The sequence below is a fragment of the Oncorhynchus clarkii genome, chromosome 16, assembly GCF_045791955.1.
Source record: "Oncorhynchus clarkii lewisi isolate Uvic-CL-2024 chromosome 16, UVic_Ocla_1.0, whole genome shotgun sequence".
Taxonomy (NCBI): Eukaryota; Metazoa; Chordata; class Actinopteri; order Salmoniformes; family Salmonidae; genus Oncorhynchus; species Oncorhynchus clarkii.
The window spans coordinates 30963599-31035156 of record NC_092162.1 but is presented as its reverse complement, the minus strand read 5'-3'; the positions used below and the strand labels follow the sequence as shown (position 1 = coordinate 31035156).

Genomic DNA, 71558 nt, shown 5'->3' with positions numbered 1-71558 from the left:
ACAATATTCTCAGTTCCATCTCAAATAAACATCTAGCCTTAGCACCTTGTCCTAAGTAACCTGAAGAATACAGGCTACTAGTACCATCCAGAGCAACCAGAAGGTAAAATTACAGTAAAAATACAACAATACTGTGTGCATACCATGATGAAAGAAACACTTGCAGTAACACTACCATCATATGAAGTTATATGGTTTGAACAAACTCATACTGACTGCACGTTAAAATGTAAACCTGTTGAGAATTAGTTTCACAAATCAAGATAAAACAATCCTGAATGTAGTGGGATTAGGGTTAATATTGGCTAACTATTTGGTCCAACCATGTACTTTCAAATATCATTGTCATGTTTATGTAATTTACTTTTTTTTCAAAAAAGCAGCACAGGCCTCTGTAACCAGGCTGGGAAATAGCTTTAACTTGACTTGGTGATATGATTGTGAAGTGTAATGTGACACCAGTGAGAGTATAACAAAGTAGAAGTCAATAAAAATACAAAATATTTCACCTCCAATAAATGTATGTTTGCTATATATTTCTCTAAATATATTCAGAATAGAAATGTAGTTACTCTAGTAACATAGACCTAACCACATTACCAACTTGTCAACATAAGCGGTTGTGACTTAGAACTATCATGACAGAAAGCATTTACTCTCCTTTTCTATCACCTTTGCTAACAATAGCTTGTGTTATGTTATGATGACCATCAGAAGTTACTTGACAAAAGCTGACATGACTGTTCATAACATTTGTAATGCTCATCTTGATAGCTTTGTGTAGGCCTATTGAGGGCAGTGCCAAGTAAAGCCATAAAGCTGACGCACTAGCTAATGTTAGCTTGTTTTCCCAATGAATCTTGACTAGCCTCACGTAGGTGCAAAGCCACCAACTCACATATGTAATACCTGGCCACAAGGAAAACGGCTGAAAAGTTCTGTTGATTTGAACAGTTCAGTTGATTTAATTAGTGTCTGATCATATAACCCATATGATCTTGATTATATTAACCATAACAATTTAACTGATCTTGACAAAACAGTAAACATTCATTATTTTGTTTTTACATTTTGGTGCACTGTTTCACCAGTCCGCCACGAGAAACAACCTGACAATCGAATTGTCTACATAGTTCCAATTGCTTTTCTCTAAAATGCTGCTTTTGAAGTCTGACCCTGTAAACTTTGCTTGAACAAAAAAATTCACCAAAAAACATCAGACTTTTGATTAGACACAGTCAATACTCTTAGCTGCCTCAAGTAATCTTTTTGCATTTCCATCGGAAAAGATAGAAAAACATTTGGATCCAAAACCACAAGGCCTGAGAGCGCTTTAAAATGATCTTTGGATGTCGCCAGAACACACCCAGAAAATATGAATCCATTTAGTTTAGGTATAAGGGAAAATATTGAAAAAATATATAATAAATGTAATGGAATAATTTTTTTTGTAACATTAAAATGTTAAGGGCCAATGCATAAGACCGTTTGCATAAAGCCTTTGTAAGTGCTCAGTTGTATCCAACACGAGACATTATCCGACATTTGTTCCCATTGACATAAACCTTTGCAAAGAAGGTGCTATGCTCGTTTTTATTTTAACCAACCCAATCTGTGTAAAAATGGAACAAGGGTTTGTAAATTAATGTCAGGTGTCATGTGATGCATATGTAGGCCTTGGGTCGATGGACTTATGTGCAGGGCCCCTAAACGTCAGCCTTCCATAGAAAAAGAATACAACAACATACAGTAATGCTGAATTCAGATGAGAGAGATGCGTATTGGGATACTGGGGGATTCAGTCCTCTGGGGGGACTGGTGGCTCACTAGGTGCTCCACTACCGTGTGTTTGGACATGTGCTTCATAAGGTAGGTCTCCTGCAAAGACACAAAATGGACGACTCAAAACCAGTTTGTATCCCCGACACAAAAGCATGTTGGCAACCCTGGTTCCAAAATGCAGTTATGACTCGTGCATGCACATTTTGTAAAAGTCAGGAAGCAATTAATATTCACAATATTATTTTACCACTGTAGATTATTTCTACATGTGGTGAGCTTAAATCGTGCTTAGTTATCATAATGTCCGGGCAAATGTTTACCGACACTATAATTGACCAGGACCATAGCAATGCCTTGTATTTGCTGACACTACTACAAACACCTAATACTGAACAGTGGGTTAGAATACTCACTGAGGTGTATGCCCGGCCACACATGTTGCAGCAGTACGCCTTAGCATTTTTGATGGCGTGCGCTGACAGGTGGATCTGTAACGATGCTGAATCTGAGTAGGCACGGTAGCAGTTGGGACATTTGTACGGCTTGTCTTTGTTGTGCTGCCTCTGGTGGGACTACATAGCGAGAGAGAGTGGGGCAGGGAGAGAGAGAGAGAGAAGAGGTAAGAGCAACCTAGTCACTCATTGCAGGATAACTATCATTCAGAGCATTCCAGTAAAGTTGTTATGGTATGGTTGAGTAGACTGTTGCTTGACATTTTCAGCAATGATATCCAATTTAGGTCTATTGTTATACATTTTTCCTTGTCATTTTTGAATAATACGGCTTAAAAATGCCTATATTCATATTCATCTCTCATGGAATCTTATTATTTTAATTTGGCAGTATACCATTGCTATTTAGGACTACTTTCAGGTTGAATTGTTACATGTACCACCTTTAACATTACGAAGTGGTTGTGGATCCCAACTTTTCTGGACCCCTCTTCCCGACAGCTAAAGGTCCCGGAGATTATGCACACATGTGCGGGATTCTCTGCTCTACTCGATGAGAACAAGCTACTCTGACGAATGGTGCTTGTTTAATAAAGTTAGATCAAAGCTGAATCAATCATTATAAACTGGTTGGATCCTGGATGCTGATTGCACGAGCAGCGTTTCCTTGCAGTGCTGTATTGGCCGTCACAGACACAGCTATGCCTGCTAAAAGTCCCATCTGAAAAGTATGACTATGCCTCCATAAGAATATAATGTGAATGCTGCTGTCCGAATCATCTCAACTCAAACATTATTTCCCCTTGCTTCCAGCCTAGCATTTAGTTTGGTACAGTTAATATAACCCTCGCTGTCTGCCTGTCCGACCTCTGAGTGAACGGTGCCCATGCGACAAGAGACAACTTTTTCTGAGCCAGTCAAATTCACTCATCAACGTCATTATCATGGACATCCAAGTAAATGCCAATAGGAAAAAAAGCTATAACAAGGACAAATGCAGCTAGTGTACTGTCATTTCAGGTTCACTGAGTTAGCTAAAATTGGCTAGCTAGCAAGTGACAAGAACGTTATGTATCCTGCCTGCATGGCAACCATTTTGTTTAGAACGGATGACCAGTTCTTCTGCATAGGCATAGCAAATATGAAAAAAAATAACGAATGTAGCAACATGCCCAAAATATCCAAACTTTTGTCCGGACTATATCTTCCGGTGAAAGAATGAAATTGTATGAATTAATTCAAAATATGTAATACATTGCTATTTAATATGTTGGTAACAGTTTTATAAAAGCAAATAAGGTACTTGAGGCAGTGCTGTATCGCGTCGGGCTAACCAAATGATACAGCACTGCCTCTTGTGCCTTATTGCTTAATAACATAACCAAATATAATAGCATAGTATAATGTTACTGTAAGCCAAGAAACACCACCTAATTTCTATTTTTAAGGATGATTGTGCCAATGGTCGCATTTTTTTCATGTGGCCCAAACTCAACAGTGTGCGCCACTATGCAAAATATGTGCTTTGATTGAAACTAAACACAGCTAGGCTATGCTACAGTTTGTTAACACACTCTGTTCTAAAATTCCCTCACTGTACATTATTCAAAACAGCCTTGTAGGCTACTTCGCAAACAACACTATATAACTCAAGAAGATCTAAATGCATATCCCCATGAGATCAAATGGTTGGTATGCAGATGCTGCATGGACATTTCAGTGGTAAAACAGGATTTATCATTCACGATTGACAATGAGAAATTGAAGGGAGGGTAACCACAAAAATGTGTGCATCAAGTAGAGGTATAGAAACACGTGCAGAAAGTGATTTGGATCTTCAAGCTCTGGGCGAAAGGGATCCAGGGGGGCAGGACGGAGTGGTTACCAACGGATCCGCAGCCTCGGCTGGGTCGGGACATTCAAGACTGGGAGAAGGACTGTAAAAGATTAGTAAATAATCCTGTTATGATGTAGCTACTACTGACCTGGAGGTTAGAGAGCTGGGTAAAGGCCTTTTCACATCCAGGGGCCGCGCATTTATAGGGTCTGTCACCAGTATGGATTCTAAGACACATGCGGATGATGATAGATGCATGTTAGAGAGAGAATGAACTGAAATATTGTGGTTTATTGAGCAAGTACAGCAGAAAATATAATGTAATTACAAAATAACATGTAAAAGAATATGGTGTAAACATACTATATATTATGACAGTTGTAAAATAATGGATACATACACTGAATCATACATTCCACAGTACTACCCAATGTCAGTGTTACTGATGGAAAGCTACTGTACATTCCAGCAATACATCAATGGAATGCTCCGGTTTAAAATATATTTTTAATGTTGTCAATGTCATTGTGAAGAGACAGACATTTTCATATGGTGTGGATTGTGGTGGACAACTTTTTTCTCTCCATCGCTTTCTATTCCATGAAGGTGAACTCAACTGACCTGGTGTGCTGCTGCAGGTGCGAGAGTTGGCGGAAGGAGTTCTCGCAGTAGGAGCAGTGGTAGGGCTTGATTCCCAGGTGGATGCGGAGGTGCTGGGCCAGGTAGGATGCGTTGGCAAAGGACTTGGAGCAGTGGGGACACTTGTGGGGCTTGGCCTCCGTGTGGGACTTGGAGTGGATCTGCATCTCTGACTTTGACATGAAGGTGAGCGGACACACTTTGCATCTGGATACAAGAAAATGGGACTGAGTCAAATCTTATGTTACGGATGAAGGTTCTGTTACGAATGATACTGCAACACCCAATAAGGTGTCATGACTGAATGCCTTACTGTACTGTATGTAACCCCTTAAAGTAAAGTGTTACTGATATGTGCATATAACTTAACTACATATCTCAAGTAGGTCAAAAAACATTGAAAATGGGTGATTTATTTAAGAGATAAGACTAAACTAAGCGAAACTAAAACTTTTTGTTGTTAAAGTAACCATACCTGTAGGTTTTGCCCTCTTTGGCAGGGAAGGTGATACAGCCCTGGTCGGCGCCAGAGGCCATGATGGGGTAGGGCACGACCAGCAGAGGCCCTCCACTCTCCGCTTTGATCTTCTTCCGCCCACGGGGAGTCTTGGGTGGTGGGCCGAGGAGTCCAGCCAGGCCCCCGCTCTTCATCTGTTCCATGCCAGGGCCGCTGGCCAGCCCAGAGATGATGTTGACCGATGGGGTCCCTCCCAGTCGGTTCTGGCTGCTGGAGGTGGGGGTGAGGGCTTCTGAAGTGCTGTGGCTGTCCGGCCGGGACATAGGGGCCAAACCTGTGTATGGGCACATGAAGACTTACAAATGATAAGCCATGCAAAAAGTTAGCGATTTAGCTTGCTGAGAGACTGAGCTTTTATGCAAACTAATAAGGGACCGTGTTACACTGAAATGTATTTGGCTCTTGTCTGGTCCCTTGGCGTGTAGTACATGGCTGTTGAATGTTTTCATTGATGGTTGTACATATATGTTTCCCATGAGAAAGGGGGTGTGGTTATTACCTGACCGATGGTTGACTCTAGAGGGCTGCTCAACGATCTGTCGCATGTGCCACTCATCCCACAGTCCTTTAACCTTCACTGCTGACTTGTCATCCATATTCACTTCTGCATCAGAGATTGAAGGCAATACAATTAACTGATCTAACTGAGGGACAAATGAGAAAATCACTTTATAAATAGCACCAATTTCTACTCAGCATCCATCCTGAAATCTTACAATGCTCAATAATAAAATGGGAATTATTTAAAACTGGACTGGTAGGCATCCACCATATGACTTTCATCTATGCGTTCTCAAATTAAGGCAGAGGAGTTGCGGAGGCAAAACCCCTTAGGACTATTGAGATGCACCATTGAACAGGTCTCAAGCATCACCAGAGCCAAGTGGTGTCTCCAGTGTGCACCTATGTTGTGAGCAGACAGCAGACTGCAAACACTGTTACAGTACCGACCTGGTACAGAGCTGGAGGCTGTGCGGGCGTGCAGGGCGATGTCGGGCTGCTGGACCGAGCCCTGGGGGTGATGCTGGCCCTGCTGGGACTTGGGCATGAGCATGCTGTGCTGCCCCCCATCCAAGGGGGAGGAGGCCACCAGCAGGGTTTGCTGGGAGGGGGCTGAATTGGTCGGCAGGTGCAGGGGTCGGATCTTCTCAGCCATCAGCTGCTCCTTGATCTTGTTGATGAGCACCAGGTTATCCAGCTGAAAGGGTTAAACGGTCATGCTCAACCGAAAACAGCTCCAGTTTATCAACCATCAAGCTAAAGATGATCCCATTATAGTCCTACTTTTGTTGCTGGGTTAATACCTATATGGACATTCTTAGATTAAAAATAATGAGATGCATAATATCAGCCTAGATGGAAGAACAGAAAAAAAGGAAGATGTCCTTACCTGGCTAGGCATGGAAGGAGGCGGAGGCCAGAAGTAGGGGTTGTTGAATCGAGGCTCAGCCATCCTGAGACAGAAACACACATTTTACTGCAGTATTCTATACATTTCAAATACAAATATACAAAGCATTTTTGACAGATGTTATTAAAACTACTTAGATTAAAACAGTGTCAGTTTATATGTCCATATACTTTTTAATTCCGGTGACTCTTTGTTTTTGAGAATACCTCATATTTTCTGAAGTATGGATACCTACCTGAACATTAAGATACATTGTTTCTTAAAATCAGAGTAAAGTTACAGTAGTAGAATGAAAAAAGTACAATAACGTTAATAGGACGCATACTCAGGTCCACCTCCCAAGACCAACATAGCAGTATTTTACTATATGGCTTATGAAATTGTATTTTTGTGACTGTGTGAATTTGGTTATTGTGTGTATTTTATAACTAAAGTTGTTACATTATTTCTGTTACATAAAAGTAATACTTCTACAAAATATGACATGCCAATAATAAAGTATTAATATAATGCTTTTATTGTGGTATTTAGATAATAAACAAAACAATTCACACACAGTCCCAATAATACGTTTTCATAATTATGGGTAGCATTTTTGTATAAAAACCTATTATGTTCAGTTCAAACTACACAGTGAAATAAAGGCCTACCATTCAAGACATGATAAGAATGCAGTCAAAAATGAAAACTTTCACTGTTCACACCTGTCAGTCATTTTCGATTTGCCTACTCTCAATATTCTTTATCCCAGTCCTAAATGTTTATTTAACTCTGCCTAAAGATGGCTGAGCACACATTTTTGGGCAGAAATCTTACCAAAATTAATTTCCAGTCAAATATGAGTTACGTAGGGTAATTTTGGCAACTTTTCCCTCATAACATGTTTGCTTTGGTAGTCTAGACTTTTGTTAGGCTAACACGTGTGCCCTTCGACCTTTCTGGAATTCAGTGACATAATTTGGCGATGCGACCATCCGATACAATACCACTCAGACAGTTTTATTTAAAGAAAATTCCAGACAAAAGAGAAACAAAAATGGCAGCCTGACTCATTTTTATAAGGCGAGACGCCATATTTTGCAGATCCCAATATTAGGAGCATCTTCTTTTGCTCCTAAAAGGAGACCGCCTGACACAAAGGTGTGTTTATGTCAAAAACATGAATGTTTGTTTACGACAAATTGCAGGTTAGAATAGCCCGGCCTCTCCACCTCTTAAAAACGGACACTTCCTACAACAACCATGCCCTGCAAAATAACACGGAAATAGGTTAAATGCCCGAGCATTGCCCTAAACATTTTAATAAATCAACATCATCTATGCGTAAAGGTCACAACCGCACGCTGACAGATATTTTAAAATACATTATCCCAATCTTAACAAAAATGCGTTTTTGACGAACTTTTTGACGAACCGAGGGGCAATGCATACATATCTGCACAATGCATACATTTGCAGGTTATCGACTTTCAGAAATACATTTACAAATAACATCAAATAATTGCAGACAGACCTGATGTCCCGATTGCAGATTTTGTCTTGCTTTATAAAATGTTGATGTTCTTTCTGCCTGCCTCCAATTGGTTCAGCGCTTCCGGGTCGCTTTGTTCACTTCTGGGTGCCGCTACACCGTAGCTGCTGCAAACTGACTGAAGGCTGGTTATTTTTAATCTGAATCCATCAAAAACAATAGTTTTTAGCGTGGCTATAATGCTAAACAACAACTCACACACATTGATCATGTCCAGGAGTCCAAACGCGCCTGTGTCAATTGCGACATTACTAAAAGAGACAGTGCCGTGTACCTTTTATGTATATTAAAGATTCGTAATTTGATCATTAATACCTCTTAAAATTTATATAAATGACATTCCGATTCAACTGACGATAGTGAACAAGTTTACACCCCTTGTTCTTGCAATTCGGTATGGTGTAACTTGTTTTTGGAGTTCAAATGTAGCTGAAACATTGCTCTACGGCAATTACTGTAGTATTTTATGACTTTTCAATTAATTTAATTTAATTATATGTAAAAAAATAAAATATTTGCTTTAAACTTCAGTAGCTTCTACCCCTAAGCATTTTCATGTATAAAAACAACTGTTATTAGATCAGGGACCTTTCTACGGCAATTACCTTGACTTTGGCTATTTTAAATGAAATATTTATCATTATATGTAAAAAGAAAACACTTGCATAAAACTTCAATAGGTTCCACCCCATATGACTTACATGAATACAACCAACTATTATTGGTTCAGGGACTGTCTGTACACTCTACGGCAATTACTTTTGTATTTTTTTACTTTGGCAATTGAAATGAAATTTGTCTCATTATATGCCAAATAATACTTAACTTTAATAGCTTCTACCCCATATCACTTAAATTAAAAACACTTCCTTCAAACATCAATAGCTTTCACCCCATATGACTATCTGTTATTGGTTCCTCGTCTGTCCAATCCACAGCAATTACTTTTGTACTTTTTGACTTTGCTATTTTTTTATGAATTTACATGAAAAATACTTCCATACAACTTAGCTTCAACCCAATATGACTTGCAAATGAATACAACTGTTATTGGTTGAGGGACCTCTTCCCTCCAATCCACTGCAATTACTTTTGGGGCTTTTTGACCATGTCAATTTTTTATTAGTGTTAATTTTATGTACATGACAAGTACTTCCTTAACTTCAATTATTTTCCCCCTATATGACTTGTATGAATGAGTCCAGCTTTCGCTCCACTGGCCGTTTCAGAGCAGCGTGTCACCATTTGGCTATCTAAAGAGGGTCATAGTTACTTCTGGCCATTAGCCGCAGTTTATTGAAAAATGTCAATATAGCTTCTCAAACACATTACATATTGCTCTCAAATCAATTTGACATTGTTCAGCGACCCTGAACCAATAACAGTTGTTAGTATTCATGAAAGTCATGTGGGGTGAAAGCTATTGACACTTTAAGGAAGTGTTTTTAATTTAAAGTCCGTCCAATATCATAGAAAATATCAAAATAGAAAAAATACAAAAGTATTTGCCGTAGATTGTACAAACAAAGTACCTGAACTAGTAACAGTTGGTTTTATTCATAAAAGTCCTTAGGGGTGGAAGCTGTTGAAGTTTTAAATAAGTATTTTTTTACATATAATTCAATTATATCCATAGGATATAGCCAAAGTCCAAAAATATAAAAGTAATTTTCTTTCATTGTATTGATGAGGTCCCTGAACCAATAACAGTTCGTTGAATTCATGCAAGTAACATGCGGTGGAAGCTATTGAAGTTTTAAACAAGTATTATTTTTTACATAATGATATGACATTTATTTTAAACAGCCAATGTCTAAGAATAAACAAGTTGTTGCCAGAGATTGTACAGACGAGGTCCCTGAGGCAATAACAGTTGGTTGTATTCATTCAAGTGAAATGGGATTGAAGCTATTGAGGTTTTTAGAAAGTTTTTTTTTTTTATTACAAAATTGAATTAATTGAAAACAGCCAAAGTTAAAAAAAAATATATATATATATATAAAATAAAATAAAATATTAATTGCCATGGATTGGAGAGGTCCCTGGACGTATTACAGTTGGTTTGAGATTTCAATGTCATGTGGTTACAATTTAAGTTTTTCCATTAACAATACGTTTCAATTTCCCTTTTAAGATGGTCCCTTAGCTTAGACTACAGGGAGAATCAGCCATAGAAATGAACATAAAATACTTTTTTGAAAACGGAACGGAACAGCAAAAACAGTGGGTGTAACTTGTTCTACATTGTCAGCTGGTTTAATATATGACATTTATATCCCCTTGACATGTTCCGTTGAAGAGGTATTGACTAGCAAAGTCCAAATCTTTAATATAAAGCCAACTACACCGCACTAAAAAAGTGAGCATCATTTTGAGAATGTGTCAAGCTTTTTTTTTGATACATACATTAATGACTTCTTGAGCTTATCAAAACTGTTTACACTGCCACTTGACTTTTTCCATATTATCTGTTCCACTAGTAACTATAGCCTAGTGACTATTGTCTATTGTTTATTATAGAATTGTTTGATCATTAAAATGTTGGATAGCATACAGTCCAAGGACAGTGAAGATGGCCTTCCTGGGGATACTAGAGTAATGAAATTATTTAGCCTAGTATTGCACACAGTATCCCTGTAATATGCAAGTTTATCAGTGGAGAATTGACTCCTGAATCGTGACTGGCTTGACACACAGGCTGGGACACCAAGCAATGGGAGTTGCACTATCACTGTTTTCTACGCTGGTGTCAGAAGTGAGTGAACTAGGAAACGGTGACAGGGCAACTCCACTTGCAGGTCTTGCACCTGGGTCTCCTAACCTGTAGGCACACTCACTAACCATTGCTCAAATAGGGTTATCCCAGTTGGGAGAGATTGTATGCTTCACTATCAAATCAAATTGTATTTGTCACATGTGCCAAATACAACAGACCTTACTGTGAAATGCTTACTTACAGGTGCTTAACCAACAATGCAGTTCAATAAATTAAAGTATATATATATTTTTTTAAAGGCCGTAATGTGTACAAGCTTTGGGGCGGCAGTGTAGCGTATAATAGCGTTGGGCCAGTAACCAAAAGGTTGCTGGATTGAATCACTGAGCTGACAAGGTAAACATCTGTCACTCTGGCCCTGAGCAAGGCAGTTTTAAAAAAAAGTATATATTTTTTAATTTCACCTTTATTTAACCAGGTAGGCTAGTTGAGAACAAGTTCTCATTTACAACTGCGACCTGGCCAAGATAAAGCATAGCAGTGTGAACAGACAACAACACAGAGTTACACATGGAGTAAACAATAAACAAGTCAATAACACAGTAGAAAAAAAAGAGTCTATATACATTGTGTGCAAAAGGCATGAGGAGGTAGGCGGATAATTACAATTTAGCTGATTAACACTGGAGTGATAAATGATCAGATGGTCATGTGCAGGTAGAGATACTGGTGTGCAAAAGAGCAGAAAAGTAAATAAATAAAAACAGTATGGGGATGAGGTAGGTAAATTGGGTGGGCTATTTACCGATGGACTATGTACAGCTGCAGCGATCGGTTAGCTACTCAGATAGCAGATGTTTAAAGTTGGTGAGGGAGATAAAAGTTAACCCACTGTTCCCCGGGTGCCGAAGACGTGGATATCTATTAAGGCAGCCCTCCACACATCTCTGATTCAGCGGAAGACACATTTCAGTTGAATGCATTCAGTTGTACAACTGACTAGTATCCCCCTTCATCTTTCTCCGATGGCGTCATGTGCACCGTCCCGCTCTGACACCAGTGTAGCAAATCATGACAGTGCAACTCCCTCTTTCAGGTCTTGGACCTGGGTTTCCCACTTGGCCTAACTTGGCAACAAGTCTACCTAGGCAAGGGTCATTCCATTCATACAAATTAAGTTACAGTGTGTCATCACACAGCAGATTATTGTGGATAACTATCTTTTTTTTGTATTTTTCGAATGTACAGTAAATGGCAGCTTTACAAAATTAAGTAGAACTGCTTGCTTACGTATTGTGCTGCCATCCTGTTAGAAGGTAACAGATAATTTTATTACAATGGTTCAATTGGATTTTCATTGTGTCCAATGGTGTTATTTGCCCCCTAGTGGATGTTTCTGGTACTTAGAAAGACTACGCAAACAGGAAGTAGAGGATTTGTTCTGCACGCATAGAAGCAGCTACAAACAACGCTACGGTGCAGGTCTTTCAATGTAGTTATTTCTTGTCACGCTTCAGACTTGGAAAATATTTGTTTGTAAGTTCAATTCAAGCATTTAGCTAATGATTATAATCTTGTTATTGATAGAGTTGCTTACGTATCAATGTTGGTTGCATTTACTCACAAATTGCAATGCCTTTCATGTATGTCGTTAGCTGTATTACTTTGCTCGTGCGTCATGCAAACAAATTGTAAAATATACAATACTGTAGTTTTGTTACTGTTCCTAGTGTAATATGCTTTGTTATTCTACATAAATGGTTGTATACTATTAGAGTAATGAAAGGAGCCAATTACCATATGAGTAACAATTAGCTATATGGTTTGGCATCATGCCAGATGCATGGTACCTTAGCGCGTGCTTTGTATTTATGCAACTTCAAATGTATAATGTACAGCTATTGTCGGTGTGAATTGAATACTAAAGTATATTCTTTTCTGTATTTTGCAGTTTCACAACATAAACGTTTTCAATATATTCATTCAAGAAAAGTCACGCCATGGGAGTTTTATTGAAGACTTAGTTGTTAGCTATCTGTCTAGTTTTGCATGGGAACGCAACTCAAGGGCAGAATAGTGAAAAAACATCATCACAGCGGGCTCAAGCACAAGAATAACTGCACATGGTGGTTATGTTTCTACGTTCATCAGCCAACAAAGCCTCTTATCCTAGGGAAGACCAGCAGTCTACGATGCAACAACCAGAGTCAGGTGTTCAACAGAGAGAGATGGAAGAGCCTCTTCAGCACATTGGGACCAAGTCTCAATCTACAAGATCAAGGTCATCAAAACAGTCAAGCAGATCCTCAACGGTGAGTTTTGCAGACGTCAAAGCACGCGCCAAGGCGAACGCAGCATGCGCACAAGTCTCTTATGCTGAGAAGGAAGCTTCGGTGATGAAACAAAAGGCAGAAATAGAGGCCAGCTTGATGAAACAAAAGGCAGAAATAGAGGCCAGCTTGTTGAAGCAAAAATCTGACCTCGAGGCAAGTTTATATGTTCTCCAAGTTGAGAGAGCAGCTGCTGCTGCGTTGGCTGAAGCTGCAGCCTTTGAAGAAGCTGTAGAATCAGAACGCAGAGAGCTTCGCAAAGAACTAGACACAGGGACACAGCCCTTAAGTCCAGTCCAACGTACATGTGAGTATGTGCAACAACATGCTAGGCCCTACTTTGCTGAACTTCCATTTGAAGTGCAGAAACAAGAGCTTAGTGTTGACCCAGCTACATGCCATAATCCAGAAAGTAGCAAACAACGGAGCATAAGCAGAGACTCTCCGTTCAAAAGAAAGGAACAGCAGCATGGTGGAAATGGAAAACAAGCCCACTTCCAGTCACACACACAAAACTTCCCTGAGTCACAAGTGGCACCAGACCTCATCAAGTACCTCCTACGCCGTGAGATGGTGAGTTCCGGACTCCTGAAGTTTGATGATCGTCCTGAAAATGATTGGGCATGGAAAGCATCCTTTCTCAATGCGACCAGAGACTTGAATTTATCAGCCGGGGAAGAGTTAGATCTAATTACCAAGTGGCTAGGGGCAGAGTCATCTGAGCAAGCAAACAGAATTAGATCTGTCCATATTTTCAACGCAACAGCAGGACTTAACATGGTCTGGCAACGACTAGAAGAGTGCTATGGTACACCCGAAGTGATCGAGAATGCACTGTTGAAGAAAATTGATGATTTTCCAAAACTGACTAACAAAGACAATCACAAACTAAGAGAACTAGGTGACATTCTTCTTGAACTGGAGTGTGCTAAAGTAGAAGGGTACCTTCCAGGCCTCGCTTATCTGGACACATCTCGGGGGGTAAACCCTATTGTAGAGAAACTTCCATTCAGTTTACAAGAAAAATGGATAGCACAGGGATCCAAATATAAGGAGGACTATCGGGTAGCATTCCCACCATTCTCGTTCTTCTCGAGATTCATCAGGAACCAGGCGAAAATTAGAAATGACCCCAGCTTCACCCTCTACACCTCAACTAACCAGGTGTCCATGAAAAGTGAGAAACCTGTCAGGTACAGCAGCAAGACACCTGTGACTGTATATAAGACAGATGTGTCATCTGAGGCCTCAGACCACCAAACCAAACCCAGTAAGACAAAGGTTGACCATCACTGTCCAATACATAACAAGCCTCATCCTCTTAAAAAGTGTCGTGGGTTTAGATGCAAAACTCTAGATGAGCGCAAATCATATCTCAAAGACAATGGCATTTGTTTCCGATGTTGTGGGTCAACTCAACACAAAGCTAAAGACTGTAAGGTTTCAATCAAGTGCTCTGAGTGCGACAGCGACAGGCATCTTGCTGCTCTGCATCCAGGCCCAGCCCCTTCATATACAGACACCGCTACAGCAGAGAAAGAGCATGGTGGGGAGCAAGGTGACGATGCTCTTCTATCTGTCACCTCAAAGTGTACAGAGATCTGTGGTGAGGCAGTCAATCCAAGATCATGTTCAAAAATATGCCTAGTCAAAGCTTATCCGGCTGGGAAAAGAGAGAAAGCTGTCCAAATGTATGTAGTGCTTGATGAACAGAGTAACAAATCTCTGGCCAAGACAGAGTTTTTCAGTCTCTTCAACATCAATGACAACTCTGCTCCATACACCATGAAGACGTGTTCTGGGGTAACAGAGACTTCGGGCAGGAGAGCCATCAACTTCATGGTGGAGTCTATAGATGGACACATGCAGCTCACTCTCCCTACTCTGATAGAGTGTGATATGATGCCAGACGATAGGATGGAGATTCCCTCCCCCGACATTGCGTATCATCATCCCCATCTGCAACCAGTTATGGACAAAATTCCAGCAGTGGACCCAGACGCTCCCATCCTCCTGCTCTTAGGACGAGACATCTTAAGGGTACACAAGGTACGAGAGCAAATCAATGGGCCCCACGACACTCCTTATGCACAGCGACTCGGCCTCGGGTGGGTCATCGTGGGTGAGGTCTGTCTGGGAACGGCTCACCGACCAGCCAATGTTAACGTGTTCAGAACAAACATACTTCAAAATGGTCGCACATCCTATCTGAGCCCTTGCCCTGACATCATCCAGGTAAAAGAGAACTACAACAGCGTAGCTCAGAAACACATCTCTCCCTCTACAGTGCACTCGAGAGATCCAATCACAACTGTGAACACAGACAGCCTGGGATGTTCCGTGTTCGACAAAACACAAGACGATGATAAACCAGCACCATCAGTGGAGGACAAAGCCTTCTTGGACATTATGGACAAACAGGTTTTCCAGGATGATGGAAACAACTGGGTGGCTCCACTACCCTTTCGCCCCACTAGACGTCGCCTCCCTAATAACAGGGAGCAGGCCATGAACCGTCTCACATCACTTCGCAGGACTTTAGACAAAAAGCCTGACATGAAGAGTCATTTTATTGACTTCATGCAAAAGATGCTGGATAACGACCAAGCCGAACCTTCACAGCCACTAGAGGGAGACAAAGAACGTTGGTATCTGCCCATATTTGGTGTTTACCATCCACAAAAGCCTGAACAAATAAGAGTAGTATTTGACTCCAGTGCTAAGTGTCAAGGCGTGTCACTTAACGATGTTCTGCTCAGTGGTCCAGACTTAAACAACACACTCTTGGGTGTCCTAATGCGTTTCCGCAAGGATTGCATTGCACTAACAGCAGATGTGCAACAAATGTTTTACTGTTTTGGTGTACGTGAGGATCACAGAGATTACTTAAGGTTTCTCTGGTATGAAGACAACAACCCAGATAGAAACATAACCGAGTACAGGATGAAAGTGCATGTATTTGGGAACAGCCCTTCACCAGCCGTAGCCATCTACTGCATGAGACGAGCAGCGCTACAGGGTGAGAAGGAACACGGGTCAGAACCCAAGCAATATGTAGTGAGGAACTTCTACGTCGATGATGGTCTGACATCAGTAGCTACTACAGAAGAAGCTATCAACATTCTAAGAAAAACACAAGTAATGCTGGCGGAGTCCAACATGAAACTACACAAGATTGCATCCAATAGCAAAACAGTTATGGAATCCTTCCCTATGGAGGACCGTGCAAAAGACTTAAAAGATCTGGACCTAGGAGTGGATCCTCTTCCCTTTCAACGGAGTCTGGGACTTTCCTGGAACCTGGAAACAGACAGCTTCTCATTCCAGGTGTCCCACAATGAGAAGCCTTTTACGCGGAGAGGCATCCTGTCCACAGTGAATAGTCTTTATGACCCCCTTGGGTTCGTGGCTCCAATAACAATGCAAGGTAAAGCCTTAATCAGAGAACTCACTTCTGATCAGAGTGAGTGGGATGCCCCTCTTCCCACAGAAAAAGAAGAGGAATGGAAAATGTGGAAGGAATCTTTGATGGAGTTGGAACATATGAATATTCAGCGGACCTACATCCCAGTCTCCTTGTCTACCACTCAAAGAAGAGAGCTACACATCTTCTCGGATGCCTCGACAGTAGCCATAGGAGCAGTAGCCTAACTGAGAGTTATTGACTCGGAAGGTCAATGCCATGTTGGATTTGTCATGGGGAAATCAAAATTGGCCCCTCGTCCGGCCCACACTATCCCACGCCTAGAACTGTGTGCGGCTTTGCTAGCTGTTGAGATGTATGAACTGATCAAAGACGAAATGGACATTGATGTACATGCAGCCAAGTTCTACACAGACAGTAAGATAGTTCTCGGTTACATCCACAATGTCACCAAAAGATTCTACGTTTATGTTGCCAATAGGGTAACTCGCATCAGGAAGTCTACCCATCCAGATCAGTGGTGCTATGTAAACACTGACAGCAATCCAGCAGACCATGCAACCAGGCCCATACTTGCTGCGCTCTTAAAACACACTAGTTGGTTCTCAGGTCCACCGTTCCTGACCGAAACAAACTCGAGTAAGCCTGAGAACATCAATTTTGACCTTGTAGAGCCTCACAAAGATGCAGAGATTCGACCAGACGTCACTGTCTTTGCCTCTAAAGTTTCTGGAGCTCAACTCGGCTCTCATCGCTTTGAGAGGTTCTCAAGCTGGAAAGCTCTCAATCGAGCCACAGCACGACTCATTCATGTTGCCAGATCCTTCCATGAAGGTGCAGACAACAACAGCTGCAGAGGCTGGCATGACTGTAATAAACCATGCAGTACAAGTGAGTTGTTACAAGCCAAAACAGCAATCATTCACTGTGTGCAACATGAAACCTTCAGAGATTAATTCAAATGCATTGAAAAAGGAAAAGAGTTCCCAAAGCAAAGTACACTCAAAAAGCTGAACCCAGTGATTGATGAGGATGGGTTGCTGAGGGTGGGAGGCCGCTTATCCTCCGCCGACATGTTACAAGACGAAAAACATCCTCTCATCATCCCACGGACACATCATGTTGCCACTCTGCTGGTAAGACATTATCACGAGCAAGTGGCTCACCAAGGCCGTCATTTTTCAGATGGAGCTATTCGAGCAGCAGGCTTCTGGATTATTGGGAGCAAACGTCTGGTCTCTGGTATCATTCACAAGTGTGTCACCTGCCGCAAGGTTAGAGGGAGGTTAGTTGACCAAAAAATGGCTGACTTGCCTGCAGACAGACTCACATCTGAACCACCATTCACCAGCGTTGGACTTGATGTGTTTGGACCATGGAATGTCATAATTCGTCGCACTAGAGATGGTAGTGCAGACTCCAAGCGCTGGGCGGTGCTCTTTACATGTATGTCTACTAGAGCAGTCCATATCGAGCTTATCGAATCCATGTCCACATCCAGCTTCATCAACGCGCTGAGGCGTTTTTTCTCTATCCGTGGTCCAGCAAAAGTGCTACGCTCTGATCGAGGTACAAACTTTATAGGTGCCTGCAGGGAACTGGGTATCGACACAAATGACTCAGAACTGACTAAATACCTCTCAGATAAGGGATGTACTTGGATATTTAATCCTCCACACTCGTCTCATATGGGTGGTTCTTGGGAGAGACTCATTGGGGTTGCCAGACGTATTCTTGATGCTATGCTGTTTCAGACGGGGTCCACTCGTCTCACACATGAGGTCTTGAGCACTCTTATGTCTGAAGTTATGGCAATAATCAATGCGAGACCCTTAGTGTCAGTATCAACCGACCCTGACATGCCTACCATTCTCACACCCTCAATGTTACTTACACAAAAGACCAGCGCTACCTCAGCCCCTTCTGGATACTTCAGCATGAACGACCTTCATGGAAAACAGTGGAAGCAAGTCCAGTGTCTTGCTGACACCTTTTGGAAAAGGTGGAGACAGGAGTACCTGACAACGCTGCAGAGACGCAGAAAATGGACAGCAGAAAAGCCAAATGTAAAAGTGGGAGATGTTGCCTTATTGAAAGACAGTCAGGCACACAGAAATGACTGGCCAGTCGGGCTTGTGGTAAAAACCTTTCCCAGTACTGACAAAAAGGTTAGGAAAGTAGAACTAAAAATTGTCAAGCAAGGAGCTGCTAAGATGTTTCTGAGACCAATCTCAGAGATTGTTGTTCTTCTTTCTGAAGCATCCTAGAGACAAAAGATAGAAAGGGCATTATTTGTTTCTTGATATGTTTTATTTCATAGTGGCACAATTTCATTATACCAGGCGGGGAGTGTGCTGCCATCCTGTTAGAAGGTAACAGATTATTTTATTACAATGGTTCAATTGGATTTTCATTGTGTCCAATGGTGTTATTTGCCCCCTAGTGGATGTTTCTGGTACTTAGAAAGACTACGCAAACAGGAAGTAGAGAATTTGTTCTGCATGCATAGAAGCAGCTACAAACAACGCTACGGTGCAGGTCTTTCAATGTAGTTATTTCTTGTCACGCTTCAGACTTGGAAAATATTTGTTTGTAAGTTCAATTCAAGCATTTAGCTAATGATTATAATCTTGTCATTGATAGAGTTGCTTACGTATCAATGTTGGTTGCATTTACTCACAAATTGCAATGCCTTTCATGTATGTCGTTAGCTGTATTACTTTGCTCGTGCGTCATGCAAACGAATTGTAAAATATACAATACTGTAGTTTTGTTACTGTTCCTAGTGTAATATGCTTTGTTATTCTACATAAATGGTTGTACACTATTAGAGTAATGAAAGGAGCCAATTACCATATGAGTAACAATTAGCTATATGGTTTGGCATCATGCCAGATGCATGGTACCTTATGCAACTTCAAATGTATAATGTACAGCTACTGTCGGTGTGAATTGAATACTAAAGTATATTCTTTTCTGTATTTTGCAGTTTCACAACATAAACGTTTTCAATATATTCATTCAAGAAAAGTCACGCCTTGGGAGTTTTATTGAAGACTTAGTTGTTAGCTATCTGTCTAGTTTTGCATGGGAACGCAACTCAAGGGCAGAATACGTATGGTTGTACCACCAATGAAAATAGGCATTTTACCTGACAGGGTTTCCTGTCGCCTCCCCGAAGTCTTGAAAGAGCTGACACTATAGACTTCCTTTGACCTACTTCTAACTCCTCTTAGAGTATCAAGAGCCAGCTTAGTTTTTTTGGTTGAATTCTATCTAGGAAATTGGCAGATGGCTAGCTACAATGCCGCAAACATTTTGTGTTGATTCACTTTGTATTTTTTGGACGTCACAATTCAAAATGTATGAATTGTTATTGGTCTGTCATAACGCTTATATAACGCCATCATAACCAATACGTAAAGTGATATCGTAGCAGATTATTTTTATAATGACAGACAATTATTTCATATATATGATGATGCTTGGTGACAATAGTTGTCGTTAGTGTTAGCAAGGCAGTGACGTGGAAGGCAATATTTCCATGACACTGTTTTTACACTGTTACAATTACAATGTAGGCATTCTGACTGGCCACTTATGAAGTGTTTCCAATGATCAAAGTATCCTATATGTTTGGAGGTTTGACATCAGATCTTTAAAAACCTATCTGATGTTGAAATCAGAGTATTCGTAAGGTCATATCAAAATATACACATTTATGTAAAGGAATATGAGTATAACGGTAAGAGCCACTAACATGTGCCACCATCATTAACAAACCTCTGTCTCGCCTTTGTCTGCCAGGTTTTGACTCTAGCCTGTCTCGACTCTACACAGAGTTGCACAGAGGAGGTGCTAAAAAATTACCCGGAAAGTAGCTGCAACAAATGTCCAGCAGGTAAGCAACACTGAATAATACAATTAGAATCTGAGAATGAACAGAAGTGGAGCTCGTTAGTTCCAAACTACAGTATATTGTATTTTACAATACAATCTTGATGTTAAACAGTGGATAATTTTAGGCATTAAATTACAGTGGTTAAGATACATACAGTGCCTTGCGAAAGTATTCGGCCCCCTTGAACTTTGCGACCTTTTGCCACATTTCAGGCTTCAAACATAAAGATATAAAACTGTCTTTTTTTGTGAAGAATCAACAACAAGTGGGACACAATCATGAAGTGGAACGACATTTATTGGATATTTCAAACTTTTTTAACAAATCAAAAACTGAAAAATTGGGCGTGCAAAATTATTCAGCCCCTTTACTTTCAGTGCAGCAAACTCTCTCCAGAAGTTCAGTGAGGATCTCTGAATGATCCAATGTTGACCTAAATGACTAATGATGATAAATACAATCCACCTGTGTGTAATCAAGTCTCCGTATAAATGCGGAGCGTGAAAAACCCAGCAGCGCTGCAGTTCTTAAAAGCCGTTAATTAACATAAACACATTTAGCATCTCCTGGCTTCCACACCATAAGCCACTGATACTGACCTTTGGAACATCTACATTTTAAAAAGTCTAATAAATCTGTGTAATATACCCTACACCTTCACAATAAATCCATTATTTATTTTAGACAGGTCTAAGGAAGCATGAAATGTTGTCTATTTCAGAAGAACAGAATGGCATACTCTGAGTTGTCCTAAACTGGCTATGCCAATTGGCTGTGGGCAACACTAGTTCATTTAGCAGACAAGATTTGCTTAGAATTTCATGGCATTGTTATAATATCTTATAATAAGAAGAATACAATTGAACAAAGCTGAGTAAGATAGAAAGGATATTTTCTCCAAACAATTTGAGGGAGTACGCACATGCGGGCTATTCTGTGTTGAGGGGTTAACAAAGAAATAGGTACTCCTATATGCTTAATTAGAGTTATTAATGTAACTTTAGTTGTTCTACAAACGTTGGGATATATGTTTAGATTTTTACTACATTATAAGGCTGCATGATACAACTCTAATATGATTTGAAAAAAGTAGTTTGAAAGGCATGCTCTGATTAGGTTTTTTTGCGCAGCATGTGCACAATTCATTAGTCTCTCATTCACAATTTGAGAAGCACTTGAAAATGCCTCGAATTTCCCGGCAGCATCCCCTTTGTGTAGCCATAATGCACCCTAAAAAAATCCATGCCTTTTGTGGCCCTTCTCCCTAAATGCTACCTGCTCGAAAGCATCTCTCATCTCACTCACAAGGCTCTTCATCATGTGATTGGGTCTTTCTCACAGGCTACAAGTGAAGGCAGACACATTGAGGATGCAACTGCGCACCTCATCCAATTCCGAGGTGCATGTTGAAGATATTGGAAGAACTGTCCACATTTACTTTTCGTCAGCCAACAAGATGAGTAGGCCTAACGAACAGCAAAAACACTAGCCTATGTCAATCTACTATCCCCCATAGTGCAAAAGTTGACCTATTCTAGACTAGAAATAAATATTCCAAACATAGTCTGGGACAGTTGTGGGATGCGATAGATCCCAAATTAATATAACCACTAGCATAAAAAAAAGCGTTTTGAGGCTGACGCAACAGATCAGAATGTTTAGCTTCAAATGTTGATAAACTATTCGGCTATTTCTTAACATTATAAGTGCAGCACAATGCGCACACGGCAGTAGGATTTAAGCGCTAATGTTTAATTAGCGGGTAAACACCATTATCAAAAGTGACAATTTTTTTTGATTATGCATGTAAATGTTTTATTATAAAAGTGCATCTTTATGGTGAAAATTATCTTCCCCAAACTTGAAACTGACGCGCTGCTTATATATACCAGTTAGGCTCTATACCTCTTGTAAAGCGGATTAATGTGCTTAATTTTATGAAGTTATTTGGCCACTTTAATAGGCCATTGGGCTAGGTTACATGAAGTGTGCAACTATGATTTGAAAAAGTTGCAAAAAAAGGCATTGTTTCTTATGCTGGGCATCAGTGATAATATATAATTCACATGTGATAGGCTAATATTGTTACCCATCAGACTATTATTGTTTTAATCTTGTCTGTACTGTACATTATTGTTTTAATCTTGTCTGTACTGTACATTTGTTTTGAGTAAGAATGGAACATTATCATGCACCTGTATCAAAACAGGGGCAGCGGGAAAAAAATACATGTCATCCAGTGGCGACCTGTCATTCAGGGCAGGGGGGCTTGACTGTTTTGCATGCTATTTTGGCAACTGTACATGTCACATATCACTTTGCAAACAATGTCCCCAAAAATTCTAATAATATATTGAGTAAATAAAGCTGCATGGTCTCTTTTTTGCTTTATGCGTAAGGTAGCTCCAAAATGCAGATGCTTCAGCCAAGCTCAGTGCTTTCTGCGTTGGTGGGGCAGCCAGTGAAAAATACAGAGCGTAGGTGTTGGTAATGTCTGAGGGTAGAGATCGAAAATTCAAGCCCCTTGGGTGTTGCCATAGAGTTACATTAGAAGTGCCAATCAAGAAGGCTGAAGGTCATTGGCCACAGATAAAATGACGTCAAATCATGTTCTATCTACAGTAGTTATTTATTTTTATTTTTATTTATTTTTTAAATCTCCCTTTTCACTCCAATTTCGTGGTATCCAATTGCTAGTCTCATCACTGAGACTTCCATACGGACTCGGGAGAGGCAAAGACCGAGAGCCGTGCATCCTCCGAAACACAACCCAGCCAAGCCGCACTGCTTCTTGACACAATGCCCACTTAACCTGGAAGCCAGCCGCACCAATGTGTCAGAGGAAACACTGTACAGCTTTGATTGGACTGATCATGCCAACGTCATTCTTTCAAAATCTTAGTTAGCAGTCATCATCATGAATCGGCAATCTACTTTTTAATCCTTGCCATATGAAGAGAAGTTTTAGATCAAACGCATTGGTGCTCATCAGGCATTGGACATAAACATTACACAAGTTGGAAATTGCAAATTCAACAATGAGTGGTTCGGAAGGATTCAGTGGCTAACTGCAAGCATTGCAAAGCAATCACTAGCAAGCAAGTCTCTTTTCCAAGCTTAAAATTATGAACATTCAACATCGGTCATGCTGTTAATGAAGCATGATTTGTGCCGCACTCGAAACAATTGTTGACTCGGAACCAAATCTGACTTCAGTGAGTTCAAGATAACTGGGAACTCGGGAAAAATGAGCTCCAACTGGGAAAATACTTTCTGACAGGTCATCCAACTCGGAATTGTAAATCGGGAACTTGGGCTTCTTTCTAGAGCTACGACCTGAAGATCACTGACGTCATCATGATTCTACCTTGTTTTTTTCTGAGTTCCCAATTGTCTTGAAGGCACCATATATCCAGAGAATGCCAGACTTTGATGACAAAGTTTGATGACAAAATTTGCCCATGAAGGACTGCCGCGCCACCTTCCTGTTCAAGTGAGCACAGCAGTGCTTTGGTGAGTCCAAAAATGTCTTGTATGCTGCTGCATAAATTATATAATATGCCAGGGAGATATGTATACTGTAGCTAAGAAAGTAATACTAAGTGCATATTGTGTTGTAAGCTGTTAGTAGCCCATGTGCCTCACCCTAATAATTTGTTCCCTTTCCCCCTCATAACTTATCCCACTGTTCTGACTTGGTGGTGTACATGTAGCCTACAATCTGTTTTAGAGAAATGTAATCATTGAATATTGTAAGAGCTTTCATTGCCTGCTTATATGCCCCCTTTATTTATCCTATGGTTCTGACTTGATGTACAGGGAGAATACTGTAAGAACCGGTCCATGATCTGAATTCTGTCACTGTACATTTAAAAAGTGCTGAACAAATAGTGATTGACTACATCCGTCCTAGCTCGCTCATTAATATCTTAATCGAAATTACGGATTGCCTCTTATCCACTTTTCGTCCCCTAATGCCATAGATTGCACATCTCAATAAGCAAGTCAGCCACATCAGCTATGTTTTTTTTAAAGGCAATAAATGAGGCTGAATGAACTGTTTCGCCTCCAGACAAGGCTCCGGTGTAGCAGTGGTAAGGTGTTGGGACTGCTGTTGGGGCTCTGCTGTTGGGAAAGATTTATGTAGGCCCTAACAGTTTGTGGGCACAGTTTGTCACCGTTATAGTGCAATTAATGTATTGTTTAGTGTTGTATAGTGGCTTTTCTGGCAGGCATCCCACAATTATATACAGTGGGGAGAACAAGTATTTGAAACACTGCCGATTTTGCAGGTTTTCCTACTTACAAAGCATGTAGAGGTCTGCAATTTTTATCATAGGTACACTTCAACTGTGAGAGACGAAATCAGAAAATCAGAAAATCACATTGTATGATTTTTAAGTAATTCATTTGCATTTTATTGCATGACATAAGTATTTGATCACCTACCAACCAGTAAGAATTCTGGCTCTAACAGACCTGTTCGTTTTTCTTTAAGAAGCACTCTTGTTCTCCACTCATTACCTGTATTGACTGCATCTGTTTGAACTCGTTACCTGTATAAAAGATACCTGTCAACACAGGCAACAACTGTAGGCGCAATTATTAGAAAATGGAAGAAGTTCAAGATGACGGTCAATCATCCTCGGTCTGGGGCTCCTTGCAAGATCTCACCCTGTGGGGCATCAATGATCATGAGGAAGGTGAGAGATCAGCCCAGAACTACACGGCAGGACCTGGCCAATGACCTGAAGAGAGCTGGGACCACAGTCTCAAAGAAAACCATTAGTAACACACTACGCCGTCATGGATTAAAATCCTGCAGCACAGGCAAGGTCCCCCTGCTCAAGCCAGCGCATGTCCAGGCCCATCTGAAGTTTGCCAATGACCATCTGGATGATCCTGAGGAGGAATGGGAGAAGGTCATGTGGTCTGATGAGACAAAAATAGAGCATTTTGGTCTAAACTTCACTCGCCGTGTTTGCAGGAAGAAGAAGGATGAGTAAAACCCCAAGAACATTATCCCAACCATGAAGCATGGAGGTGGAAAAATCATTCTTTGGGGATACTTTTCTGCAAAGGGGACAGGACGACTGCACCACATTGAGGGGAGGATGGTTGGGGCTATGTATTGTGAAATCTTGGACAACAACCTCCTTCCCTCAGTAAGAGCATTGAAGATTGGTCGTGGCTGGGTCTTCCAGCATGACAACGACCCGAAACACACAGCCAGGGCAACTAAGGAGTGGCTCCGTAAGAAGCATCTCAAGGTCCTGGAGTGGCCTAGCCAGTCTCCAGACCTGAACCCAATAGAAATTCTTTGGAGGGAGCTGAAAGTCCGTATTACCCAGCGACAGCCCCGAAACCTGAAGGATCTGGAGAAGGTCTGTATGGAGGAGTGGGCCAAAATCCCTGCTGCAGTGTGTGCAAACCTGGTCAAGAACTACAGGAAACGTATGATCTCTGTAATTGCAAACAAAGGTCTCTGTACCAAATATTAAGTTCTGCTTTTCTGATGTATCAAATACTTATGTCATGCAAGAAAATGCAAATTAATTACTTAAAAATCATACAATGTGATTTTCTGGATATTTGTTTTAGATTCCGTCTCTCACAGTTGAAGTGTACCTATGATAAAAAAAATTACAGACCTCTACACACTTTGTAAGTAGGAAAACCTGCAAAATCGGCAGTGTATCAAATACTTGTTCTCCCCACTGTATATTTTTAACACACCAAGATTTACATGCTAAAATCACCACTGATGTCACCTATAGCGAATGGGGGACGCTCTTCCCCGTGGTTTATTTTCATGCCAGCCAGGTAGGCTGTACTCCTGTTGTAAATATATGCAATGTGCTTAATATTAGGAAAGTTGAAAAATACATATAGTAGGCCTAGCCTATAGATCCTCCTCTTTTCAGTAGAGGCCATCACTCTGTTTTCTGACGCAATTGCATAGCCTATTGGAGTGTTAGATTTTCGAATGCATTGATGTCAGCGTGATTAAAGGGACAATAGAGTGCTGAGTCCAGTTAGCAAGTTTGGTAGGCTACTAATGACCATCAGCAGCATCAGAGCTTGGAGAAACCTAATTACCGTGACTAAATGGTCACGTGGACTTTTTGACTGCCTTCATGACTGCCAGTGTGGTAGTAATACTGCCACTGCAACAGCCCTATGCCTGACACCAACTACCATACCCTGTTCAAAGGCACTTACACCTTTTGTCTTGCCGATTCACCCTCTGAAAGACACACATACATAATCAATGTCTTAATTGTCTCAAGGCTTAAAAATCCTTCTTTAACCTGTCTCCTCCCCATTCATCTAAATTGATTGAAGTGGATTTAACAAGTGACATCAATAAGGGATCATAGTTTTCACCTGGATCCACCTAGTCAGTCTATGTCATGGAAAGAGCAAGTGTTCTTAGTGTTTTGTATATTCAGTGTATAGAATGTATGTTCATTTTATCCCCTCACCTCTCAAAGAGTGACAGATTAGTGAAATGGCCAGGTTTTACTGTATGTGCACTGCTTTCATGTCCTTGACCAAAGGCCTCATTTAGTTTTCTCCATGACATTCATTGAATGTTTTAAAATAACATGTTAAAATGTAAGCAGTGTCAAAACCGGAATGAATAAGAGAAACAATGTTTTTGAATGAACAAATATGTGTTCACGATAAATGTGTTCATGATACTGTCTATTCTCAGAATTGTCCCTGTATTTTCCCTTCAGGTTCTGTGTGTAAGTCAGACTTTAACAAAGACGAGTTGAAGCGATGCCAACCATGCCAAACGTACGGCCACCAGATTCCAGCTTCTACAATATTTATACATTTATTCAACTGAACATATGCACCACTGTTTTTGTTTAGCTCTGACAATACAATATTCTGTAGTAACAAGGAGTAATGCTCACATACTTTACAATCTCACCAAACCATAACATTTTGATACTGGCAATGACCATAGAACATCATAGATTTTTTTTCAAATCACCTCAGACACATTTACATTGTTTCACATTGAGACCTTTCTTGTGTCCCAAATAGCACCCTATTCCCTATATAGTGCACACCTTTTGATATGGGCCCTGGTCAAAAGTAGTGCAATATATAGGGAACAGGTTGCCATTTGGGATGCATCCCTACTATTTAGCAAAACCCCTCAAAACCCATAGTTATTTTGATGTAGACTTGATATCCCTGAAATTACTCAGCCATGGGTTTTATTGCAGTGTACTAGAGAATGAACGTGTACTGTTGTTGACACACCAAGGAAGCACAGTTATTTGTTGGATGCTGCTGAAAGATCAATCAGATCTTGTAATGGCATGCGTTGAGGTCAGTGGGTTGAGGACTTCCCCTCAAAGCGGAGCTTTATAAGATCTGAAGTTCCTGAACATCCTATGTTTCTGAGGTACTGTCGGGTTTCTGAGAATCAATGTTCTAAAGACACACCCACGTATCACAGATACAAGATACATTTTCAACCCTTTGGATTTCAGTAAAAATCATAACTACCGGTAGTCATAGATTTGACACTAAGATTGAGGGGGTGGGTGTACAGTGGCTTGCGAAACTATTCACCCCCCTTTGCATTTTTCCTATTTTGTTTCCTTACAACCTGGAAATAAAATATTTTTTTTTTTTGGGGGGGGGGGGGGGTTTGTCTCATTTGATTTACATAACATGCCTACCACTTTGAAGATGCAAAATATTTTTTATTGTGAAACAAACAAGAAATAAGACAAAAAAACAAAAACCTTGAGCATGCATAACTATTCACCCCCCAAAGTCCCTATGAGCTTGGCACATCTCGCCACTGGATTTTTGCCTATTCAAGGCAAAACTGCTCCAGCTCCTGCAAATTGGATGGGTTCCGCTGGTGTAAAGCAACCTTTAAGTCATACCACATATTCTCAATTGGATTGAGGTCTGGGCTTTGACTAGGCCATTCCAAGACATTTAAATATTTGACCTTAAACCACTCGAGTGTTGCTTTAGCAGTATGCTTAGTGTCATTGTCCTGCTGGAAGGGCAACCTCCATCCCAGTCTCAAATCTTTGGAAGACTGAAACAGGTTTCCCTTGAGAATTTCCTTTTATTTAGCGCCATCCATCATTCCTTCAATTCTGACCAGTTTTCCAGTCCCTGCCGATGAAAAACATCCCCACAGCATGATGCTGCCATCACCATGCTTCACTGGGGGGATGGTGTTCTCATGGTGGTGAGAGGTGTTGGGTTTGCGCCAGATATAGCATTTTCCTTGATTTTCCAAAATGCTAAATTTTCGTCTCATCTGACCCGAGTACGTTCTTCCATATATTTGGGGAGTCTCCCACATGCCTTTTGGCGAACACAAAACGTGTTTGCTTATTTTTTTCTCTAAGCAATGGCTGCCAACTCTTCCATAAATCCCAACTCTGTGTAGTGCACGGCTTAAAGTGGTCATATGGACAGATACTCCCATCTCCACTGTGGAGCTTTTGCAGCTCCTTTAGGGTTATCGTTGGTCTCTTTGTTGGTTCTCTGATTAATTGCCTTCTTGCCTGGTCTGTGAGTTTTGGTGGACAGCCCTCTCTTGTCAGGTTTTTTGTGGTGCCATATTCTTTCATAAAAAAAAGAATTTACTGGTACTCCGTGGGATGTTCAAAGTTTCTGATATTTTTTTATAACTCAACCCCAATCTGTACTTCTCCACAACTTTGTCCCTGACCTGTTTGGAGAGCTCCTTGGTCTTCATGGTGCCGCTTGCTTGGTGGTGCCCCTTGCTTAATGGTGTTGCAGCGTTTCAGAACAGGTGTGTGTTTATACACAGTTGAAGTTGGAAGTTTACATACACCTTTGCCAAATACATTTAAACTCAGTTTTTCACAATTCCTGACATTTAATTCTAGTAATAAACCCCTGTTTTAGGTCAGTTAGGATCACCACTTTATTTTAAGAATGTGAAATGTCAGAATAATAGTAGAGAAAATTATTCATTTCAGCTTTTATTTCTTTCATCACATTCCCAGTGGGTCAGAAGTTTACATAAACTCAATTAGTATTTGGTAGCATTGCCTTTAAATTGTTTAACTTGGGTCAAACGTTTCGGGGAGCCTTCCACAAGCGTCGCACAATAAGTTGGGGGAATTTTGGCTCATTCCTCCTGACAGAGCTGGTGTAACTGAGTCAGGTTTGTAAGGCCTCCTTGCTCGCACATGCTTTTTCAATTTTGCCCACACATTTTCTATAGGATTGAGGTCAGGGCTTTGTGATGGCCACTCCAAAGGACTTTGTTGTCCTTAAGCCATTTTGACACAACTTTGGAAGTATGCTTGGGGTCATTGTCCATTTGGAAGACCCATTTGCGACCAAGCTTTAACTTCCTGACTGATGTCTTGAGATGTTGCTTCAATATATCTACATAATTGTCCACCTCATGACGCCATCTATTTTGTGAAGTGCCCCAGCCCCTCCTGCAGCAAAGCACCCCACAACATGATGCTGCCACCCCCGTGCGTCATGGTTGGGATAGTGTTCTTCAGCTTGCAAGCCTTCCCCTTTTCCTCCAAACATAACGATTGTCATTATGGCCAAACAGTTCTATTTTTGTTTCATCAGCCAAGAGGACATTTCTCCAAAAAGTACGATCTTTGTCCCCATATGCAGTTGAAAACCGTAGTCTGGCTTTTTATGGCGGCTTTGGAGCAGTGGATTTTTCCTTGCTGAGCGGCCTTTCAGGTTGTGTCGATATAGTACTCGTTTTACTATGGATAAAGATACTTTTGTACCTGTTTCCTCCAGAATCTTCACAAGGTCCTTTGCTGTTGTTCTGGGATTGATTTGCAATTTTTGCACGTACGTTCATCTCTAGGAGACAGAAGGCGTCTCCTTCCTGAGCAGTATGACGGCTGCATGGTCCCATGGTGTTTAAACAATTGTTGCAAAAATTACTTGTGTCATGCACAAAGTAGATGTCCTAACCGACTTGCCAAAACTTTAGTTTGTTAACAAGACATTTGTGGAGTGGTTGATGAACGAGTTTTAATAACTCCAACCTAAGTGTATTTAATCTTCCGACTTCAACTGTATATACACTGCTCAAAAAAATAAAGTGAACACTTAAACAACACAATGTAACTCCAAGTCAATCACACTTCTGTGAAATCAAACTGTCCACTTAGGAAGCAACACTGATTGACAATAAATGTCACATGCTGTTGTGCAAATGGAATAGACAACTGGTGTAAATTATAGGCAATTAGCAAGACCCCCCCAATAAAGGAGTGGTTCTGCAGGTGGTGATCACAGACCACTTCTCAGTTCCTATGCTTCCTGGCTGATGTTTTGGTCACTTTTGAATGCTGGCGGTGCTTTCACTTTAGTGGTAGCATGAGACGGAGTCTACAACCCACACAAGTGGCTCAGGTAGTGCAGCTCATCCAGGATGGCACATCAATGCGAGCTGTGGCAAGAAGGTTTGCTGTGTCTGTCAGCGTAGTGTCCAGAGCATGGAGGCGCTACCAGGAGACAGGCCAGTACATCAGGAGACGTGGAGGAGGCCGTAGGAGGGCAACAACCCAGCAGCAGGACCGCTACCTCCACCTTTATGCAAGGAGGAGCAGGAGGAGCACTGCCAGAGCCCTGCAAAATTACCTCCAGCAGGCCACAAATGTGCATGTGTCTGTTCAAACGGTCAGAAACAGACTCCATGAGGGTGGTATGAGGGCCCGACGTTCACAGGTGGGGGTTGTGCTTACAGCCCAACACCGTGTAGGACGTTTGGCATTTGCCAGAGAACACCAAGATTGGCAAATTCGCCACTGGCGCCCTGTGCTCTTCACAGATGAAAGCAGGTTCACACTTAGCACATGTGACAGACGTGACAGAGTCTGGAGACGCCGTGGAAAACGTTCTGCTGCCTGCAACATCCTCCAGCATGACCGGTTTGGAGGTGGGTCAGTCATGGAGTGGGGTGGCATTTCTTTTGGGGGACGCACAGTCCTCCATGTGCTCTCAAGAGGTAGCCTGACTGCCATTAGGTACCGAGATGAGATCCTCAGACCCCTTGTGAGACCATATGCTGGTGCGGTTGGCCCTGGGTTCCTCCTAATGCAAGACAATGCTAGCTCATGTGGCTGGAGTGTGTCAGCAGTTCCTGCAAGAGGAAGGCATTGATGCTATGGACTGGCCTGCCCGTTCCCCAGACCTGAATACAATTGAGCATATCTGGGACATCATGTCTTGTTCCATCCACCAACGCCAAGTTGCACCACAGACTGTCCAGGAGTTGGCGGATGCTTTAGTCCAGGTCTGGGAGGAGATCCCTCAGGAGACCATTCGCCACCTCATCAGGAGCATGCCCAGGCATTGTGGGGAGGTCATACAGGCACGTGGAGGCCACACACACTACTGAGCCTCCTTTTGACTTGTTTTAAGGACATTACATCAAAGTTGGATCAGCCTGTAGTGTGGTTTTCCACTTTAATTTTGAGTGTGACTCCAAATCCAGACCTCCATGGGTTGATAAATTAGATTTCCATTGTTAATTTTTGTGTGATTTTGTTTTCAGCACATTCAACTATGTAAAGAAAAAAGTATTTAATAAGAATGTTTCATTCATTCAGATCTAGGATGTGTTATTTTAGTGTTCCCTTTATTTTTTTGAGCAGTGTATATTCTGAGATCATGTGACACTTAGATTGCACACAGGTGGACTTTATTTCACTAATTATGTGATTATGAAGGTAATTGGTTGCACCAGATCTTATTTGGTCTATAATTTATTATTATCATTTGATTATTTGGTCTGTAATTTTTTTCACTTCACCAATTTGGTCTATTTTGTGCATGTCCATTACATGAAATCCAAATAAAAATCATTTTAATTCAGGTTGTAATGCAACAAAATAGGTCAAATGTCAAGGGGGATGAATACTTTCACAAGGCGCTATATATTATAGAAAGGATTTTGTTCAACGCAAAAGCTCAACATATAAAAAACATCTGGTAGCAAACCTTTCATTAACAGTTTGTAAACATTTGATCCATAAGTCATTTTCTTTGTCCCTTCTTTAAATGTTCACTTAAAAATGTTATTGGTGTCATATCAAACCAATAGTTATGAATGTCAATGTGATATAGTTGTCTGGGAAATCCCTTCTGGTTTTAATGTGAGTGACCTTGTGTTTTTCTGTCGTCATATTTCAGGAAAGAGTGCACGGCTACTTCAACCCCCAATCTCCCAAATCCAACACCCAACCCCGCCATCATCAAAAATACAGACACTTGTGAGTTCCACCAATACCTTTGTGTCCACAGATCTTTCAGTTCTTTCAGTGACTTCATGAAGCCTTCATAAGCTTTCATAATCCTTACATTGTTAACACTCAGACAGCCTTGAGACACAACAAGCAGAACCAAGTAGTTTAAAACACTTACCTTTTTACAATTATAATACACTTATGGTAACTGACATAACAATGTAAGTCAACTCAAATGGTAACTATTGCAGGTGTTACTTGATAGCGTTAATCATAATACAGCATTAGTGCATCATATTGGCGATTACTATGATGTAAAATTCTCTCCAGTAAGTAGAATTTCTCCTCCACGCCAACAATTTGCTGTAGTTGAATCTTTTAGCTCTCTACCCTACATTCTTCTGATCCCTCTTAAACGTAGTCAGATAGTAGAGTTATTTTTGTGGTATGAAATAAATGCCAATTACTGCTTATCTGTATCCTCAACAGCTCATCTCCTCTACACCATGATGTATGTCCTTCTGGTTTTCCTGGTCACCACTCTGTTAATGGCCAGTCTCCTGGTACTGACTAAGGGAGGATGGAGGGAACATGGCTGTTGGGCAAACCCTGAAAAGGAACTCCAGTTGCCTACAAGGGACACCTCAGCCAACGGTAATGATAAAATATTCAGGCAGTCAGTAACTCAGTTGACTTGCTTGTGAATTCAACACTGTAACCAATGGCCTACTGAGATTGGATCCCTTAGGGTGGTACATTGATATAAATTATATATACAGTAATACATATACAGTTGCACGAAAAAGTATGTGAACCCTTTGGATTAAACTGGATTTCTACATAAATTGGCAAAAAAAATGTGATCTGATCTTCCTCTAAGTCACAACAATAGACATTCAGAGTATGCTTAAACAAATACCACACAAATTATAGTATTTTTCTTGTCTACATTGATTACTTATTTTAAACATTCACAGTGTAGGTTGGATAAAGTATGTGAACCCCTAGGCTAATGACTTTTTCAAAAGCTAATTGGAGTCAGGACTCTGCTAACCTGGAGTCCAATCAATGAGACAAGATTGGAGATGTTGGTTAGAGCTGCACTGCAAAAAAAAAATACTCACAAAATGTGAGTTTGCTATTCACATAAAGCATTGCCTGATGTGAACCATGCCTCGAACAAAAGAGATCTCAGAAGACCTAAGATTAAGGATTGTTGACTTGCATCAAAATACCTAAGATTAAGGATTGTTGACTTGCATTACAAAAGTATCTCTAAAAGCCTTGATGTTCATCAGTCGACGGTAAGACAAATTGTCTATAAAGGGAGAAAGTTCAGCACTGTTGCTACTCTCCCTAGGAGTGGCCGTCCTGTAAAGATGACTGCAAGAGCAGAGAGCAGAATGCTCAATGAGGTTAAGAAGAATCCTAGAGTGTCAGCTAAAGTCTTACAGAAATCTCTGGATCATGCTAACATCTCTGTTGACGAGTCTACGATACGTTAAACACTAAACAAGAATGGTGTTCATGGGAGGACACCACGGAAGAAGCCACTGCTGTCTAAAAAAAACATTGTTGCACTTCTGAAGTTCGCAAAAGAGCACCTGGATGTTCCACAGTGCAATAATCTGTGGACAGATTAAAATAAAGTTGAGTTGTTTGGAAGGAACACAACACTAACAGCACACCAACATCAAAACCTCATCCCAACTGTAAAATATGATGGAGGGAGCATCATGGTTTGGGGCTGCTTTGCTACCTCAGGGCCTGGACAGCGTGCTATCATTGATGGAAGACATTTTGCAGGAGAATGTAATGCTATCTGTCTGCCAATTGAAGCTCAACAGAAGTTGGGTGATGCAACGACCCAAGTGATGCAACGACCCAAGATACAGAAGTAAATCAACAACAGAATGGCTTCAACAGAAGAAAACACACCTTCTGGAGTGGCCCAGTCAGAGTCCTGACCTAAACCCCGATTGAGATGGTGCGGAATGATTTAGAGAGCGGTTCACACCAGACATCCCAAGAGTTTTGCTGAATTGAAACAGTTTTGTAAAGAGGAATGGTCCAAAATTCCTCCTGACCGTTGTGCAGGTCTGATACACAACTACAGAAAACGTTTGGATGAGGTTATTGCTGCCAAAGGAGGGTCAACCAGTTATTAAATCCAAGGGTTCACATGCTTTTCTCACCCTGCACTGTGAATGTTTACACGGTGTGTTCAATAAAGACATGAAAACGTATAATTATTTGTGTGCTATTAGTTGTGTTTGACTGTGTTTGTGTTTGACTGCGTAATTCTTAGCACTCCAACTTTAATAATGTTATTAGCAGCAGTGGTGTAGTGGAGGGTATATATACGCTGTATACCCACTTATTTTTCAGTTTGCATTGTGTATACTCACTTCTTAATCCCCACGATGCGTATCGTAGTGTAGTGCAGTAGTGTAGTGGAGGTATACGCCATATCAATTAATATGGCTGATGGAATAGATCAGAATGTGTAGCTTAAAATATTGATCAACTATTATTTATTCACATTTTAGCCGCAAATATGTGCACACAGCGAATGTTCTAAAATGCAATTTGCGGAAAACACCATTCTAAATGCCAGCGGTTTCATGGACATAGATGGAAATATCTGTTAGACATTTAGAAAGAGGGGCGATCTAAAGATGCAACAACTCTCATGGGTTGCTAATATGACTAGGATAAGGACTTTGGCTGCTAGACAATGAAAGAAAGTTGAAAGAAAATATATAGAGTACTGTATGCATATGAGGAAGTCTTTAGAAAATAATTGCCTCCATGTTTCTATAGTGGGATTTTGGCTGTAGGATACTTTGAAGCAAGGTAAGACATGCCTCATAATGAGGTAAAACGTCCAGGTTTCAAACAATTAAGGAACAGGACAAATATAGTGATGCTAGTGATGGGCCTAACCATCTTGTGGTAGATGGAAAGGCTTTCCCAAAAACTGTTTCAATGAAATGTTATCTAGCTTCAAATTAGCCTACCTTGCCGAATGATATCTTGATTATTTTCATCAATCCAGTGGTCATTTGTTTTGAAAACTCCATCTCGTGCTACAGAAACACTGTTAACCAAACAACAGTGCTAGGTGCCTGCCCACATGAATTAAAGGGTAACTACACTCAAAAATATACATTTCTCAGATTTTTCCCAGACCTCAAAAGCGGTCTCCTAATGCTGTTTAAGCATTGTTATGGACTTAAAACCTCCAATTGTGTTGTTTTTCTTTTAAAAAAACTGACGTTTAATCTTAAAGAGCTCTTGTGTGAATACACAAGTTATTCACTGCAACAGTTGGTGCAGGAACTGATAATATCTGTCTTTAACTCTAACAGATCAGCTTCATCATCAGCCAAACTACCCAACTTCACTGGTTAGTATCAGTTTCTTACATTACATTTGGATAATGATCAGCGATAGTGTTAGAAAGGAAGCAGACAATACAAACTATAATGAACATGAGAAAAAATATGTTATTCACCTGTAGGCCAGTCCTGACTAACAGGTGCAAAACCTACATTACATTTAGAGTTGGAATGTACAGCATGGCTATGTTTGCATCAATAGATATAATTTGTCTTTGTCTGATTTTAAACCTGTAAGGAAGAATCTAGTTCCGCAAATGATCAGTATCTCTTTTGATATGTTACTATACCTATACTGTATGTGTGTATGGACACTTTGCTGCTCAGCTTAGCCAGACAGATGCTCAGGAGTTTTGTCTGTCTGCTGTCCCTTCCAAGACGCTGAACATTACTGAAGGGATTCCCATGATGACACTCGCTCACAGTGCTGCCAAGACTGAGTTTGACCCCCTTGTCACACCCCTGCTGCCAGACAGAGAGCCCAGAGGTAAGTATTTGATGGAGTTTGTCTATCTTCAATATAGAGGTAACTGACAAAATCAAGGAAACACCAACAAACACCTTGGCATAGATTATATTAGTGCCTGGAACTCTATTGGAGGGATGTGACTAGGGCTGTGCCGGTCACAAAATTTCGTCAGTCGGTGATTGTCAAGCAAATAACTGTCTGTCTCACGGTAATTGACCGTTAATTAACATAAATATATTTAGCATCTCCTGGCTTCCACACATAGCCTACAAGCCATTTTAAAAAGTCTAATAAACCCCATGTAATATAACCTACACCTCAATAAATCCATTATTTATTTTAGACAGGTCTAAAGAAGCACGATATGAAGTAGAGAAGAATAGCACACTCTGAGTTGTCCTTATGGTAGGTCCTGATGTGGCTATGCCAAATGGCTTTGGGCTACACTAGTTCATTTAGCAGACAAGATTTGCTTGTAATTCCATGGAATTATTTTATAGTATGAAAAATATAATTGAACAAATATTTTCTCCAAACGATTTGAGGGAGTGCGCACATTCGGCTATTCTGTCTTGAGCGGTAAACAAAGAAATAGATACTCCTATATGCTTAATTTTGAGTTATTAATGTAACTTTAGTTGTTCTACAAACATTGGGCTATATGTTTAGATTTTTTATATATATTGTAAGGCTGCATGATGAGACTCTAATGATGATTTGAAAAAAGTTGCTTGAAAGGCATGAGCTCTGCTTTGTTGTTTTTTTGCACAGGCTGTACACACTCCAATAGTTTCTTATTCACAATTTGACAAGCACTTGATAATGACTCAAATTTCACGAGGGCATCCCCTTTGTGGCCATAATGCACCCTAAACAAATCCATGCCGTTTGCAGCCCGGAGTGCTGTGTTGTGCCCTTCTCTCTGAGTGCTGCACAATCTGAAGCATCTCTCACGCACAGGCACTCTGTCATGTGATCAGATCTTTCTCACAGGCTACAAGTTAAGACCGACACTTTGGGAACGTAACTGCGTGTCCTTATCCAATTCCCGAGGTGCATATTGAAGATATTGGAAGAACTGTCCACATTCACTTTTCGTCAGCCAACAAAATGAGTAGGCCTAACGAACAGAAAGAGCACTAGACTATGTCAATCTGCTATCCCCATAGTACAGAATTTGACCTATTCTGCGCAATAAAAAAATATTCCAAACATAGTCTGGGACAGTTGTGGGATGCGATAGATCCCAAATTAATGCAACCACTAGCATCAACAAAAACGTTTTTATGCAATGTGGCTGACGCAACAGATCAGAAAGTTTACTGTAGCTTAAAATGTTGATAAACTATTCGGCTTTCTTCCCATTATAAGCGCAGCAATGCGCACATGGTAGTAGGCTATAAGCGCGGATGTTCCATTGGCGAAAAACACCATTATCAAAAGTGACATTTTTATGGTTAAAATTATCTTCCCCAAACTTTAAACTCACACACTGCTTATATATTAGGCTCTACACCCCTTGTAAAGCGGATTAATGTGCTTAATTTTTACAAGTTATTTGCCGACTTTATTAAATCATATAGGCCTATGGTCTAGGCTACATGAGGTGTGCGACTATGATTCAATATAATTCACAAGTGATAGGCTAATGTTGTCACCTATTCTTGATTTAATCGTGTCTTTAGATATACTAAATAATATACAGTGGGGCAAAAAAGTATTTAGTCAGCCACCAATTGTGCAAGTTCTCCCTCTTAAAAAGATGAGAGAGACCTGTCATTTTCATCATAGGTTCACTTCAACTATGATTTTTTATACTATGGTGTCTTTTATACTGATAACAAGTTCAAACAGGTGCCATTAATACAGGTAACGAGTGTAGGACAGAGGAGCCTCTTAAAGAAGAAGTTACAGGTCTGTGAGAGCCAGAAATCTTGCTTGTTTGTAGGTGACCAAATACTTATTTTCCACCATAATTTGCAAATAAATTCATTAAAAATCCTACAATGTGATTTTCTGGATATTTTTTTTTCTCATTTGGTCTGTCATAGTTGAAGTGAAGTGTACCTATGATGAAAATTACAGGCCTCTCTCATCTTTTTAAGTGGGAGAACTTGCACAATTGGTGGCTGACTAAATACTTTTTTGCTCCACTGTATCTGGATGGGAAAAATGTTGGGTTGTCTGAATTACAGCTGTACAGAACCTTTGGGAAGAATTCAAGCTTGGTTAAAGCTTCTCTAGTGTCCGTGAGTTATTTACTCTGAAAAAAAACAACCTAACAACTGAATCCAAACATCACGCTGTTGATTTTATGTGCATTTTACATTTAGTGTACTTTGCCACATTTGTCGACAGCGGAATCTGAAAATACTCTAGATACATTCAGTAACAAAATAAGACTATTCCTGGAAAATGTGGGGTAGGTGCAAATAAGGGTTTGAATGAGAGGAGTAACTGGTGTCTCCAAGTGGCCACACACCTCTCTAAAGTGTGCACAGTTCCTAAGCAATTTCAATGCACTTTTATGACTCAAAGAAAAGTCTTGAAGTATAAGGTATAAGTATGAGGCACGTTTTTTTTTTTAGCTCTCCTAGCTGTGCTGTTGAGGAACTAGAGCAGGCACACTTGTAGATGTTTTGTTTTGAATACAACCCTGCATCCCCACCATCACACAATGACCAAAAACGGTCCATTATATATCGGAATCTGGGTCAGGTCGGCATGATTTGAAATCTTATTCTATTACCAACATGACTAGCGGTCAGAAAATATGATCTTACAGTGTTCTCAAGATCAGAACAGCTTTCAGTGAAAACAGAGCTGTGAAGTGCAGAGCCCAGACCTCTGACATCATGTATAGTATGTTACTGTACAGTCACTTTGTTCCAATTTAGGTGCTTATTAGTGCCTAAATCTGCCATTTTCAACCCGTATATGGGTACGAGTGTAAAGGGTTAAGTAAATCAGGTGATAAATTAAGTGAAAAGGAGCCTGCAATAGGACTTTAAGGTTGGGTGCATAAGCTTGGATTTATAATAAACGTATATGATATAATGTAGGTGTTTCGCATATCAGAAGCAAAAGCAAATCCCATCGAGCACATTTCTGAGGTGTGTACCCTACAGCATAGTACTACCTGTCCTGTCACTTTGATATGGGTAGAATATGTGCTGTTGTGTACTCAAAACTTTGGTGATATGAATCAAAAAGAATCTGAGGTTCAGATTAATTGGCAAATCAGATAGCAAAAAGCAGCCTTCAACTGATCGGCCTTTAACATTTAAGGTTGTTGCCTTATCCTTCTTGCAAATTACACCCTGATTCCAACATCCGTTCCACTGAAAATATGCACAGAAGTATCTACACCAAGCATCAAAGCGTGATGTTGGTTACAGTAGTTTCAGTGACAAAATATGATACATGTAAAGGTTTGTCCTGAGACTTTACATCCTGTTCAAGATCTTCTAACCTCAAATTTAAGGCCACGTTTTAAAGTTTTTTTTTTTTTTATCTTTAAGATTAAATAGTATGGCCACTTCTAGTTTACAAGAAAATTCCACATGCTTGTCAACTTCAGAGTCTCCTGCGTTGTTGTTGTAAGGGTATGGTGCGTGGTATAGTTCAGCTTGCGTGTCAGTTCCTTTACAACAGTTGACTGGGGTCCAGACTGCGACTTCCCCCTCAAAAACAAATCTACTGGACTAGGAGTGTGCATAGTGTGCAAATCGAAATAATAAAATGCTTTTTAGAAATAAACTATGAGCATCACACTTATCAGGTCTCATAATTTACACAAGCAAGACAAGTTAAAGCACTTTCTCACTCCTAAAACGCACCCTCACAGCACAAAGAGGTTTCCTCATACCCCACAAATGACCTGATTATATTGATTGAATCTTGCCCAAACTCTCTATTACTTCTTTGCTCACTTAAAGGAAAATTCCACCTAAAAACTATCTTTTGATATCCGTTTCATTAGTCCATTGTTAACATTGTCTCAAAATGTTTTTCTTTTCAGCAATCAAGTTTTCAAGATATGTAACTTTCAAAATACACAAATAATCCCTGTATGATGCATTTTGCATCATGTTATTTATTTTGAACATTACATATCTTGAAAACTTGATTGCTGACAAGAAAAACGTTTTGTTTTTAGGTAGAGTTTTCCTTTAAGCACTTTAAAAGAGTCTCTCCGACCGGTTACCATTTTGGGCCCGTATTAAGCTTCTCAGAGTAGGAACACAGATCTAGGATCAGTTTTACCTTTTAGATAATAATTAATACAATTTCATGGACACAGGAACCCTTATCCTAGATCAGCACTCCTACTATGAGACGCTTTGTGAATATTGGCCCTGATTTCCTCCCTTCCCCCTCTCTTCCTCAGTCCCTCGCCAGGACACCCAGGAGGAGCACTGGCCCGCGATGGTGTTATATGCCATCATCAAGGAGGTGCCTCTGCGGCGATGGAAGGAATTCCTGCGATGGAAGGAATTCTCACTCTCCCTGACCGACCGGCAGCTGGATCGTGTGGAGCTGGAGCCAGGCCTGGGCTCTATTGAGAGGCAGTACCAGATGCTGCGGCTGTGGAGCCAGGGCCCGACTGCAAGTCTGGAGGACGTATACTCAGCCCTGCTCTACATGGACCTGGCTGGCTGTGCCTACCAGCTGCAGGGTTGTCTGGAGCAGCTGCAGTGGAGAGCCACAACCAATGACATCACCACAGTTTCATAGGACAACTGAGTAGGGATGGACATGAGTATTCGAACAGACGTCAAAAATCGGTCTTAACCAGAGATCACATTGTTTTCAAATACTGTGTTGCAACAAAGCGCTAGGTCGCTCTCCATGCTCACTCTCTCGGTTTGTCAATGTTTATGAATTCCCCACAATGTAACAAAAGTATCAGAGGTACTAAATGTAGGCTACCGTTATTCATTGCCACTTCCCCATTAATCTAGAATGTTTGGTTATGGTCTTTTCTGTTTATTCAATATATTAATACTGCATACCGTTCTCATTCTGGTAGTGTACACGTTTGGAGAGCTCACAAACTGCGCTGTGATAATGAAGTTGTGGTTTATTTAATTATACAAAAATATAAATGCAACAATTTCAAAGATTTTGCTGTTACAGTTCATATAAGGAAATCAGTCAATTGAAATAAATTCATTAGGCCCTAATTTAAGGATTTCACATGACTGGGAATACAGATATGCATCTGTTGGGCATCGATACATCTCCTTAGCATAGAGTTGATCAGGCTGTTGATTGTGGCCTATGGAATGTTGTCCCACTCCTCTTCAATGGCTGTGAGAAGTTGCTGGATATTGGCGGGAACTGGAACACGCTGTCGTACACGTTGATCCAAAGCAACCCAAACATGCTGAAACATGAGGTGATGGCGACGGATGAATGGCACGAGAAAGGGCCTCAGGATCTCGTCACGGGTTCTCTGTGCATTCAAATTGTGCACAAAGTGAGCATTTGCCCACTGAAGTCGGTTACAACCCTCGTGAGGACGACGAGCATGCACATGAGGTTCCCTGAGATGGTTTCTGACCATTTATGCAGAAATTCTTTGGTTGCGCAAACCCACAGTTTCATCAGCTGCCTGGGGGGCTGGTCTCAGACTATCCCGCAGGTGAAGAAGTCAGATGTGGAGGTCCTGGGCTGGTATGGTTACACGTGGTCTGTGGTTGTTAGGCCGGTTGGAGGTTCTGCCAAATTCTCTAAAACGACGTTGGAGGAGGTTTATGGTAGATAAATAACATTCAAATTCTCTGGCAACAGTCAGAATGCCAATTGCATGCTCCCTCACATACCTTAAGGGAACATTTCGGCATTTCGTGTATGATCAGTGAGAAAGTCCATATTGCAAATGTACGGTCCCTTACTAGACGTCCGAAATCGTTTGTAAAATTCGCGGTCGGCGTCGGGCCGTGCGGTAGGGCCAGACCTGCCGGGAAGTCATCAAATGAACTTTGTCGGACATTCGGTTTCCGTTTTATAAAATAAACAAGTTTTTGACCGTTTTTCCGCTATCCCGGAATTTCCCACAAGAGGGCATACGGAATCATATGGCAATTTGGCAAAACATCACGAATCACGACGGGGCCTTATCTCGAAAACGGAAAATATTTCGAAGCCGAAACTTGGTGAGCGTAGGTTTGGCATAATGGGCAGTTGGCCCCGAACAAGATGGCGTCTAGGCCTCGACGGTTTTTGAGTTATGGCCGTTTTTCTGGGATTAAAGGTCCTAAATGGAAATAGAGAAATTATTTTTCCACTTCAGGTCAAAGTCAAGGAGCCTCCGGTGTCAATAAAAAAAGAACCAGCCATTTATCTATCGTCATTTAAGAGAAACGGAACAATGACAACTTGGCAATGGTCACAAATAGGCGTTTTTTTTTTTCAACGGTTACAGATCCAGTTGCAGGGTGTTCATACGAATCTTTTTAAAGTGTGCTGCGGAGCTCTGCGAGATTTCTGTGATTTTCTATGATTTTCTGAAATAACACACACATACTAAACCCTCCGTAAATAACTCAGTTGTTAACGTAAAGACTTAAAACTCAGGATTCTGTAACAGCATACCCCAATGAGGATATGTGGTGATTTATAGCTTCCTGTGCCAACCGGAAGTGCCATAATTGGTGTCTCAGGGGCTGTTTCAAAGGGTTAAAAAAGTCTGATCTGTCCAAAACTTCATATATGTGATTAGGCAACCCCCATGAACTGTAAATCAGTCATTTTTCCCCAAAAAATTCAAAGGAAAAAAAAATCACACTAAAACACAACTTGAATGGAGGGACGTATTGGGGTGCGTAGAGACAGACAGTGGCTGCAATAGTTAGCTTTGTTCGAGCTAAAAAAGAACCGTCAGACCTAGAGTTCCGAAACTTTAGAAACCTGTTCTAGACCTCCGGTCGATGGTGCGTGGTGAGTTACGTGGCTCTAGACGGTTCTCGGACCGAGAAACAGCCTCGTACATTTGCAATACCTTCAATTCATTTTGACCATTACGAAAATGACGACGTTTAGAAAAGTCTCAGCGACGCAAGGCTAGGTACATTGAAACCGGCTCGGCCCATAGAGACAGACCCCAACGTTTCTGTCCGATAGCTCGTTCAAGGACCCCGTAGCAAGGCATGGAAAAAAGTGGATTTTCAGCACCAATTAGGGTTTTTCTCGGACACCAAATGACCTATCGAGCCGAAACTCGGGATTCGGGGTCGCCTCACATAGGACTTCACATAATGTCCGAACTGGACCCGCAGCTAGAACGTAACTATGTGTTTTACCTTTTTATTATGTTTTAAACTAAAGGCGCTGTGAATTATGGGACTGCTCTGACATATGTGATAGTTGGCTTCTAAATGAGTAGTAAAAAGTGGGTTTGGTGTCATAATGACATCTAATTGACTGATGGACACTGACTTGCTAGTTGACTTTTGTGCATTTGCAATATGTTTAAACGGAGAGGGACCATCACCAAAATGGCATTCTGAAATCAACACAAAAAATGGCATCACCATAGTCTCCAGACTGTGCTGAGTTCAACGAGCTATCCCGCTTGACCGTAGCTCGCTCGGTCTAAGCGCAACGACCATTAGAAAAGTAGGCCCAAAATGAAGCCTGCCCCACAATGTCATTTGCTTTTGAGTGACAGTGAGAGAACCGTTAGGGTGAGAAGAAAAATTCCACCACATGAATGTTCCTAAGGTCCTCCCGATCTGTACAAGCCTAACCTTGACCGTGTGGCATTAACCCTTAAGAGTAAAACAGTGTTTTTTGATCTCACAGATTACAGTGTCATCTCTCCCCATAGGAATACATTGCCTGCACCCCTAATTTCAACCTGAAGTCTATATGGGTTATGAATGCCGTATGAACCTGTCTTCGGTACCAGTCCATCAGGCCACTATGAGGTCTACCTGTGTTGATTCTGAGCTTCCTGGACCAACCGGAAGTGGTTAAAATGCCCCTAAAAGTGTTTACCCATACCCTGCCTGCAGTTTGACAGACATAGTGCATTCAACCCTGTGTAAATCAGTCAGTTCTTAACGTAAGGACTTAAAACTCAGGATTCTGTAACAGCATACCCCAATGGGGATATGTGTTGATTTATAGCTTCCTGTGCCAACCGGAAGTGCCATTACTGGTGTCTCAGGGGCTGTTTCGAGGGGTTAAAAAAGTCTGATCTTTCCAAAACTTCATATGTGTGATTAGGCAACCCCCATGAACTGTAAATCAGTCATTTTTCCCAAAAAAAATCAAAGGAAAAAAAAATCACACTAAAACACACCTTGGATGGAGGGACGTATTGGGGTGCGTAGAGACAGACAGTGGCTGCAATAGTTAGCTTTGTTGGAGCTAAAAAAGAACCGTCAGACCTAGAGTTCCGAAACTTTAGAAACCTGTTCTAGACCTCCGGTTGATGGTGCGTGGTGAGTTACGTGGCTCTAGACGGTTCTCGGACCGAGAAACAGCCTCGTACATTTGCAATACCTTCAATTCATTTTGACCATTACGAAAATGACGACGTTTAGAAAAGTCTCAGAGACGCAAGGCTAGGTGCATTGAAACCGGCTCGGCCCATAGAGATGGACTCCGACGTGTCTGTCCGATAGCTCGTTCAAGGACCCCGTAGCAAGGCATGGAAAAAAGTGGATTTTCAGCACCAATTAGGGTTTTTCTCGGACACCAAATGACCTATCGGGCCGAAACTCGGGATTCGGGGTCGCCTCACATAGGCCTTCACATAATGTCCGAACTGGACCCGCAGCTAGAACGTAACTATGTGTTTTACCTTTTTATTATGTTTTAAACCGAAGGCGCTGTGAATTATGGGACTGCTCTGACATATGTGATAGTTGGCTACTAAATGAGTAGGAAAAAGTGGGTTTGGTGTCAATTGATATCCATTTGGTGTCATAATGACATCTAATTGACTGATGGACACTGACTTGCTAGTTGACTTTTGTACATTTGCAATATGTTTAAACGGAGAGGGACCATCACCAAAATGGCATTCTGAAATCAACACAAAAAATGGCATCACCATAGTCTCCAGACTGTGCCGAGTTCAAGGAGACGCCCCGCTTGACCGTAGCTCGTTCTGAGTGCAGCAAACTTGAAAAAAAGAAGGCCCAAAATGAAGCCTGCACCACAATGTCATTTGATTTTGGGTGGCAGTGAGAGAACCGTTAGGGTGAGAAGCACAATTCCACCACATGAATGTTCCTAAGGTCCTCCCGATCTGAACAAGCCTAACCTTGACCGTGTGGCATTAACCCTTCACAGTAAAACAGGGTTTTTTGATCTCACAGATTACAGTGACATCTCTCCCCATAGGAATACATTGCCTGCACCACAAAATTCAACCTGAAGCCTATATGGGTTATGAATGCCGTATGAACCTGTCTTCAGTACCAGTCCATCAGGCCAATATGAGATCTACCTGTGTCGAATCTAAGCTTCCTGGAGCAACCGGAAGTGGTTAAAATGCCCCTAAAAGTGTTTACCCATACACTGCCTGCAGTTTGATAGACATAGTGCATTCAACCCTGTGTAGATCAGTCAATTCTTAACGTAAAGACTTAAAACTCGGGATTCTGTAAGTGGCTATGTAAATCAAGACATGTGTTTACTTATAGCTTCCTGTGCCAACCGGAAGTGCCTTTAATTGGGTCACACTCTCTGTTTCGAAGGGTTAAAAAAGTCACATCTCTCCAAAACTTCATATGTGTGACTAGGTAACCCTTCTGAACTGTAAATCAGTCATTAATCCCAACAGATGTCAAAGAAAAGCTCCCTCACACACACACAGGAAGGATGGAGTGATAAAGTGCGGTGCTTAAAGACACAGAGAGCAGGAAATGGCATTACCATAATCCCTAGGCCGTACCGAGTTCAGCGAGATATCCCGCTTGACCGTAGCTCGCTCGGTCTAGGCGCAGCGAGCATTAGAATAGTAGGCCCAAAATGAAGCCTGCACCACAATGTCATTTGCTTTTGGGTGACAGTGAGAGAACCGTTAGAGTGAGAAGAAAAATTGCACCACATGAATGTTCCTAAGGTCCTCCCGATCTGAACAAGCCTAACCTTGACCGTGTGGCATTAACCCTTAACAGTAAAACAGTGTTTTTTGATCTCACAGATTACAGTGTCATCTCTCCCCATAGGAATACATTGCCTGCACCCCTAATTTCAACCTGAGGCCTATGTGGGTTATGAATGCCGTATGAACCTGTCTTCGGTACCAGTCCATCAGGCCACTATGAGGTCTACCTGTGTTGATTCTAAGCTTCCTGGACCAACCGGAAGTGGTTAAAATGCCCCTAAAAGTGTTTACCCATACACTGCATGCAGTTTGATAGACATAGTGCATTCAACCCTGTGTAGATCAGTCAATTCTTAACGTAAGGACTTAAAACTCAGGATTCTGTAACAGCATACCCCAATGAGGATATGTGTTGATTTATAACTTCCTGTGCCAACCGGAAGTGCCATAATTGGTGTCTTAGGGGCTGTTTCGAAGGGTTAAAAAAGTCTGATCTTTCCAAAACTTCATATGTGTGATTAGGCAACCCCCATGAACTGTAAATCAGTCATTTTTCCCAAAAAAATTCAAAGGAAAAAAAAATCACACTAAAACACAACTTGGAAGGAGGGACGTATTGGGGTGCGTAGAGACAGAGAGTGGCTCCAATAGTTAGCTTTGTTGGAGCTAAAAAAGAACCGTCGGACCTAGAGTTCCGAAACTTTAGAAACCTGTTCTAGACCTCCCGTAGATGGTGCGTGGTGAGTTACGTGGCTCTAGAAGGTTCTCGGACCGAGAAACAGCCTCGTACATTTGAAATAACTTCAATTCATTTTTGCATCACGAAAATGATGACATTTAGAAATGTCCCAGAGTCGCAAGACTAGGTGCATTGCAAACGTCTCGGCCCATATAGACAGACCCCAACGTTTCTGTCCAATAGCTCATTCAAGGACCCCGTAGCAAGTCATGGAAAATAGTGGATTTTCAGCACCAATTAGGGTTTTTCTCGGACACCAAATGACCTATCGAGCCGAAACTTGGGATTCGGGGTCGCCTCAGCTAGGCCAACACATAACATAAGAAATGGACCCGCAGCTAGAACGTAACTACGTGTTTTATGGTTTTTTTATGGTTTGAACCGAAGGGGTTGTGAATTTTGGGCCAGCTCTGAAGTATGTAATAGTTGGCTACTAAACGAGTTGGAAAAAGTGGGTTTGGTGTCAGTTTGTATCAGTTTGGTGGTCAGAATGATATCTAATTGACTGATGGACTCTTGTCCACTTGACTCTTGTACATTTGCAATATGATCCTATAGTGAAAAAACATCACCAAAAGCGACATTCTGAAATCAACCCAAACGAGCGATTGAGATGACCCAGAATCACTGCAAAGCCATCCCGAGTTCATCGGGCCAGTCAATTTCACATTCCTGCAAGATTTTTATAGCATGACAAATTCGTGATGGTACCTGCCCTTTAAAACATATTGCAAATGCACAGTGACTTTGAAAAAGTAAGAAACAAAAAAAAATACATCTAAAAAATTTTGAGCATGACAAATTCGTGATGGTACCTGCCCATTGAAACATATTGCAAATGCACAGTGACTTTGAAAAAGTAAGGAAACATAAACAAAAAAAATCCAAAATTTTTATTTTTGGGTGACCAGTTGCACGTGCATTTGCAATATGATTCTATAGTGAAAAAACATATTGCAAATGCACAGTGACTTTGAAAAAGTAAGGAAACATAAACAAAAAAAATCTAAAATTTTTTGGGGGGGATGACCAGTTGCATGTGCATTTGCAATATGATTCTATAGTGAAAAAACATATTGCAAATGCACAGTGACTTTGAAAAAGTAAGGAAAAATAAACAAAAAAAATCTAAATTTTTTTTGGGGGGATGACCAGTTGCACGTGCATTTGCAATATGATTCTATAGTGAAAAAACATATTGCAAATGCACAGTGACTTTGAAAAAGTAAGGAAACATAAACAAAAAAAATCTAAATTTTTTTGGGGGGGATGACCAGTTGCATGTGCATTTGCAATATGATTCTATAGTGAAAAAACATATTGCAAATGCACAGTGACTTTGAAAAAGTAAGGAAAAATAAACAAAAAAAATCTAAATTTTTTTGGGGGGGATGACCAGTTGCACGTGCATTTGCAATATGATTCTATAGTGAAAAAACATATTGCAAATGCACAGTGACTTTGAAAAAGTAAGGAAACATAAAAAAAATCTAAATTTTTTGGGGGGGGATGACCAGTTGCATGTGCATTTGCAATATGATTCTATAGTGAAAAAACATATTGCAAATGCACAGTGACTTTGAAAAAGTAAGGAAAAATAAACAAAAAAAATCTAAAATTTTTTTTGGGGGATGACCAGTTGCACGTGCATTTGCAATATGATTCTATAGTGAAAAAACATATTGCAAATGCACAGTGACTTTGAAAAAGTAAGGAAACATAAACAAAAAAAATCTAAATTTTTTTTGGGGGGATGACCAGTTGCATGTGCATTTGCAATATGATTCTATAGTGAAAAAACATATTGCAAATGCACAGTGACTTTGAAAAAGTAAGGAAACATAAACAAAAAAAATCCCTTTTTTTTTTTTGGGGTGACCAGTTGCACGTGCATTTGCAATATGATTCTATAGTGAAAAAACATATTGCAAATGCACAGTGACTTTGAAAAAGTAAGGAAACATAAACAAAAAAAATCTAAAATTTTTTGGGGGGGATGACCAGTTGCATGTGCATTTGCAATATGATTCTATAGTGAAAAAACATATTGCAAATGCACAGTGACTTTGAAAAAGTAAGGAAACATAAACAAAAAAAATCTAAATTTTTTTGGGGGGGATGACCAGTTGCATGTGCATTTGCAATATGATTCTATAGTGAAAAAACATATTGCAAATGCACAGTGACTTTGAAAAGTAAGGAAAAATAAACAAAAAAAATCTAAATTTTTTTTGGGGGGATGACCAGTTGCACGTGCATTTGCAATATGATTCTATAGTGAAAAAACATATTGCAAATGCACAGTGACTTTGAAAAAGTAAGGAAACATAAACAAAAAAAATCTAAATTTTTTTGGGGGGGATGACCAGTTGCATGTGCATTTGCAATATGATTCTATAGTGAAAAAACATATTGCAAATGCACAGTGACTTTGAAAAAGTAAGGAAACATAAAAAAAATCTAATTTTTTTGGGGGGGGATGACCAGTTGCATGTGCATTTGCAATATGATTCTATAGTGAAAAAACATATTGCAAATGCACAGTGACTTTGAAAAAGTAAGGAAACATAAACAAAAAAAATCTAAATTTTTTGGGGGGGATGACCAGTTGCATCTGCATTTGCAATATGATTCTATAGTGAAAAAACATATTGCAAATGCACAGTGACTTTGAAAAAGTAAGGAAACATAAACAAAAAAAATCTAAATTTTTTTGGGGGGGATGACCAGTTGCATGTGCATTTGCAATATGATTCTATAGTGAAAAAACATATTGCAAATGCACAGTGACTTTGAAAAAGTAAGGAAAAATAAACAAAAAAAATCTAAAATTTTTTTTGGGGGATGACCAGTTGCACGTGCATTTGCAATATGATTCTATAGTGAAAAAACATATTGCAAATGCACAGTGACTTTGAAAAAGTAAGGAAACATAAACAAAAAAAATCTAAATTTTTTTTGGGGGGGATGACCAGTTGCATGTGCATTTGCAATATGATTCTATAGTGAAAAAACATATTGCAAATGCACAGTGACTTTGAAAAAGTAAGGAAACATAAAAAAAATCTATTTTTTTTGGGGGGGGATGACCAGTTGCATGTGCATTTGCAATATGATTCTATAGTGAAAAAACATATTGCAAATGCACAGTGACTTTGAAAAAGTAAGGAAAAATAAACAAAAAAAATCTAAATTTTTTTTGGGGGGATGACCAGTTGCACGTGCATTTGCAATATGATTCTATAGTGAAAAAACATATTGCAAATGCACAGTGACTTTGAAAAAGTAAGGAAACATAAACAAAAAAAATCTAAAAATTTTTTGGGGGGATGACCAGTTGCATGTGCATTTGCAATATGATTCTATAGTGAAAAAACATATTGCAAATGCACAGTGACTTTGAAAAAGTAAGGAAACATAAACAAAAAAAATCCAAAATTTTTATTTTTGGGTGACCAGTTGCACGTGCATTTGCAATATGATTCTATAGTGAAAAAACATATTGCAAATGCACAGTGACTTTGAAAAAGGAAGGAAAAATAAACAAAAAAAATCTAAATTTTTTTGGGGGGGATGACCAGTTGCATGTGCATTTGCAATATGATTCTATAGTGAAAAAACATATTGCAAATGCACAGTGACTTTGAAAAAGTAAGGAAACATAAAAAAAATCTAAATTTTTTGGGGGGGGATGACCAGTTGCATGTGCATTTGCAATATGATTCTATAGTGAAAAAACATATTGCAAATGCACAGTGACTTTGAAAAAGTAAGGAAACATAAACAAAAAAAATCTAAACATTTTTTTTTTGGGTGAGCAGTTGCACGTGCATTTGCAATATGATTCTATAGTGAAAAAACATCACCAAAAGCGACATTCTGAAATCAACCCAAACGAGCGATTGAGATGACCCAGAATCACTGCAAAGCCATCCCGAGTTCATCGGGCCAGTCAATTTCACATTCCTGCAGGATTTTTATAGCATGACAAATTCGTGATGGTACCTGCCCATTAAAACATATTGCAAATGCACAGTGACTTTGAAAAAGTAAGGAAACATAGAATCAAATTATTTTTTTGGGGGTTACCAGTTGCACATTTCAGATCACCAGTTGCACATTTCAGATCACCAGTTGCACATTTCAGATCACCAGTTGCACGGAGGAAAATCGTTACTTTTGACTTTGACTTTTGACTTCCTATGAAATCATATTCCAAATGGAGAAAACATATGCCTTATGCACTAGTAAAAAAAAAAAAAAAATGATAATAAAGTATGACTAAAGTATGTTGATAAAGTTCTTACACATGTGTAATTGACAAAAAAAGCGAAAGAAATTCGAAAAAAGGCCCAGAAAGCACTTTTTTAAGGGGTAAAAAGTTTTTGAAAAAAATATCATTTTTTCAAAATTTTTCTTTTGGATGTTGACTTGGGTTACATTTCCAATATGAAAAACCCCGGTGGAGCGCACTCGCCCCCTGTTGGATTTTTGAGGTGTTACAATTGGCAATTGCCATATGGCATTTGCCATATACTTTGCACGAATCAACGCCGCTTTGGGTGGTATTGGACATCGTGTACATGGTTTGTCCAATGCCAATATTTTGACATTCATTTTTGTACAAATCAGGGGGGTATTCCCTTACATCTGTGGAATTGTGTTGTGTGACAAAACTGCACATTTTAGAGTGGCCTTTTATTGTCCCCAACACAAGGAGCACTCGTGTAATGATCATGCTGTTCAATCAGCTTCTTGTGTTTAACTTGGCAAAGGAGAAATGCTTATTAACAGGGATGTAAACAAATGTGTGCTCACAATTTGAGAGCAATAAGCTTTTTGTGCATATGGAACATTTCTTGAAACTTTTAATTCAGCTCATGAATCATGGGACCAACATCTGTTGCGTTTTATATTTTTGTTCAGTATATTTACCAGTTTTATGTCAATTGTGTCATTGTCCTTTATTTGTAGCATATGTCTGGTCTCTCAGTTTTGTCACGATTGTGTGAAAGTGCATGTTTGAGTGTGCACAGATGTGGGTGGGCTACATCGCCTGAGCATCAGCATAGGCGGTTTCGTTAAGATTTCAGAAATCGGAATTTTCTAAAACGCAGACCATCAAAATAGCATGTTTTAAACCATTTCACCTGCGTTTTTCCTTGACAGAAAATACATCAGTGCAACACATTCCATACGCTATTTGGCTGGCAGCCACACAAGCAATGTTCCCTCTAAACTGCGCACCGTAGCCCCAAGACTGCCGGACTGCCATGCATAATATCAACCCACTGAGAGAAGCACGAGGTTTAACTTTATTCAACTTTCTAGAGCAGGGATCCCCAACCGATCGTTCGCATTCCTAGTCAATCGCCAAACATTTCTGTAAAAAAACATTGATAAAGCCATGTGTGCCTATTTTTTTTTATTTGTCTCGGGATGTCTGCAGATCGTAGGCATAAAAGAAAACTACAGCAAAATTGATACGGTGAGATTTCTGTGTAAAGACAAATACAGCACAGAGCTTCTGTTTTAATGAGTGAGTTCACTTTTATAAGCCATAAAATGCGCGCTTTTCCTATTTCCACTCAGCGCTACAACAAGCACTGCGGCAGTAATGAATGAGTAGGAAAGTGTATCTAAAGGCTTGCGTTGTTGTTATTATTAGCGACTTAGGTCTTCTGTTCATAGGAGTAACAGCATGAATTTGTGCATGAGGCAGAAATAATGCAGTGCGACTCAAGTGTCTCCAACAACTGGAAGATGGTGTGCCTTTGGTCAGTGGAGGAAAGGGAGAGCGGCGGGATGTTGAGAGGCTGACTCAGTTTGCTGCTCTCTCCTTCCATCAGATACAGGCATCATCAGCCCAGTAAAATAAAAAGCACATTATTTAAATGTATGCTCACTCAGCTGTGCCTCACAAGTAATACAACAACAGAAACTATTACAAGTGTGATCATATATCCAACACAATCTCATACTCAATTCGTGGAAATATGCACAAAAAGTGTTTCAACAGATTTTGTGTGTTTATGTGTGGCTTAATTCCTGTGCAAATACACACAAGTTATTGGAGCAATGCATTTTGGGCAATGGACTGACTTTTTTTACGTCGTACATTTATTTATATAAAAAACAAACGTGTTAACCCAATATTGTTCATCAACCAAGTTGTCACCGAAATACTATTTTTTGCATAATTCTTTGGGATACTGGTGCTATGTCAGATTTTATGATGGTTGCCAGATTGGAGTAAAACTCTGTTTTTTGTCTTTTTTTGTGGAATCGATTAAGGTATTTGATAGGGGAATGGGGATACATTTCATGATTGGAAATTAATTAAATCAATAAATGTGGGGAAACAGAGACCTGCAAAAAAATCTGACGCTTGACGCTACAAGCTTGGCACACCTGTAATTTAAGAGTTTCTCCAATTCTTCTCTGCAGATCCTCTCAAGCCCTGTCAGGATCGATGGGGAGCGTCGCTGCACAGCTATTTTCAGGTCTCTTCAGAGATGTTCAATCACGTTCAAGTCTGGGCTCTTGCTGGGCCACTCAAGGACAAGCCATTTCTGTGTTGTCTTTGCTGTGTGCTTAGGGTTGTTGTCCTGTTGGAAGGTCAACCTTCGCCCCAGTCTGAGGCCCTGAGCGCTCTGGAGCAGGTTTTTATCAAGGATCACTCTGTACTTTGCTCTGTTCATCTCACCCTCAATCCTGACTAGTTTCCCTGTCCCTGCCACTGAAAAACATCCCCACAGCATGATGCTGCCACCACCATTCTTCACCGTAGCGATGGTGCCAGGTTTCCTCCAGAACAGGCAGTTAACCCACTGTTCCTAGGCCGTCATTGAAAATAAGAATTTGTTCTTAACTGACTTGCCTAGTTAAATAAAGGTTAAAAAAAATAATAATAATAAAAAAGTGACACTTGGCATTCAGGCCAAAGAGTTCAATCTTGGTTCCATCAAATCAGAGAATCTTGTTTCTCATGGTCTGAGAGTCCTTTAGGTGCCTTTTGACAAACTCCAAGTGGGCTGTCATATGCCTTTTATTGAAGAGTGGGTTCTGTCTGGCCACTCTACCATAAAGGCCTGATAGGTGGAATGCTGCAGAGATGGTTGTCCTTCTGGAAGGTTCGCCCATCTCCACAGAGGAACTCTGGAGCTCTGTGGAGTGACCATCAGGTTCTTGTTCACCTCCCTGACCAAGGCCCTTCTATCTCGATTGCTCAGTTTGGCCGAGCGGCCAGCTCTAGGAAGAGTCTTGGAGGTTCCAAACTTCTTCCATTTAAGAATGATGGAGGCCAGTGTTTTTGGGGACCTTCAATGCTGCAGAAATATTTTGGTACCCTTCCCCAGATCTGTGCCTCAACACAATCCTGTCTCGGGGCTCTACGCACAATTCCTTCAACCCCATGGCTTGGTTTTTGCTCTGACATGCACTGTCAACTGTGGGACCTTATTTTGTATTTTTTATTTAACCTTTATTTAACTAGGCAAGTCAGTTAAGAACAAATTCTTATTTTACAATGATGATTTACACACACCTTATATATACAGGTTTGTGCCTTTCCAAACCATGTCAAAATCAATTGAATTTACCACAGGTGGACTCCAATCAAGTTGTAGAAACATCTCAAGGATGATCAATAGAAACAGGATGAACCTGAGCTCAATTTCGAGTCTCATAGCAAAGGGTCTGAAAACTTATGTAAATAAGGTATTTCATTTTTTATTTTTTTTCATACATTTGCTAACATTAAAAAAAAAATCTGTTTTTGCTTTGTCATTATGGGGTATTGTGTGTGGATTGATGAGAAAAACAACAACATTTTAATCAATTTCAGAATAAGGCTGTAACGTAACAAAATGTGGAAAACGTCAAAGGGTCTGAATACTTTCCGAATGCACTGTAAATAAATGTGGAACACAAAAGTTAGTTTAGAACATCATTGCCCATCATGCATTGCTCTAATGACTTTCAAAAGATTAATCCGAAGTTTATTCCGAAATACAAAAATGTATTTTGTGAAGTTGCACCATTTTTTTGTATTTTCCTACGAATTGAGTGGCACAAAAATGTGTATTTTCAAACAAATTAAGACACACAAAAATGCAGAAAAACACACAAAATATGCTGAAGTACTTTTTGTACATATTTGCACGAATTGAGTGTGAGATTATGTTGATATAGCCTACAATTTTTGCAATGATAATTTATTGGGCCTATAGTTTACTGCACAAACCTCATTGCTACAGTACTGTTATTAATTGGTTAATGTTACATAGGCTTATGTTTTTTAAGTTGTGTTAAAAAACAAATATGAGCAGTAGATCTCGGCTTGCATTTTGACTCAAACTGATCTTGACTCAGAAAAGGTTGGGGACCACTGTTCTAGAGTTTTCTGTTAACACTATTCCCACTATTCCCACTATTCACTATTCCCACTAACACTATTCCCTTTACTCTGTCGATTGTGATCGAATCAACGCAATATTAGTCACTTTCAATGCAACATATCGAAACAAAACAAACTATGCAAGAGTTTTGGTTTTAGGCAGAACGCATCGGAGTAGGATTCCATTGCATTGGCACACACGACTCAGCCCGTACTCTACTCAGACCGGTGTGGCATAACCAATCAGAGTTGCAGTAGACCTATATGCAAATAGACCATATATGGATCTGTGCCATTTACTTTGAACTGGACTGTGTTTACAGCATGAGCAGTTGTGAGTAGATGCACTTGTTTTGAGATAAAAGTGAGAGCTGCATGTAGCCACTTGTGCACATTATGTTCCTATACTTTTCTAGTTAGTGAATTATTAGCCCAGTTATAGAGCATTTGTAGTTAGCAAAAGGGGAGTGATTGCTTCCTAGAAGAGCAAAAGACGTGTAGACATTTCTAGACATCTTTGAAAAGCGAGTCAGGCAAAGAGCTTTTTTTTGTTTTACAGAGGCAGTGTTGTATTTTGAGACAGGCTTGAATAAGCTAAATTACCAATAGGCAGAGGGTAGCATTATTTGTCTGATTCTCTGTAATAATGGTATGGGAATAATAATGAATTTTATTTTGTATAGTAGTTTCTTGCATCAAACAACACAACATTTTCAGTCACCTTATCTAAAGGACAAGTGGATAAACAGGTTACTGTCAAGCCCTGCATGTTTTTTTTCTCCAAAAAGTCTCATGGAATGTAGGCCTACATTGAACACCGTACATTGGCTACTATTGTAGGTTGAATGATAGAACAGCTATTTCCATGTTAAAATGTTATGGGATGCATTTTCTTCATTGTTTTTGGTGGTAGGCCCACATTATGATCAAATAGCCACAGTAGCCTACTTGGCCAATGTTAAAATTTTAACTTAAAGCGAGTACAGCCCCGGTGTTCACAGTAAGCTGCACAGAATTTTCACAACTTTCAAGTTTGTGCTCAGCAGACCTGAAATTTGCTCAGTGCTGAAAAAATAGAAGGGAACATTGCACACAAGTATAAAAAAACGTAATATAAGCTTACAATATAAAAACAATATTTTTTTCTTCCAAAAATGATGCATGGCCATCATATTTCCAATCTTTTTCATATAAAGAATGTAACCAGCTACATTTCCTAATAATGGTTTGCTTGTAGTTAATCTTGCATTTTACGGAGAAAAGTAGCTACACATCAGTCAGAGCTCTGCCTGCTGGTAGAATGAATGCCAGTTCGTGAATTCTTATCGAAGTAGAGAAGAGCAACTGAAGCACAAAATTAGTCTGATGCCGAGCAGAGATTACAACAATCTCTGTGACAAATCATATGCTTATCAAGCACAAAGAAACGTTCTTGGAGTGGAACAAGCAGCAGCAATCATGAAACACATATTTTGCCAATGCAAAGCGAAACTGTGACTCCACTAGAGCCGAGCAGGTAATACACCTCATGGTTTCAATTAATGATTCTCAAATTCTTTATTGACTGAATGTACCAGTTGAAAGTTTGGAAACACCTACTCATTCAAGAGTTTGTCTTTATCTTTACTATTTTCTACATTGTAGAATAATGGTGAAGACAACAAAACTATGAAATAACACATGGAATCATGTAATAACCAAAAAAGTATTATGGTAAGAACAGCTCAAATAAGCAAAGAGAAATGACAGTCCATTATTACTTTAAGCTTACAAGCTATTTGACCAGTCAATGCGAAAAATGTCAAGAAACTAAAAGTTTCTTTAAAGTGCAGTCGCAAAAAAACGATCAAGCGGTATGATGAAACTGTCTCTCATGAGGACCACCACAGGAAAGGAAGACCCAGAGTTACCTCTGCTGCAGAGTAACCAACCTCAGAAATCGGCAATTTACTGCACCTCAGATTGCACCTCAGAGTTCAAGTAACAGACACATCTCAACATTAACTGTTCAGTGGAGACTGTGTGAATCAGGCCTTCATGGTCAAATTGCTGCAAAGAAACCACTACTACTAAAGGACAAAAATAATAATAAGAGACTTGCTTGTGCCAAGAAACATGAGCAATGGACATTAGACCGGTGGAAGAGGCTCTCTCCTTTGGTCTGATGAGTTCAAATTTGAGATTTTTGGTTCCAACCGCAATGTCTTTGTGAGACGCAGAGTAGGTGAACGGATTATCTCCGCATGTGTGGTTCCCACCATGAAGCATGGAGGATGAGGTGTGATGGTGTGTGGGTACTTTGCTGGTGACACTGTCTGTGATTTATTTACAATCCAAGGCACACTTAACCAGCATGGCTACCACAGCATTTTGCAGCAATATGCATCCCATCTGGTTTGCACTTAGTGGGACTATCAATTGTTTTTCAACAGGACAATGACCCAACACACCTCCAGGCTGCGTAGGGGCTATTTGACCAAGAAGGAGAGTGATGGGGTGCTGCATCAGATGACCTGGCCTCCACAATCACTCAACCTCAACCCACTTGAGATGGTTTGGGATGAGTTGGACCGCAGAGTGAAGGAAAAGCAGTCAACAAGTGCTCAGCATATGTGGGAACTCCTTCAAGACTGTTGGAAAAGCATTCCAGGTGACTACCTCATGAAGCTGGTTGAGAGAATGCAAAACTGTCATCAAGGCAAAGGGTAGCTACTTTGAAGAATCTCAAATATATTTTGATTTGTTTAACATTCTTTGGGTTACTACGTGATTCCATATGTGTTATTTCATAGGTTTGACGTCTTCACTATTATTCTACAATATAGAAAATAGTAAAAATAAAGAAAAACCCTAGAATGACAAACTTTTGACTGGTACTGTACTTCAATTAATTTTTTCAACTGGCACCAGGGAACCTTCAGAGTCCTGTGACGCCTGTGGGCGTCCTAGAGCAAAACAACCGACACATACATGTCCATGAGAGTAATTTTTCTTATATGTTACGAATTACAATTCGTATGATATGTTAGAAATTTGCAAAATGTACAACATGTTTTTGCTTTAACGCTGCAATATTTAACTTTTTTGGGCAACCCGACCAAATTCACATAGAAATGTTGAGTTATTGATCTGCCATTCACATTGAAAGCAAATCTAAGAAGCGGTAGATCTGTTCTATGTGCACTATTTCAGCTTCATACAGCTGAAAATACTATATTTGGGGTTTTGAAAAATAATTTTCATAGCGGTTTAGATAGTACAATGATTCTCTACAGAATGAGTGCTTTTTTCACATAAACTGAAATTAGGCAAACCATTTAGAATTTTAGCAACCAACCAGGAAATGGCGAAGCGATTTCTGCATATTACACCTTTAGGTAACCTTCTGTCTTATGTAACCATATCAAAGGTAACATATCATACTATACTATATGGAGGAGGAATAATGGTCTGTGGCTGTTTTTCAGGTCAGAGCTCTGTGCAGGCCAGTCAAGTTCTTCCACACCGATCATGACAAACCATTTCTGTGTGGACTTTGCTGTGTGCACGGGGGTATTGTCATGCTGAAACAGGAAATGGCCTTCCCCAAACTGTTGCCACAAAGTTGGAAACACAGAATCATCTAGAATGTCAGTTTATGCTGTAGCATTAAGATTTCCCTTCACTGGAACTAAGGGGCCTAGCCCGAACCATGAAAAACAGCCCCCAGACCGTTATTCCTCTCCACCAAATGTTTACAGTTGGCACTATGCATTGGGGGCAGGAAGCATTCTCCTGGCATTCGCCAAACCCAGATTAGTCCGTCAGACTGCCAGATGGTGAAGCATCCCTATGGAACACTTTTGACACCATGTCCAGATGAGTTGGGGCTGTTCAAAGGGCAAGGGGGGGGGGGGGTGCAACTCAATATTAAGGTGTCCTTTAATGTTTTTTGCAATCAGTGTAGATTGTCCTTATGGAGACACCTATTGGATAAATGTGGCAACTCCTCTTTTGCTGCAATGAAAAAATAAAAACGTTTTCAAGCCTTGTGGGCGGGTTTTATGTGTTCATTGGCTTAGACATTTAGCTAGACCTGGCAACCCTGGCTGTGTCTGTTGGTTATAACAGAAGGCGATCGTACGACTTTATGGGCAGAAAGAAAAAAGAACAGAAACAGACAAAGCATGGCTGAACAGACAGATGCTAATCATCTCAAATGCTAGCAGTGAGAAAGAAGCAAGCAGCCATGCAAATACTTTCCAGATCTCAATGGCAAAATACGCCTTATCTACATCAAAAACAGGGCAATCGGAAATGAGAAACCTTACACATTTGAAAGGACGACGGAGGCGTTCAAATCAATGGATTAAATCTTTGTACAGCAGCTCCTCAACCTCATCTATGCTGGAAATGTGCAGCAGTCTGAGCGTTTGGTTTCCATAGTAACCACGGAAACACGCTGCCACGAACAAAAGGTAGTACTGGCTCGCGCGTTTATTACAGACATAATCATCCTAATATTAGCCTGTATTAGCATGCACTATGCTTAGAAGTACATTTGTAAGACTTTCTCAAAACTAGTGACAGTAGTTTACTTGATACCAGTAGTTGGCTGCGCTGTATTGAATTACAAATATGGGGCCAGTGCACAGCAATGTGTATTGTGTTCTTGAGAGTCTCTTGCCTATTGAATTTTAATAGCCAACAAATTGGTTAGCTAACACACTGAGGAAATGTAGGTCAAACTATATATCAGTTACTATAAAGAATAGCTAGCTAATGCTAGAGTTCCTTTTTTGGTATATAACTTTAGCAGCTTGCAGAGACAGCAGCTATAAGTTATCTAGCAACAAGTAACAAATAAACAAAGTGAACTGGCTGAAAACCTAGGAGGACAGTTGGGGTTGTAACAAACATAGGGGACTGAGCAAGCTTGCCTAGGCACACATTTTTCTCTGGGGAAAATGTACCTTATTCATAAAACAGAAAGTTGAGCTCACAAAATGATTAAAGGTAAAGGAAAGCCAAATGTATATTTCTCAGTCATCCAACTTTAAAGAAGCAATCAGCAGTGGTAACAACAGCAGATCCCTGACCTTTTTTCTGTAAAAAGATGAGGGATGGGGCTGGAGAAATGTAACCACACTCAAATTCATAGACAGAGCTATGGATGCAGGACTGACCATCCATGCATGATATCAAAACTATAGTTTTAACCATGTTTTGAAGCTATATAGTGTTTGTTTACATTTACTTTGTTTACAAACATTGAAATAAAACAAGCTTATATTCTGGGTTCTGATGGGGGATGACATTTGAACTAGCTAAGCTCATGAGGCAAGTTATATTCTTCAATAATAAATGGGTACATATAATTAATTAATAAGTAAAACATTTTTTACTGCTGATTGCCCCTTTAAGAGTGTGCTTTATCATTCATTTCAACTTTAACATATAGCTTTGAAATATTCTGGAGATAATTTGACAGGCTCAATTGTGTTACTGTATTAGCGCAACTAGAGCCACTACAGTGTTACTATAGTTGCGGTACAGCTCTTTGTGTTATTGCCCTAAGAGCTAGGCTACTTATGCTAAGTTTGACTTCTCATATTTCAAGTTCACATTGGTTATTCTGGTCAATGTTGTTGTGGTATTTTAATAAAAAATAATCTCTCATTTTAAACTATGATTCTATATAACATGTGTTTTTCCCCCCAATTGTGGACAGTCATATGAACTAGTGTTAATCACTGGAGAGCAGGGGGGCGTGATCATGACAGCCCTGGGACCTGCTGGGATAGGAGTGGCGGACCTGTGCCAAGAAGGAGACAAACTCTTAGAGACTGGAGAGTTGGGGAAGGCCACTGCTCTGTACATATCTACCTTCAAGAGCCATGCTGGATCCACCATGGGTCACATGCAAGGCCTGGGGGGTTCCAGGTTGGCTAGGGTGATCTCCACTCTGGAGACCTGGCTCAATGGTCATGGGGAGATCCAGACCTCCATGGAGGGCCTCAACAAAGGCCTGGCAGCTGTGTTCCTATCAACACTGAGCCCAAACAATGTGTCTGCCTCTCTTTTCAAAATGGAGTCCATATTTCAGGGTGCCGGTCAGGGCTGTGACGAGATTGTTGTACGCTGCTCAGCTTTGCTCGAAGGAAAGCAAAACCCATGTCGAGAGGGTTCCACTTGTGTGGTTTTGGAGTTAACTAGAGCCCTCACCTGCTTGCTCTCAGACCCCTACAGTCCCAAAGGCCCTAGGCTTTATCTCAAGGCTTTCCAAGACAATAAATCGGAGACTGTAAGACTGGTCAAGGGTAGACAAGCTCAGCACCTGCCCAAGATAGTGAAGGTCTTCTCTGAGCACATTTTGCCAAAAAATACTGAAATGAAGTCTAGGGAGAGAGCGAGTGAGGTCATCGACATTGTAGCAGAAGCTGCCTCTGAATTCCTTGAGTTCTTAATGGCTGTTTCGCCAGGGGACACAGATGTGCAAGAGCTGCAAGCAGCCTTCTTATTTTCATTAGGCAAGTTCGAAGAGAGCGCAGATGTTTATTCTGTTGCCTTGCAGGATCATTCACAATCACAACCAAAGTCAGGTACAGGCAAGGTGGTTAAGGGGATGCCAGCAGAAAGAAGAGCCAGTCTCTTGACCAGTAGAGCGGCCACCCATTTCTCCACAGGGGGGCGAGCCACGGAGACAAGCCGGGACCTTGGTGAGGCTTTTGGAGTCCACCCTGCCACAGCACGACTGCAGTTCCAGAGGCTCTTCGTGGACCAGGGGACAGGAGCGGCAGCCCGCATGCAACTGTGTCAGCAGGCAGAGAGAGGACTGTTGGGGTACAGGGAGACAGTCCTGGTCCGTCTTGACCTGCGTTCCTCTGAGGGCGTGGAGCTGCTGGACCCAGTGATCGCCCAGCTCTGGGCGCTGTGCCACCTGGAGCCCGACGGGGGCAGCAGAGAGTTGCGGGTGCGGCTGGCCGAGTGCCTCCTCCTGCGGGGCGAGTTCCGAGAGGCCCTCTCCATCTGCAGCCAGCTGGCGACCCACACCAACTCCCACGCCCAGCATAGCTACCAGAACACAGTGCAGGTGCTGCGCGGCTACTCCCGTCTTCTCTCAGATGACCACAAGGGGGCCCTGGAGGACTTTCAAATGGTGATCGAGCACAAGGCACCCCACCCTTCCAGCTGTGTGCGGGCGCTGTGCGACAGGGGCGTCCTGCGCATGATGGGGGGCCTGCACTACCTCACAGCCCTGGACTATGTAACGGCGAGCAGGTTGCAGCCCCAGGACACTGCGCTGACCGTACGCTGCTTGGTTCCCTGGAACTGCCGCGGGCTGCTGCTCACCGTGCTGTTGGAGCAGGCCAGGGTCATGCTGGAGGAGTGGACCGTAGATCACAGCTCCAGTCTCAGTCCCTTGGAACAGCAAGAGCACCAGCAGACCAAACAGCTACAGCCTACGCAGACAAAAGATGGCTACAAAGAAGGGTAGCTAGCGCATGTGTTTCTCAGTGTTGAGGAAGCTACTCTGTTATCATTGTTTACCAAACTACCAATTACTTCACACTAGAAGAAGTTAAGATACAATAAAAATATAGTTCACTAAACTAAAGCTACTTAGAAAAAGTAGTTCTCGACATCCAAGCTACTTGGGGGAAAATGATCAAATCTTAATATGAAATGTCAGACTACAAATTGCAAGAAACAGTTCACTCTAGGGTCAGGTATTAACAGACTGTGTAATTTAGTCTATTAAACGCAAAAACCTTTATTGCCTATATTTCCCCCATATTTTCTTATTTTTGCAAAAACAATTGTGTGTAGTTCCAGTAGTTAGCTACACCGTTACATGGCAAAAAAGTAATTAACTCCTGAAAACACTACCAAAATTTGAATTTATTTCAAATTCCACCAAGCTACTGCAAAATGTAGTTTAATTACTAGTTGAACTACATGTAGTTCCCTACTCCCTAACACTGGTGTTTCTGCATGTCACACATGGAATACTTTAATGTGAAAGATCTCATAAAATAGGCTGCATCGTGAATTAGGCTATAACCCACAAGTTGGCTATTCTTTAGACAGTGCTTGAATGATCTTATATTCGTTTTTCATTCTTAAACCCTGTCTGTCAGAGAGTTTGTATCAATTTGTATAATTTTTATTGAATTAGAATTCAATTAGATGTTCATGACTTTCAGTGAAGGTTTTTTAATTCATGAATGTCATTTCAGTATCGGCTGATACCCTGATTGAATCTCTCTCTTTGGCAGGACACCAGTTGGAGTCCACTCTCTGGCTGTTTTGCTGATGGAGTTACAGCCCAGTGCTGACGCTCCTCAGATCCTGGTGGCTGATGCCCTGTACCTGCTGGGCCGGGTGGAGGAAGCGTATCGCTTGCTGTTGGCCATTGGGCCCACTAGCCCACGTGCACCCATCCTGGCCCGCCTCACCCTGCTACAACTGCACCGGGGCTTCCTTTATGATGCCAACCAGGTCCATCATTATGTAAACATTGCTTTATGTGAAAGGGCAAACTATTATGTTTGGTGTTTCAACATAAACAGTCATTCTAATCGTCCTAACATTTAAAAAAAAATATTACCTACAGTATAAGATGTCTTTAGAACACTTGTCAGGAGACCACAATATGACTACAAAAATACCTTTTGATACTGAAAGTCACTTGTTATTATACACCAGCAATACACTTGACTTGGCCCTAAGTAACATTGTGTTCAAATTATACTTTTTAAATGTGTATAAATTCACACTTTACAAATGCTGTTACAGCTATCCAGAATTATATGCACATGTTGAAATTGTGGACAAATGTTCCCAAATTTGCCATGATAAACTAAAAAGCTAATGACTGCTATCAACTAACTCTGTGCTCATGCTTTGTCTGTTCTTCTTTCAGCTGCTGAAGAAGTTGATCCAGTGTGGTGATACGAGCTGCTTGCGCCCCCTGCTGGCCGTGGCGTCTAAAAAGGACCGGCTGCTGCTGCAGGGCTACTGCCACTCTGCCTCCAAACGCATCCTGGAGGGCCTGCAAGGCGAGTGCACCCTGATGCAGGCCATGTCCATCGCCATCATGGCCTCTGGTGATTGGCTCTTGTCATTTGGTCAAGCATAGGTCATAATTTTGGATACATGTTTTGTTGTGTAGGAAGCTCCTCCATGATAGTTAGGAATTCCTGCTTTTGTGACATTTATCCTCCATTCTCTTTTGTAATAGAAACTGACCTCCCCCTTGACAAAATTCAGATTTTCCAAATTAAGTTTCAAAGTAAGTAATGCTGCCAGATTAAAATTAGGTTTATACTGTATTTTGTTTGCGGTAGATGCATCTCTGAATCATAAACACTTGATAAAGGGTCTCTTTTTTAGTGTAGCTTCGTCATTATGTTTCAAATAGATCATAATAGTACAATGTACACTGAGGGTACAAAATATTAGGAGCATCTTCCTAATATTGAGTTGCACCCCCTTTTGCCCTCAGAACAGCCTCAATTCGTCGGGGCATGGACTCTACAAGGTGTCAAAAGCGTCCCACAGGGATGCTGGCCCATGTTGACTCCAATGCTTCCCACAGTTGTGTCAAGTTGGCTAAATGTCCTTTGGGTAATGGTGGACCATACTTGATACCCACGGGAAACTGTTGAGCGAGAAAAACCCTGCAGTGTTGCAGTTCTTGACACACTCAAACCGTTGTGCCTGGCACCTACTACCATACCCCATTCAAAGGCACTTAAATAATTCATCGTCTGAATGGCACACATACACAATCCATGTCTCAATTGTCTCAAGCCTTAAAAATCCGTCTTTAACATGTCTCCTCCCCTTCATCTAGACTGATTGAGTGGATTCAACAGGTGACATCAATAAGGTATCATAGCTTTCCCCTGGTCAGTCTCTGTCACGGAAAGAGCAGGTGTACCTAATTCTTTGTACACTCAGTGTATATTTTATATATACTAACATTCATGACATTATAGGCAATACAACTAATGTAAGGTCTACTACTTGCAGGATGTGAGGCAGCAAACTCATTGATGGAAAGGGCCAGGTGCTATGTCTTGTTGGGCCAACGCAAGACAGCCGTCTTTGATTTCAGCTCCATCTTGAAAGAGCACCCTGACCATGTGCAGGCCCTCTGTGGAAGAGGCTTCACCTATCTCATGCTAAACCAACAGAAGGTACTAGGACACAAAAATGGGGGATACTTATCCTGCTGTACATGCAGTGCTAGTATTGCTTTTTGCATCAGCATTAAAGCAATTGTTTTAAGGGCTCTACATCCACATTGACAGCTTCTGATTGACAGATAATCTCAAGACGATTATAAAAATGTCTTTGTTTTCCAGGAATGCACTCAGGATATACTGGCAGCACTTCAAATAAGCATGGACGCCGTCACCAAAGACATCCTATCGCTCAAAGATAAGGCAAGGAAACTGGTCTGTGATTGGCTGCAGCAGTACTGCCGGACCAATCTGTCTGAGATCCTGGCGGCTAAGGCCGTCCCCTGCCAGGAAGAAGAGCTTCGAGAGGCCTTTCTAATTGGAGGAGTCCTGATGAGGACTGACTGCCGAGACACCAGATGTCATCTCCTCTACGTAGATATACTACTGGCCAAAGGTGAGATTGGCACTTGGCTGACAGACTCTCAGTTATCTATCATCAGTGAGTGCTCTTTTTGGATGACACCTAGACCATATGCCCTATGATTACACCTATGAAGTAATCTCAGATTTTCACAAGTGCATAGGGTGTAGGTTTTATGGGTCGACTTGGGATTTAGCCTTTGTCCTGTTCTGCCCTAGAGATGACACAGTATGGACAGTGTCTAAGCAGGCCTACTTTTAGGAAGGTTTTAGTTGAAGTATATTTTTGTGAAGTTGCTTTTCTTGATGATGCTGTTATATGATACCGGATCAGATTCATTTGTAGATTGAAGATACTTAAAAGTACAGCAGAAGAATGGTAGCTTCTGATAGTAAACTGGAAGTGCTAAGCTGTGCACAGTTAGTACATGTAGCTGTTTTGAAATATCTGCCCCTGTGATCCAGGTGAGGTGAAATCAGCAGGAGCTCACCTGTCTCAGGTGTTTGGCCAGGATCCCCGGGAGGCTGCAGCTCAGGCCAGGGTGGGCGTGGTGGAGGCCTGGCAGCAGAATTACCGCGGAGGCGGCGCCAGGCTGAGCAAGCTGACCGAAAAGGAACCCTCTACTCTGGACTTCCTGCTGACCCTCATTCCCCCGATTCACAGGAAACACATGGCACAAGTAAAAACAAAGACAACAAACGCCTATCGACCAATCAGATTGCTAACTTTTTTATAATTACTTTTTTCAACCCACACAAGACAAAGCAACTCTTCTTACAAGAAAAAACAATCAACTCTTATTACAAGACAAAACAATCAACTCTTATTACGTAACAGTCAACTCTCATCATAATATGTACTCACACAATTATGTCTATGTTACCATAGGCAGCAGCCCAGGAAGCAGGCAGTGTCTCAGCGAGTGGCCATTGGGAGCAAGCCCTGGCCCTTCTGACCGTGGCTGTGCGAGCCGCGGCAGAGCTTCGACCGCAGTTCCTGCGCCAACGGGCCGCTTGCCTCGCCCAGCTCGACCTGCATGAACGGGCTGTGGCCGACCTGGACCGGGTCATCCGGAGCCACGGTGACCCCTCCGACGCTACAGTCTCCGGAGCCCCAGAAGAGCCTCACGTCTGGGCAGACGACCTGTGTCAGCGAGGCCGCAGCCTGGTGCTGTGCTCCCACGAGGGGCCCGCCCTGGACGACTTCAGCCGGGCCCTGGAGCTCCACCGGGGCCAGGCTTTGCTGTGTGTGGAGGCCGGGCTGGGAAGGTCCCGCCTGGCCGAGTGCTTCCTGCGTATGGCCCTGCAGCACTACGGAGAGCAGCAGCTCAGTAAGGCCTGGAGGTTGACCGAGAGCGGCCTGTTGGTGGACAGTGAGCACATGGAGCTGCGCAGGCTCAGGGCCAGGGTCAAGCGGGAGCACTGCAGCCCCTGCATTGTACACTAGATTAGTGTACCTTTGTAGTGCCTTGAGATACCATTGTACTGTACTTTGGAAGAAACCCTTCCAAGTAAAGCTCACTTAAAGTAACCCTATGACAATTTGTTTTTATGTACACTAAACCTCAGTTAATTGCTACCGCGAAAATATTTAGAATGTCAAAAGGGAAGCTGCATTTATATCTTATTCAGAATGAGGGCTAATAGAATAATGAGCATTTCCCTTGGGTAGTGTTTTTGTAAACATGGAAAAGTCATAGAATTTATTTGTAATATGTGAGTATTTTGCAATCACATTCCTGACATTTAATAGGAAATGGCGTGGGAACAATGGATATTCCCTGGGGCTTCAATTCAATATACTTGATACCTGGCCTATATGGTGCCTTGTGGTGGTTGAAAGAATCCCAAAGGAACAAACAAGTAACACAGGTTATTTCTGTGTAATTACGTTTGACTATTTTACTACATAACTAGTAAGACTGTAAAGATGCAACTACACACAACAACTTTTGTTTTATTTTTGTGTATTTTTGAATTCATGTGTAATAAACCAAATGTCTTTGACAGCAATTACTTTTTTTTACATTCAATTTGTTACATTCAAGTTAAAGACTGATTGTGTTTAGTTCATTCAGCTTCAATGTCATTGAGACAAATCATAATTTGTCATTTACAATTGCAGAATACCAGAGCACAGCATCTGAGAATTGATACAGAAATCTATACAACCAAAATATCACCATGAGGTTAAATAGTTATTTTAGAAAGTGCCCATGTGCAGGTTTTACTTTCTAAGGGGCAAATTCAGACCTGAGACATGCAAACTTTCTCTCTATGAGTGCTCTGACATTGAACTTAAGCATGGGTGTCACGGTCGTTTGTAGAATTAACGGACCAAGGTGCAGCGTGCGTAGAGTTCCACATGTTTAATTAATGAAACTCACCAAAACAATACAGAACAAAAATGAAATGTTAAGTCAAATGCAGTGCACACTGGCAACTACACACAAACAAACAAGATCCAACAAAAACCCAGTGGAAAAAAGGCTGCCTAAATATGATCCCCAATCAGAGACAACGATAAACAGCTGCCACTGATTGGAAACCATACCAGGGCAACATAGACAAATAATAACCTAGATAACCCTGACCTAACCACCATAGAGAATAAAAGGATCTCTATGGTCAGGGCGTGACAGTACCCCTCCCCAAAGATGCGGACTCTGGCCGCAAAACCTGACTCATTAGGGGAGGGTCCGGGTGGGCATCTAACGTCGGGGGCGGCTCCTGTGCGGGGCAAAGTACCCACTCCGCTCACAGATACGGCAGCTTTGGTGGCGGCTCTGGTGCGAGGATCGTCGCCGGAAGCTCTGGACCGTGAATCGTCACCGTAGGAACCGGGAGGGACCGGACCGTGGATCGTCGCCGGAGGGACCGGACCGCGGATCGTCGCCGGAGGGACCGGACCGTAGATCGTCGCCGGGGGCCCCGGACTGTGAAACGTCGCCGGAGGCCCCGGAACGTGAAACGTCACCGGAAGCTCTGGACCGTGGATCGTAGCCACGGCAATAAAATGCAAATTAATTACTTAAAAATCATACAATGTGATTTTCTGGATTCTTGTTTTAGATTCCGTCTCTCACAGTTGAAGTGTACCTATGATAAAAATGACAGACCTCTACATGCTTTGTAAGTAGGAAACCCTGCAAAATCGTCAGTGTATCAAATACTTGTTCTCCCCACTGTATATGTATTCATATCCATTTTGGGGAAGGCAGGTTACTTTAGAAACACCAAATACAGAAAATAAATACTGAATGAGATAACAAGATTAGAATGTGTAGTCTGTATAATACGTATGTTGTTCGAAAGAAACCTGGTATGGAATAAGAGGGATAATGTAATGATAATGATGCAAAATTAATGAATGAAGATACATATGGGAATGTAAATCTTAATGTAAATCCTTCTCTGGTTTTTACTATGCAGAGACAGTTATGTATTGAGGCTTCATGTTGCCAAAGTAGGATTTCTCCCACTTACTCATCAGGTCTAAGTGCAGTGGGCGTTCACAGAAGGTGCAGGAGACAGTCGTTGGCCCGTTAAGAAGCAACCCCACCTCTTGCCATACCTAAACAAGCCTCTGTCAATCATCCTAAATCAGCACTCCTACGCTGAGATGCTTTTTGGACATAGGCACAGATCTATTGTAAACCCTGTTAGAGCAGTAGCAGCAGGTGGCTTGGTCACTCACACACAAAGTACTCCATCATTTCGGGGTTATGGTGAGGGGAGGGTGTCAGACGCAGTAGCTCCTCACCCTGGGCAACGGTCGGGGAGTTGATGGCCTGGACGTAGATGTGTCTCTAGCAAGATGTCACACACCTTGGAGTTGAGCTCCGCGTTACCAACACACACACACACACACACACACACACACACACACACACACACACACACACACACACATTCAGTGAGTCTATCATACGTCCTTACATATCATTGTCATGTAGACAATGATCAGCCTGGCTGCCAGTCTGTTTCTGCTCTCTTGCCAACTCATTATGGAATTCCATAAGGGGTTGGCAAGAGAGCATATAGTCAACAGGCTGGCACTGGGTGGTTAAATCCTTTGATAATAAATGCCATGTTGTTTCTGGGGTAGTTATACCAGTAAGTTTTATACCCATGTTGGTAACGTTAGTTTTAAAAGTAACTTGTTACGTTACAACGTTATTTACTGTGTTTACTTTTGCGTTACTAAAAACAGATGCATGATGCAGGTGTTAAGAAACATTATGGAAATAAGAACATGTATTTCAAAAGAACTGAATAGAAGATTTTAAGTTTTTACTGGTAGTGTTAATAAATTACTTTGTTGAATTATTTACAAAATATATTATTTTAAATGAATGAACTGATTACTTAAATTGAAAAACTAACACGCTATGTTACTCCGTATCACAAAAAGCAATCAGAATACTTATACTTGTCGAATAACAAAGCTGGCATGATACAGTACCTCTTGCACACAGTAGTAATGACTAGGGCCCTGCATTCTTCTCCACTACCTGGCCTACTACAACATCTTCAACCTACAATTGTACTCAAGGTGTCACTGCAGGCTTTTTCAGGCACTCCCAAAGCCCCCCTAATCATTAGATAATTAAGTCAGATAATCAATCTTTAGAAAATGAACATCCCCTTTGGGGTCTAATTGTCAAAAAAAGCTTTCCAACAGAACTCATATAAATGACCCAGTTAGATGAGAGGTGCACAGACAATCTACATGCTTAGAAGTTTAATTTGTGGTACGCAGATATATATTTTCTTGATTCAGCTAACAAGATGTGGCAATTAAAAAAAAATGTATTTTACAAGTGGCTTGAGAAGGAACAATACATTTCTTGGTGCAGGAGGAAAAACTACCCACTGAACAAGAAGTTGAGAAAAAGGCAGGGCCCTAGTAATGACACATGACTGGGGTGACAGTGACACAGATAGGATATCCACTGCTTAAGGCTGTAGTTGTAATAGAAAATGCATTACCCTTATAGGGATGATGTAGTGGAAGAGAAAGCGGGACATCTCACTGGCTCATTTTTTTTCTGGTTCATATGCAGTCAATTAACTAAGTAGACAATACCCAG

At 41.0% G+C, this 71558-nt stretch overlaps 5 protein-coding genes across 7 annotated transcripts in view; 4 read left to right on the top strand and 1 right to left on the bottom strand.

Moving 5' to 3' along the window:
- LOC139368313 (zinc finger protein 362-like) overlaps positions 1-8392 on the bottom strand; it is an 8963-nt gene extending 571 nt beyond the window's left edge. Inside the window, exons 1-9 of one of the 3 annotated variants that reach the window (XM_071107061.1) lie at positions 8152-8392; positions 6618-6681; positions 6179-6425; positions 5727-5831; positions 5186-5501; positions 4693-4917; positions 4220-4298; positions 2196-2354; positions 1-1878 (exon numbers count right to left, since the gene is read on the bottom strand). The exon at positions 1-1878 is cut by the window's left edge and continues 571 nt beyond it. In XM_071107061.1, coding sequence (XP_070963162.1) covers positions 1762-1878; positions 2196-2354; positions 4220-4298; positions 4693-4917; positions 5186-5501; positions 5727-5831; positions 6179-6425; positions 6618-6680 — 1311 coding nt within the window. In that variant the 5' untranslated portion in view covers position 6681; positions 8152-8392 and the 3' untranslated portion in view covers positions 1-1761. Of the gene's footprint in view, positions 1879-2195; positions 2355-4219; positions 4299-4692; positions 4918-5185; positions 5523-5726; positions 5832-6178; positions 6426-6617; positions 6815-8151 lie in introns of those variants that run through there. The other 2 variants (XM_071107060.1, XM_071107062.1) reach the window with 2 other exon arrangements.
- Positions 8393-12314: 3922 nt separating this feature from the next.
- Positions 12315-19231, top strand: LOC139368311 (uncharacterized). The gene is made up of 2 exons (XM_071107058.1): positions 12315-12421; positions 12837-19231. Exon 2 carries the CDS (start codon positions 13009-13011, stop codon positions 16864-16866), a length of 3858 nt encoding a protein of 1285 aa, XP_070963159.1. The 5' UTR covers positions 12315-12421; positions 12837-13008; the 3' UTR covers positions 16867-19231.
- Positions 16993-18906, top strand: LOC139367296 (uncharacterized). The gene is made up of 3 exons (XM_071105521.1): positions 16993-17121; positions 17312-17501; positions 17615-18906. Exons 1-3 carry the CDS (start codon positions 16993-16995, stop codon positions 18904-18906), a joined length of 1611 nt encoding a protein of 536 aa, XP_070961622.1.
- On the top strand, positions 19150-55409 carry LOC139368312 (tumor necrosis factor receptor superfamily member 25-like). Its single transcript, XM_071107059.1, has 8 exons — positions 19150-19231; positions 20447-20540; positions 32745-32824; positions 33287-33451; positions 36169-36206; positions 36577-36685; positions 41058-42506; positions 52124-55409. Exons 2-7 carry the CDS (start codon positions 20530-20532, stop codon positions 41402-41404), a joined length of 750 nt encoding a protein of 249 aa, XP_070963160.1. The 5' UTR covers positions 19150-19231; positions 20447-20529; the 3' UTR covers positions 41405-42506; positions 52124-55409.
- Positions 55410-61628: 6219 nt separating this feature from the next.
- LOC139367295 (tetratricopeptide repeat domain 34) lies at positions 61629-68340 on the top strand. The gene is made up of 7 exons (XM_071105520.1): positions 61629-63346; positions 64132-64354; positions 64779-64962; positions 65891-66057; positions 66226-66499; positions 66931-67145; positions 67355-68340. The coding sequence occupies exons 1-7, from the start codon at positions 61629-61631 to the stop codon at positions 67910-67912; spliced, it is 3339 nt and encodes a 1112-aa protein (XP_070961621.1). The 3' UTR covers positions 67913-68340.
- Positions 68341-71558: the final 3218 nt, after the last annotated feature.

Excerpts from the sequence above, each read along its gene's own strand:
- LOC139368311 (XM_071107058.1), top strand. The coding sequence starts at position 13,009 with ATGGTGGTTATGTTTCTACGTTCATCAGCCAACAAAGCCTCTTATCCT.
- LOC139367296 (XM_071105521.1), top strand. The coding sequence starts at position 16,993 with ATGTATGAACTGATCAAAGACGAAATGGACATTGATGTACATGCAGCC. Across the intron at positions 17,122-17,311 it reads ACGTTTATGTTGCCAATAGG|AGCCTCACAAAGATGCAGAG; the intron begins GTAACTCGCATC and ends TTGACCTTGTAG. Across the intron at positions 17,502-17,614 it reads AACAACAGCTGCAGAGGCTG|GAAAAGAGTTCCCAAAGCAA; the intron begins GCATGACTGTAA and ends GCATTGAAAAAG.
- LOC139368312 (XM_071107059.1), top strand. Across the intron at positions 32,825-33,286 it reads CATCAAAAATACAGACACTT|CTCATCTCCTCTACACCATG; the intron begins GTGAGTTCCACC and ends TATCCTCAACAG. Across the intron at positions 33,452-36,168 it reads AAGGGACACCTCAGCCAACG|ATCAGCTTCATCATCAGCCA; the intron begins GTAATGATAAAA and ends TAACTCTAACAG.
- LOC139367295 (XM_071105520.1), top strand. The coding sequence starts at position 61,629 with ATGACAGCCCTGGGACCTGCTGGGATAGGAGTGGCGGACCTGTGCCAA. Across the intron at positions 64,355-64,778 it reads TCCTTTATGATGCCAACCAG|CTGCTGAAGAAGTTGATCCA; the intron begins GTCCATCATTAT and ends TTCTTCTTTCAG. Across the intron at positions 64,963-65,890 it reads CATCGCCATCATGGCCTCTG|GATGTGAGGCAGCAAACTCA; the intron begins GTGATTGGCTCT and ends TACTACTTGCAG.